Below are 72,089 nucleotides of genomic sequence, written 5' to 3'. Positions count from 1 at the left end.
AATCATCCATTTCCCACAAAACAAATGCAGCACAAAACAGTAATCAACGGCAGAGCAACGTACCTGTAATCAATGGCGGCAAGTACGGTGAGGGTTCAACAGAAGCACCAGGGTTTTGGCAATGGCGACTGATTGGAGAGGGTGAGGGAGACTGGATAGGGAGAGTGAGACTAATGGAGAGTGGGGTTGAGTGAGGAAAAGTGATCATAGAGAGCGAGGAGAGTGTAGAGGAAGAGTGATGGCAGAGAGCGAGGGAGAGTGTATAGGTGTTGTGAGACGTTAGGTATTCAAATTGTTAAGGAAATCTCAATTTTCTAGTTACTGAGTTATGCATGTATACACGAGCATTTTTTTTATTGGAAAAAGTTATGTTTGTGTTGCCAGCGTGGCACAAAGCTCATACTAACTCGGCTATATGAATATCGAGGTTTTTATTAACTTGCTTATAGGATAATCGAGTTTTATATGAAACTCGACCCTCACATTATCGAGTTTCAAAACATGGGCATATCCCTATGTAATTTAAGAAAGAAGGCAAAATGCTGGAAAGTTTGGCTGAAAGGGGTAAAACCCAATTTTGGCCCAAAAAGGTGTTTTTGTACAAAAAAGATGTGTTTTTTTTTTTTTTCCTTCTAAGTATTTAGTTTTTAAAAAATATTTTATTAAAATTTTTTAATCACAACTTATTTAGTTATATAACATCTTTTTAGAATTTGATTTCAAGTTCTATGCAATTCAGTGATATATGGCAAAAGTGGAACTCTAATTTTTATAAAATTCAGTTCCATGTTCCACTGAATTGCATAGAAGTAGAACTCGACTTTGGTAAAATCAAGTTAAATGTTGGACCTTGACATTCAAAAATTTGAGTTTCAAAAAGACGCTAATTAACTAAATAAGATGCAATAAAAACTTTGTAATAAAATAATTTTTAAAAAACGAATATTTAGCGCAATAAAAAAGTGGGGGGGGGGGGGTGCATATAAAAACGTTTGTACTTCAGAATAATAACTCGAGGCAATGATTACAATAAATTATGACAAGCAGTCAAATAGTCTAAGAAATTACCAAAACTTTAGTCATTAACTATAGTATAATTAAAGTTTTTGATAATCTATAGTATAATTAAAGTTGGTACCTACAGGGGAATGATATGAGCTGTGAGCTATGACATAACTTTTTGATCTTATAGTCAACATAGTCCACTTGGAGCCATCGCGTAATGCAATTTGAATTTTATCATTCACCAAAAGTTATGTAGGCTAGAATAAAAGTACGAAGTTTGATTAAAAACTTTATTATAACTTAAGGCTACAATCTTCTTTAAAAAAAATTAACATTATTATATATTTTGAAAATCAATCTAATCATTGGATTGCATATTTTTTACGCGCTTAACATAAATGTTAAATTTTGTATCAATTAGATGTTATTTACTATATGATTCATAAATTTTTTTTTATATGCATAATTTTAAACTATAAAAGCATGTAATTTAAGCAGTTGATTGATGACATCGCTTTTGATCTTTGATTTTTTGGAAATTTTGCAAACATGGAGGATATAAGAAAATAATGTAATCCAATCGTAAATTTGTTAAAATTCATCTCCAATAAAAATATATTAAGTAAAGTCGTAGTCTTATACTATAACTAAGTTTGTAGCCAAACTAAGTTATAGAATAATTGGATTCTTAATGGGTAATGAATCTTGGCATTAGTGAGTAACGGCTAGTATGTCATCAATGGAGGCTCTGAAGTACACAGCTCACTTGTTATCATTGCTCCGTCCGTTTCGTTTCATCATCAATGCGCGCAATAAATGTGTAACGTTCGTTTGAGTCGTCATTAACATGGAATAATGATCCCATGTTATTTTCGACTCATCAGCTACCCCCCTATATTCTCGTCTTTGAGACAAGATAGGAACATAACCGTCAGTCGTTTCGCGTCTCGTGTTCGGTGCATTTATTGCGAATAAATGTCTTGTTTGCTGCACGCCACATGTACGGTCAGGATGTCTTCTTCGTGTTAGCAAATCTTGGCGTTTCCGCGCACGTTCTTCCATTTATTTTGCCTTTTTTCCTCCTTTTCTTTCCATTTTCGCTTTGTTCTTTCCTTCTATGTGGTGTTTCAACTGCTCTAGAGCCTCCTTTTCCATTCAGCCTCCCTTGTTCCCTTCACATTTTCTGGTAAGCTTCTCACATTTCTCTTTCTTTAATGTTAGAATTCTATATGGTTAGGTCAGATTGTCCCTCAATTTATTTTCTCTTTGCTCTCTTGTGTAGTTTGCTTGAAGCAGTAGGTAGACGACGTCCCAAGGTTGGGTTTTTTGTGGGTAGAAATTGTCCCCTTAGGTTTGCTTTGTGTTCCCTTTTTCCTTTAGTTCATCATTCTGTGGGGTTTGCCCAAAAATTAGTTATGTTGGGAGAGGGTGAGGTTAGGTCTAGCGAACTTAAGACAAGCTTGTTCTCTTCTGGGGATCGTAGAGCTCTTGAGGTTACTTCTCCGTCAACTCCCTACAAAGCTTGGGATATTTGCTGTGCTTTGAAAGGGAAAGACGAGTGGAGAATTAGGAACACGTTCCAATTTCCTTCGTCCGTCATGATTAGGATCCCCAATGATGATGATAGAGCTTGCCATTCTTACACTGACGAAGTGTGTTTCTATGAGGCTAACTTCGTTAAAAGTCTTTGCTTTCCCATCCACCCCTTTCTTAGGGAGCTTTTCAATTATTTGTTCCTTGCTCTTGCCTAACTAGTCCCTAACTCATGGAGGATAGTTATCTGCTGTATGGTGGTGTGGATGTCAGCTAATGATGGAGACATCATTAGGATAGATGAATTTTTGCACTTGTACCGCCTGGGATGCTCCAAGGACCCTGGTTATTGGAAGTTCAAATCCTGGGATAGGAGCTCAAGGCTGATTCTTGATTCCCCTTCTTCACTTCAAAATTGGAAGACGAGCTTTTTCTTCGTCTCTGGTGAAGGTTGGGAGACCAAACCTGGTGAGAATCCGAATGAAGCTCCCAAGTTGCTTCGTAGTTAGGGAACTCCTGTGTCTTGTGCATCCTTTATTCATTCCCGCATTTACGTGTTTCTATGCTCATGTATTCGTGCTTTCTAAATCTTTTTTTTTTTTTTTTGGGTGTAGATAAAGTTTGTCCCAAGTTGAAGAGGCGGTATCACGCTCGTCTAGAGAAGGTTAAAGAGTATTTGGAAACCGTCAATTACTTTGACGAGCTCATCTCCCCCCAGTCTTTATTTTTCCACTTTCTCAGTCCAAAGCCTTCTAGCAAAATTCGAAGGGACATTGAGACCATCAAGAAGAGTAAGTACACCAACGATATATTTTTTCTCTCTTCTTTAAAAAGAAGAAGAAGGGAATCATGGTTTCCTTCATATTCTTCAGGAATGACGACCAGGTTTAGCAAAGCAAAACTTGCTGAAGCTCAGGAAAAGAAAGCCAAGGCCAGTCTGACTGGTGGCTTTCTGTCGAGGAAACATCAGAGGGAGAATGAACCATCTGAGGAGGAGACTGTGCTAACTTCTTCTGTGGCTAAGTCTCAAGACCGTCGTCTTGCCTCGCCTACTTCTTCTTTGGAGTTGATCGTCTCTTTTGGTGGTGGTTCTAAGGCCAAAGCCATAAGCAAGGTCTCGATTGCCTCTTTTTTGGGAAGACGTAGGGACTGTGGCGTAAAAGGCTCATGACACAATCTCCGTGGAGGATTTAGAGCCTTTGATGGGAAATCCTCCTTTTGAGTTGATGTTGTCACACGTTCATAAGCTTGTGTAGGTATGTGTCCTTGTCTCTCTTATTCACACCTTTGTTTTCCTCTTCTTTTTCTTTTTTTTCTTTTTTTTTGAACTGTCACCTATTTGTTGTTGCAGGTGCTGGAAGAGTCCTTGTACATCTTAGGAAAGTACTTGGACTATGATAAGAAGTTGGTTGAGGTTCGATCTAGGATTACTTCTTTTTCTACCGAGAATGAGTCATTGACGATCCAAATCACCGCTGTTGTTGATAAGGCCAAGAAGGATAAGGTTGTCTGAAGACTCTAGAGAAGAGTATCAACACTGAGAAGGCATTCTCGAAACTGAAGGATAAGTAGATTGATGAGGCTCTCATAAAGTTCAAGAAGGCCGGTTTTGAGGCGGTGGAGAAGTTTAAAGCTTCGGATGAGTTTTCGGGTAAGCTCTGTGAGTACTACATGGACGGTTTTGAACTCTTTCATAAGTACTTGGCCAAGCATCACCCTGAGCTGGACTTCTCCCAACTTGATATAGAAGAAGTGGAGAAGAAAATTTTGGAGAATCCTCTTTCTGAGGCTGCAGCGGAGGATGAGGTTATGCCAGGTTTAGCTGGGAGCATCCTTATTGAGGTTGTGCCAGGTGTAATCAAGAGCATCCCTAATGATCCTTCTCCTTCCAGTCTTCCTTGAAAATTTTTTATTACCTTTTTGTTTTGTAAGGAAAAAATTGTTATTTTTGGGGCTCGTTGTTTTGAGCACATCGATTTATTTCCTTTGAACAATCTTTAAGGCTTGTCTGTTTTGAGCATATAATTTACTTTGAAGTGTTCCTATGCCATGTATGAATGACGACATTGCTATGAATTAACAACTTCTCTTAAGTCATGTATGAATGATGATGTTGCTAGGAATTAACGACTTTTCTTAAGTCATGTATGAATGAAGGTTTTGTTATGTATTAATAACTTTTATTAAGTCATGTATGAATGACGACTTAGTTATGTATTAACTTTTATTAAGTCATGTATGAATGACGATTTTGTTATGTATTAATAAATTTTCTCATGCATGAATGGTGTTTGTTAATACGTATTAATACTTTTCTTGAGTCATGTATCATTGACAATTTGGCCATAAAAAATCAGCTACACATAATTCTTGAATAGTATTTCTGCCCATGTTTTATTGATAGAGAGACAAAATATTCCTTCGTCTATGTAAGACAAACAATAAAAAAGAGGAAATACATCTAAATAAAAGTAAGCATTTTGAAATACTTGGGGATTCTTACTGATAGTATCTCTTTAAGTGTTCTATGTTCCATGGACGAGGTAGTTCTTAGCCGTCCAAGGTCTTCAGGTAGTACGATCCTTCTCTAAAATGGCAAGTGACTTGGTAGGGTCTTTCCTATGCTGGACCTAACCTCCCTTAGGATGAGTCCTTTGTTTCTTGCGAGACTTTTCTAAGGATGAGATCAGCTATGTTGAATCTTCTCACCTTCACCTTTTTGTTGTGGTACTTGGCCATTGCTCCCTTGTACTTTTCCATCCGCTTTATAGCTTCGTCTCTCACCTCATTGACTAGATCCAAATTGTTGTTGAGTTCTTGTTAGTTCTTCTGCTTTTCATATGTCTTGGCCTGGATGTTTGTCAGTCCTACTTCCACTGGTATGATGGCTTCATTTCCGATCGTCAGTCTGAATAGTGTTTCTCCTATTGGCACTCTTGTGGTTTTTTTGTATGCCCATAAGACATTAGGCAGCTCTTCAGGCCATGCACCCTTTACCCCCTTAAGCTGAGTTTTGATAATTTTGAGTAGGCTTCTGTTCGTCACTTCAATTTGACCATTAGCGTAAGGGTGCCTGGGAGAAGAGTAGTGGTTCTTGATGCCCAAATTTTTGGCAAAATTTTCGAAACTTGGAATTGTCAAATTGCTTCCCATTGTCTGATATGATTATGTATGGAATGCCAAATCAGCAGATTATGTTCTTCCATACAAAGCTGGTGATCTTGGCTTCTGTAATCGTTGTTGTTGGCTTAGCTTTTACTCATTTTGTGAAGTAATCGATTGCGACAATGAGGAACTTGTACTGCTTTCTTCCTATAGGGAGTGGTCCCATTATGTCAATCTCCCATTGGGCAAAAGGCCATGGAGCGGTTATCAATGTCATTAGCTCACCTGGTCGTGTTTGGACGTTCACGAAGCATTGGCACTGATCACAGGTTTTGACGAGGTCATGTGCATCCTTCTGTAGCGTTGGCCAGTAATAACCTGCTCTGAGTGCTTTTCCTGCCAGAGATCTTACTCTCGCATGGTTACTGCAGATTCCTTCGTGTATCTCCCAAAGTACATAGTTGACATCTTCCTTGTTAGCACAACGGAGATAAGGGAAGGAGTGCCCTTGTCTATATAAGGCGTAGTCAATAATGATGAAGCGAGCAGCTCTGGTCTGCACCTTCCATGCTTCATTCCTGTTTTTTGGGAGTTATCCTTCTTTCAAGTAACATACGATGGGAGTCATCCATTCGTCTTGCTCCTGTATCTTCGTCACCTATTCTCCCTCAGTGCTGGGTTGTCCCCTTGTTTCCATGCATAATTCAGGGGATATGCCATGTTCGTCTGACGAGGCGAGTCGTGCTAAGAAATCAGCTTCAGCATTCTTTGCACAAGGGATTTATTGGAACTCGACACTGTCGAAGTACTATAGGAGTTCTTTGACGATCTTCAGATACTTCTGCATTCTTTCTTCCTTTGCCTCATAATCTCCTTTTACTGGCTAATTACAAGCTAAGAATCAACTTGGGCAATAAGGGTCTTGACTTCAAGCACTCTTACAAGACTCAATCCTGTTAGAAGTGCTTCATACTCGGTTTCGTTGTTGGTTGCTAGGAACTACAATTTGACTGCGTACTGTAGGATTTCTCCTTCTGCTAATATGAGGACCACACCTGCTTCTCCAGCTTTCTTGGTGGCGAACCCATTTGTCTGGACTGTCCATGTCTTCTTTTGGAGCACTTCTTCTTCTTAAGGATAAGTGAATTCTACAATGAAATTAGCGAGGACCTGGGCTTTGATTGCTACCCAAGGTCGATATTCTATATTGAATTAGCCAAGCTCTATAGCCCATTGGATGAGGCACCCTGTTGCATCTATCTTACACATTATCTTTCTTACCGATTGGCCTGTCATGACGACGATGGGACGTGCCTGAAAGTAGTGGCGCAATTTTCTGGAGGCAACTACTAGAGCAAAGGCGATCTTCTCTAGTCTTGGGTAATTTCTTCAGCTCCCTGGAATGCTTGGCTAGTATAGTACACTGGCCTCTACACATCCTTTTCTTCCCTGATCAGTGCCGAGCTTACTGTTTTATTAGATACTACCAAATAGAGGTGTAGCTTCTCTCCTGTTACTGAAGGGCTTAACAATGGCAGCTATGTTAGGTATTCTTTTAGCTTCCTCAAGGCTTTTTCACATTCGTCAGTCCACTGAAAGGCCTTCTTAAAGACTTTGAAGAAAGGAGGCACTTGTCTATCACCCGAGAGACAAATCTGTTCAATGCTACAACTTTTCCTATTAAGCTATGTACTTCCTTCACTGTCTTTGGGGACTTTATTTCCATTATTGCCTTTATCTTGTCTGGATTAGCCTCTATGCCCCGTTAAGATATCATGAATCCCAAGAACTTCCTTGATGAAACCAGAAAAACACACTTTATTGGGTTCAGTTTCATCTTATACTTACGTAGTTTGTCAAAGGTTTCCCTCAAGTCGTCCAGGTGGGCTGATTTGTCATTGCTCTTCACTAGCATGTCATCTACATATACTTCCACATTTCTTCTTATCTGATGAGAGAACATGCAGTTCACCAACCTTTGGTATGTGGCCCCAGCATTCTTCAATCCGAAAGACATCACCTTGTCACTGCATAACCCTTAGCTAGTGATGAATGTGGTTTTCTCTTGATCTTCCTCGTCCATCATGATCTGATTGTAGCTGGAGAAGGCGTCCATGAAGCTTAAAAGCTTGTGTCCAGTAGTTGAATCTACCAGTTGGTCGATCCTAGGTAAGGGGAAGCTATCCTTTGGGCATGCCTTGTTGAGATCTGTGAAGTCGACACACATCCTCCACTTGTCGTTGTTCTTCTTTACCATTATTACGTTGGCTAGCCACTCAGGGTAGAACACTTCCCTTATGAAGCCTACCTCTAGAAGTTTCTCAACCTTTTTTGCTACTGCCTTATTGCGTTCAGGCACAAATATTCTTCATCTCTATTGCACTAGTCTGCACTCCAGATTAACATTGAGACAATGTTGGATGGCCCTTCTGTCGATACCTGTCATATCCTCGTGCTTCCAAGTGAAAATGTCTTGGTTCCCCTAAGGAAGTCTGTTATCTTTGTCTTCTCTGAAGCTGAAAGTGCTGAACCTATTTTCAAGACTTTAGACGGATCTCTAGGGACGACCTTAATTTCTTGTGGCATTTTTGACAGTTCGAGGACTAGTTTAGGTTCTTCTATCATCCACATGTTGTTTTCCCTTGATGCGAAGGCGGCTTGATAGCACTCTCTTACGAGGACTTGGTCTCCTTTGATTTCCCCTATGCTGTGGGCTATAGGGACTTTAGCCTTTAGATAATAGATTGATGTCACCGCTTTTAACTTGTTGAGCATTGGTCATCCAAGGATGACATTGTATATTGATGGACAATCTATCACGAGGAAATCAATCTCCCTGGAGACTTGTGTTGGATAAGTGCCTACAATTATGGTTAGCTTAACAATGCCTTTAGGAATAACCCTATCCTCGGTGAAACTTACTAGTGGGGAAGTGAATGGTTGAAGCCTTTCTTTGTTCAACTTCATTTGTTGGAAGGCTGGCAAATAGATGATGCCTGCCAAGCTTCCATTGTCTACAAATACCCGATGCATGATGAATTCTTCCATCCTAAGCATTATAATTAGCGGATCGTCATGGGGCTATCTAACGCCACAAACGTCCTTCTTGAAAAAAACGATGTCCAGTTTGCTATATCTAGGCATTTTTGAAGGTGGGAACCGCGAGTGTACGATGTTCACTTCTCTTGCATACGCCTTCTACAGTGATTTGGAAGATCCTCCCACTACCAATCCTCTTGAGTTCATCCTTATTTCTCCTATGGGTGCTTTATTGCCCCTAGTCTCTGGCTCCCTTTCCTTCTCGTTCCTCTATTGTCTTCTATACGGCTCCATTATCCGTATAAACTTCTGTAATTTTCCCTGACAAATTAAGGTTTCTACTTGGTCCTTCAGATGCCTGCATTCATCAGTGCGATGCCCATAGTCCTGACAGAATCTACAATACTTACTTTTGTCTTTTACTTCTACTGGAGCATGAATGGGCTTGGGCCATTGCAGTGAAGGTTCGTCTTTTATCTACATCAATACTTGCTCAATAGCCATCACTAGGGGAGTGAAGCTGGTAAACTTAGGCCTTCGATCTAGGAGGTTCTTCTTTTTGTCCAACATATGCCCAGTACCTCGTGTCTCTGTCTTCCTATTAGGGTTATGATTGGTTCCTTAGTCTCGTTTCCTTTTGGTCGCCGCACCTTTAGCAGTCACAGCATCCTATGCAATCATATATTTTTGGGCCTTGTGAAGTAGTTCTGCCACTATTTTCAGCGAACTTATGGTGATTAAGAAGAAGAAATCTCCTGGTAGCAACCTTGCTTGGAAGGTCGTTAGGATGACTTGATCTTCTGCTTCGTCCACTTGTAGCAATTCTTTATTGAAGTGTGTTACATATTGCCTCAGTGATTCTCCCTCTGCCTAACGTATGTTGAGAAGATGCCCAGTTGGCTTCTTGTGTCATTGTCCTCCAATGAAATGACAAACAAAGCCTTTGTTGGGCTAGTCGAAGTTTGCAATGGTGCCTAAGGGTAGCTTGCCAAACCACATCCTAGCTGCACCCTTTAGCATTGTTGGGAAGGCTTTGCACATTACTTCATCTAGGGTCATCTGCAAAAGCATCAAAGTTTTAAATGACTCGATGTGATCCAAGGGATCTCTTAAGCCATCAAAGAACTCTAGTTGGGGAAGGTGAAACTTTGGTGGGAGTGGATGGTTCAATACTTCTGTGGTGAATGGTGAATTCGTCCTTCGAATCACTCCATCTAGGTTCTCTACGGCTTTGTCTTTTACTACATTCCTGAGTTCGTCCATCTCCCTCCTCATACTACGAAGCCTGTTCTCCATTTTGGACGAGTTTTCTTCTGACGTTCTCGTCCCCCTATTGGCTTGGCTATTCGATCCTTCTTCATTATGGTTTCCTTCAATCCTCCGATGCTCTTCTTCATTCTGATTCTCCATAATCCACTGATAGTTTTTAGACCCCTTAAAACAATTGATTTAACCTAGGTAATTAGCCAAGTTGTTACTTAGTCCAATTTAACAAGTCTAGGTTATCACAATAACAAAGATCATATCATGTAAAGCTGCAGAAAGATAAATAACACAAGATATGATCACCTAGGAAACCAAACCGGTAAAAACTTAGGGAGGATTTGACCTAGCTATCCTCAAGGTAAACTTGAATCCATTATCTTGAAAGAATCGAAGTTCATACAATAAGACTTACAAGCCCCCACGCTCGACTTCTTATTGCTACCAACCAGTAGAACTTACTGACACAACCACGTGCAAGCTCCGAATCCACGGACTCCTTCTTTCTTGGATTCACCACCAGATACAAGCACACCTGCTTGTGTTTTCTTTAAGCTTCAATGGCAGCAACTGAGTTGATCATCAAGGTGTAGATAAATCTTCTCTTTGAAAACCCTAAGTTTGTGTAAAGGAAAGCTCATCTAGATCTCACAAGAGATTTACACAAACTGCAATATGAGCAACACTAAAACGTGGCTAGGGTTTGCCTTTTATACTTAGGACAAATTAGAAAACCCTAAAACGTTTTAAAACAACTAGGGCTGAGTTAGAAAATCTGCAGAAAAAACATTCTGCCCAAGCTTTGACCGATCGAGCCTAAGCTTCGATCGATCGAGCTAGGCCGAAATGCATAAATCTTTTCTGCATTAGCTCGATTCCAACTTTACATAAATGCACAACTTTGAGCAAGACTAAAACACTTCTAAACACATTGTTTTGATCATGGTTTACCAACAATACAAATTAGAGTTCTAAATACATGAATACCTAAGTCTTTAGAACCTAACATCCACTGTCGTTCCTCATTCTGGGATTCAGTGGCTTTCCTTAGTTCTTCATTCTGGCGAGTCACTTCTTCCAAGCTGGCTATCAGGGCTTGAATTTATTGGGCAACTTGTTCGGCATCCATCTCATGGTACGAGGTTCAATTTTGTCACTTAAGGAAGATGGCTTGAATGATTGGCGTTCCCCACAGACGATGCCAAACTAATGATGAGAAAAATCACCAAGTTGAGGACCTCCTCTCACTAGATGGACGATCCTAAGGTTGGTCGTGTCTCCGGTGAAAACTTGCAAGAAAGCTTGGGAAAGAAGTGTAATACACCGGTGTGGTGTTTTCCAAAAACACTCTGATGCTTAAGTCAGAAAGGGAGAAAGTTGTTTAGAGAAAAATTGACTTGGAGAGGTTTTTGGATCAGTATTTGTGTGTACCTTTGGATTATGTTGTCCTTCTCTTTTATAGTTGTTTCTTGTCGTAATGGGTAATGAATCCCAGCATTAGTGAGCAACAACTAGTATGTCATTAATGGAGGCTCTGAAGTACACAACTCACTTGTTACCATTACTCCGTCCGTTACATTTCCTCATCAATGGGCGCAATAAATTGTAATGTTCGTTTGGGTTGTCATTAACATGGAATGATGATCCCATGTTATTTTCGACTCATCAGTTTGTGTCTCTTGTTTTTCCATAATTGTTTGTATCTATTGCTATTCTATAATGTTTATGTCTTTGTGTCTTTCACATTCTAGAATTTTCTATTTTGAATTGAAGAGTCATTAGAATAAAGATAACTCTTGTAATTCCACTTGGTTTGAAACTCTATAAATGGTTGTAGAGATGTGGTGTGAGTGTGGGTGAGGCTCCTTGCAGTTGTTAATAAAGCCCAGTTCAACCTAGTAAATACCTGATGTAGGACTCATTACACACCCACACACATCACACAATCAATCAAATTAGGGCATCACAATCTCCCCTACTTAAATCCCTAACGTCCTCGTTAGGGCCCACTTTGTGGGGTAGTGTCTCTGAGCCCACATGGGATTACCGAGCCGGCTTTGATACCATATGTAACAACCCAAGGAAAAGCGCTAGCCACATCTGCGCTATACCTCAAAAGGACTAGTCACAATTGAGGCTCCTTGTAGTTGTTAATAAAGCCCAGTTCAACCCATTAAATACCCGATGTGGGACTCATCACACACCCACACACATCACACAATCAATCAAATTGGGGTATCACGTAGAGAGTACTCAAGGTAGCAACCTAATATTTTCTAGAGTAAGAGAAAAAGTATTGGAGAGTGCTTAAGGCAAAAACCTTATTTGTGAGACTTTTTGTTAGGGTCATATTTTCTACGTACTGGCTTATTCTTTGGCAAAACACACTTTACTTTTATTTAAGTAGATCTAAGTTAGGTTTAATGTATCAAGAAGTATGTTGCTCAGCTACATCAAATGGTATCATTAAAGATATGAAGATTGATCCAACAAACAAGTGAAGAAAAGCTGGTTCATTAAAGCTTGACACTAATCTCGACACTAGCGTCTATAGAGAATTGATGAGAAGCTCGACACAAGCTCAATTTATTGAGAATTATGATTTTAGAAATCTCAAATCTGAAATTTGACCTATGATGACTTAGATGATTAGGGTTTCTTTTTCTACAACCCTAGGCCATATAAAATGCTTATTTTAAAGTCATCAAAGTTACATAGATTCAATTAGAGAATTCATACACTCTATGAGAAGCTACTGCATTTGTGCGCCTTAGGATTTTGTAACCAAGTGCTTCTTGATCTTCAACATGATTTGAAGTAAAGAACTTTGCAGCTAACAATCAATCAATTGCTAGAGTTAGTCACGTACTGGGATTCGTGCATGCGAATAAGTCTACTACAGGATCAAGTCCAATTAAGTGTGCGTTTGTTTGCACTTTTAGGAGCTGAAAACGCACATATTAGAAAAAGCGGTAGAAAAATGGCGTTTGGCTCAGCCCAAAATGCAACTTTTTGATAAAAGCTGCGTTTTGGACTCAGGCAAAAACAATGTCCAAAACGCGCAAAATTTATGGACCTCCTGAGGTTCATAAATCAAAACGTGAATGGAGCGTTTTGATATATCCGTTGGGCTCACAAGAAATTACCAAATTACCCTTTATTAAACAACAAATCTAAAATCAAAACAACAACAGCAGCAGATCAAGAACTGAAAAAAAAAATTAGAACAACAACTCTTTCGGAAACAGCAGATCAAGAACAGGAAAAAAAATAGAACAACAACTTTTTCGGAAACAGCAGATCAAGAACAGAAAAAAATTAGACCAACAATTCTTTCGAATCAACAGCAGATCAACAACAACAACAAGAAAATTAGAACAACAGCAGATCAAGACCCTCTGGCGGATCAAGAAGACTGACGAAAAAAAGGGGGGGGAGAGATTTACCGACCATCCAATCTTCCCGATCATCCAACCTTCCCGATCATCCAAGAACAAGAAAAAAAAATAGAAAAAGAAGAAGGATGAGTTCTGGAGTTGGTTCTGATCATCCAATCTTCCCAATCCAAGCACTTAAGGTTACGTTCTGGAGTTGGATGAGTTGAGTGAGTTTGGTTCCTTCGTTCGTTTTGAAGTGCTAAGAGGAAAAAAAAAAAAAAAGAAGAAAGAGAGCTGTGTTCTGGACCGAAGTGCTAAGAGGAAAAAAAAGAAGAAGAAGAAAGAGAGCTGTAAAAAAAGAAGAAAAAGAGCTGTGTTCTGGACCGAAGTGCTAAGAGGGAAAAAAAAAAAGAAGAAGAAAGAGAGCTGTAAGAAAAGAAGAAAGAGAGCTGTGTTCTGGACCGAAGTGCTAAGAGGAAAAAAAGAAAAAGAAAGAGAGCTGGGAATGTTCTAGACTGAAGATGGTAGAGGAAAGAAGGAAAAAAGAAAAGAAAAGAGTGTGGGTAGGTGGGTGGATGATAAAAAAAGAGGGGAAAAAAAAAGAAAAAAAAAAAGAAGTAGAGCCCACGTGTGTGGAGAGAAAAAAAGAAATTATATCACAATATTTTCACAATAAATCTTAAGATAGGTTATTATTAGCTAATATTGGTGAGAAAAAAATAATTTTTTTAGAAAGAGAAAAAAATAATTTTAATAGTATGTTAAAATTAAAATTAGTATCAATTTTTATCACAATATTTTTACAATACTTTCATAATAAATTTTAAGTGGTAGGTTATTATTAGCTAATATTGGTAAGAAAAAAATAATTTTTTTAAAAAGAGAAAAATTGATTTAAGTATGATGAAGTAATTGATTTAAGTATGAAACAAACTCACATATAAAAAAAAAAAAGTATGAAATAAATTCCCTTATATATACATTGTCCTTTTTGGTAATTTATCCCTTAAACTGCCACTTTTATAAGTGCTAGCCAAACACTCAGCTTTTTCATTATGCACTTTTTAACAGTTTTTATCAAACACTTAACTTTTTGAAACTCCACTTTTTCATTATGCACTTTTAACAAAACTCCACTTTTTCATTATGCACTTTTACAAAAAGCTGAACCAAACTCACCCTAAGTATTAGAGCAAAGGTTCAACCATAGGTTAGTATTTTGAGATAGGCCAAGGTAGTGGTAAGATTCTTTATACTTGTAACCGCTTGATTGTTGATTAGTAGATTTTTGAAAGTGGTGACCTGAAAATCACTAGGTGGGGTTTTTGCTTTGCAAGAGGTTTTCCCCATTTATTAACAAATCACCGTGTCTACTTAATTTCCGCTGCTTATTAATTTATTTGGTGATTTGTTGGTGCCTCCACGATTTACATGTAATTTGACCTAATTAATCAACTTGGGTAATTAAATTAATTAACCATGGTCAATCTATAACGCAACACTTTTGTAAAAGCTTGTAGCCTTATTTGTGAGAGCTTTGTAAAAGGTCTTAGCCTTATTTGTGGGAGTTGTACAAGGCCATAGCCTTTGTTGTTGAGACTTTTGTACATGGTAACAATTTGATTTCTCTTTGTTTGTGAGTTTGAAGTTGTGTCTAATAAAATATTCATTCCCCTCTATATTGTGAGTGTATAGTTTGTTATTCTCCCTATTAAGGGTTTGCAAAGCCAAGAAAGTAGTATATATCAAAACTTCTGCCATTCCAACATCAATTACTAAACTGGATTTTGGAGTTCTAATGAAGTTGGCTTGCACAGTATAATTATTGGGTTGAAAGTGGAAACTTGTTTTCTTATTTCACTTAGATTGCAGGATCAAAATACAGGAAAAAAAAAAAACCATTTACGGTACACTAGTTTATAGTCATTATCAACAATCCTATGCTGTCTCATTTCTTCCAAGCTCCACCTCTCCATGGGCATTCCTACTATCTAAAATCATAGATGGTATTTTATCTCCAGCAAGTACTTCTTTATCTTCCTCCTCGCAAATTTCACTAACCTCTTCCAATGGCTTATAAGTATAAAGCCAACTACATATCACATAATATAAGAGATTTATTACTTGGATGCCACTAACAAGCCAGTAGTAGTATTCCAATCTTCCCCTATTGAGGTTCCTATCAGGAAGCCAGTTGCTTTTCTTGCCTGAATATTTATGAACTAGTGATACCATCAGTGTGCCTATATAGTTTCCCATTGATATTGCTATCCAATAAAGTGCTGCAGCAGTGCTTCTCATGCTTTCAGGTGATTGATCATAAAGAAATTCCAAGTGCCCCACAGACATGAAAACTTCAGCTACCCCATGTAGGCAAAACTGAGGTACCAACCAAAAAATACTAATAGGAATGATTGCTTTTGGATCATCCAATAAGTTGTGATCAGCGGCCACTGCTTTTCTCTTGATTTCAACAAATGATGCAACAACTGTGGTAAGAATGTTAATCACAAAGCCTACACCCATTCTTTGTAGGCATGTGATTCCTGATGGATTTCCAGTGAATCGACGAGCAAAGGGTACAAAGAGACGTTCATACATAACAAGGCCAACGAGCATGGTTATGTTGCCAAAGATAGACATTGAGGCTGGTGGAATTTGGAAGGAGTGAGACAGGTGACGTTCCATAGAGCGAGCTTGTAGAATGGTGAAGCTATGCAGGTGCGAAGATGAGGCAATAAGAGCAATTCCGGCTGCCCATATAGGAAGCATTCGGATAATGCATTTTAATTCCTCGACTCGATGTACAGTGGCAAGCTTCCATAAATTTGGTGGCTTTGAATCTATTGCATGACTATTTGTTATGACAGCAGCTTTATCAAACCACCTGCAATCATATACATGCGAAGCAATTTAGGCATTCAAATTATACATGTTAAAATAATGGTTAGATAATTGAATTCAACATTTCTTAACAACTTAAGCCTGGGACAAATTTATCAAGCTATCAAAGCAAGTGATCTTAAGTTCAAACTTGTGTCTGCTCTACCTCCCATTTAAACAATTAAAAATCCTGCATATTGGGCCTCATTTATTTAGAGGAAGAGAAGAGAATTGTCTTCAGTACATTTGTGTACTTACTGAACAAGATATTAGTAATGATCATTTATGAAGGATATATGGCTAATGCCCAAATTATTTTTAAGGCATCTCAAAGAAATGAAATAGGTTAGTCACTATCAGACGAAATAGCTCTCAAAACGTGCTGTGCATCTGCAATGACATTCTACATCATGCGTTAAGGATGTTTTATATTGCTTACTTGAATTGATTTGTGTGTACAAGCCTTCCATGCAAAGAAATAGCAGCATCGAGCTCTCTATTTTCATACAAGAGAGCAGGGTTTTCTGGTACTATTTCTTTCCTTTTCTTCACAGCTGCAACAATTACTTGGGCCAATCTAACCAAGGGACTACCCGCAGGTTTGATGTTATTGTAAAGAGGTGAACCCACCAAAAAAGCTATAATTGACAAGGCCATGGCTATGGTTGGAACTCCAAGACCCCAGCCCCAACCTACATTATCTTGGATGTAAACCACAAAAGTCAGGGCAGTTAGTGTTGCCATTCCCATGCTAAAATAGTACCAATTGAACAAATTCCAACTTCTAGCTGCTACACTTGATTTGGTCATGTCAAATTGGTCTGCAGCAAAGGTAACAACACAAGGCCTAATGCCACCTGAGCCAAGAGATGAAAGCAGTAGAGAGATGTAGAGGACCCAAAGCTGCAAGCCTGAGGCTTCCTTGCAGTTCACTTGAGTTGGGCACAGTGGAGGGCGGAGCGTTGGCAGAACTGCTGAAATGGTAATGCTAATCAATCCCTGCAAGGTGAAGAATGAAAAATTGATAAACATTCTAAATTTTCACAAGCTAAATATATGCTCATAAGAAACACTAACAATTGCTATTGCTTTTTCAAAAATGTACAAACGCAAGTGACATTGCTTATAGGCATGAGCTCCCCTGGTGATGACAGTTGGGAATTTTTCTGTAGTACTTATCAACAAATGGTATTATTATTAAGGACCTTGGCATTTAAGCGCTAAATTGACTATAACAACTCGTTATATTGCCCCCTACCCCCCAAAAAATTTTCAAAGATAATTGTCAATTTACAACATCTGTCCCCTCCCAGTTATATAACTTGATTGTTTTTTATTTATTTTTTGTTGATATATTTATAGTTTAAGACTTATAATCAATACACTATTGTCTCTTTTATATGTTAAAATTAATGCAAATAACAGAAGGAAAATATTCACTATATAAACAATGCAATAATTTTTTATGTAATAATGTATTCTCCATCATAAGAAATTGTGTAATAATCAATAAAATGTTGGGATAATTACGTAATAATATAAAGTAAAGTGTACTTATTCTATCTACAACAATAGATTAGTGAAGTTACATTTAATAGATTAGTCTGTCTAAGCTATATGTATTTTTATCACAATAAGTGACATTTTGAATTTGAAAAATAATTAGAAAAAAATGTTTTCATGCAAATTATTCTTTGAAGGTAAATAAATAAATAAATAAATATTTTATTATATTATTGTATATTTTATTACATTGAAAAAGCATTTGATATACTACATTCGAGTGTGTGCAGATATGTGGATATAAATTTTTCTTCCTAAATTCAAATCCTACCTTTGCCGGCTCAAATCCTAGAATATATTAATATATATATATATATTATAGATTGATTAAGTGGTTTTAATGCTGTAGATTATGTGGAAAATTTTTAACTATGTATGAATGGATTCTCATAAGGCCACTACAAAATTTCATACATTTTCACAATAAGCTGAAATGTCAATCTCATCACTAGTCATATATAATGAAATAAAATAAAATAAGATTACACTCAGACTCACCACAACTCAAAAGAATGTTATAGTAAAAATATTGTGAAATTTTGTTATACCATAGACTTTCTCATATGAACAAGAGTTTGCATAAAAATAGTCAAATGAGGAAATAAGAGGATAATGATGCAAATCTTGTACACTAATATAATTTATCTCATTATGGGCCAAAATATTTTCTCACAGTTTCCATTATTCTGATTAGCTAAGGAGTGAAAGCAGAATGAACTCATCATAATAAATAGAAAAAAATTACGTGCCTTTAGTTAAACTAGTGTTTTTACAACATTAATGAATGGTTAAATTATAGCTTTCCTTCTTAATTTATCAGTAAAAGGGATTCTATAAATAGTGAACTTCAGATCTGTAAAGCATTGTATTAGTTGTTTTTACCAGTTCATAGATAATAGAACCAGCCACGATGGTCCAAAACCGCCCGGCAAAGGAGTCGGCAATTAAAGCACCAAACAATGGCGTGAAATTGGCAGTTCCACCGAAGTTGGTGAGTGTGTTGGAGGCTTGTACCAGCGGCATGTTAAGCTCTTGTGTTAGGTACGTTATCATGTTGGAATGGAAACCAGTTGCTGCAAATTTGTCGCATATTTCATTTGCTGGGAAACAGGGGGGGCAATAGTTAGCATATATACTTGACTCATGAATTTATAATTATCATTAAAATAGCATGAGAAATTTAGGCATACTTATGTGTCAATATATATTGGGTCCGTTTGAAGTGAATTTTTTTTTACTAAAATTGAAAACTAAAAACACTGTAGCAAAATAATTTTTAAATATGTGAATAGTACCGTGTGACCCATTTTTAATATTTTTAAATAAGTAAACAGTGCATGCACAGTATGTGAACAGTACATGCACTATTTATGAACAATAAATTTTGTCTCTAAAGGTCAACATAAGAGGCTTGAAAAAAAAAAAAAAAAAAAAAAGCAAAATGCCAGACGCCAAACGCAGATGCGCAATCCAAACCGCACCATTGTGGCACAAAGCTTTTAAGCCTTCAAGATAAGTGATAATAATTTATTCTAAGAGTGATGTTAGGATTACAACAAATTTTTTTATATAAATCTTATGACATCATCACTACCAATCATTAAAAAAAAAAAAATGTAATTTGAATATTCATTTAATAATAGTGATATCAATCACATTCATTATCATCTCAGTACTTACTTCCCTTAACCTTAACAAAAATATCCTCCTTGTCAGGATTTTTAAACTCTAAACCTTCTATTATTGAAGGGGTGGAAATTCCATTATTGAGGTTAATCTAGCTGACTTGCTGTCTGGTACAAGTTCATCTACAGTCCCAAAAATATCTCACAATATTTTTACAATAAGGTAAGTATCAACCCACCATTTTTTCAAAAAAGAAAAAGAAAAAAGTATCAACCCCACCATAGGTCACAATAAAATGAAATAGAATAAAAATATATATTATACTTAAACCCACCATCACTCACCACAACTCAAAATAAGGCCGTTGAAAAATGTTAGGAGATTTTTGCTATTTCAACTAATTTTTACATTTATTTATAATATTTTTAACAAAAAAAATTTTCAATTTCAGCAAATAAGTAACCCTTAATACCCGTTTTGATACAGCTTATTTGCGTCTACGTTTTCCCTTTTTTTTAGTAGCGCATTTTAGTTTTTTTAGTGAGTCTTGTGCATTGTTCATGAGACCCACAAACCATTTTTTTCAATACAAATTTCATTAAAAATGAGTCTCACAACACATATTTAAAAATTATTTTATTAAAATATTTTTAATTTTTAATTTTAAAATTTTAACAAAATAAGCTGTATTTAAAGTCATCCTCACACATATAATGTATTATGATTTTCATATGCTTAATTTAACTTTTGAACAAGTTGGGAAGGTAAAGACAGAGACCCGTGAACATTTTGACAACATTCCATTTTCAAACAATGTGGGCCAAACGAAAGGACCATTAAAATAAAGTGTAAAAAAAAAAAAAAAGCTTTCAATTGCATTCAACCAAGCCAAAAAAAATTCTTTTGCTAGTTTTCCAAAAAAAATCTAGTGGTCCTACTTTCTTTTGGTTGTGTTTGTTCAACAATAGGGGACAGCCAAAACAAAACACAATTCTTGATTGGGAGTATAGTTTAGTGAAATATTAGGACTATGGTTGTTAAAATCTTGATATGAATCTTATGATCTTATGATTTTACGATTCCACTTGCTCAAAACAATCTGGATCTTTCAAGGATTTTAGTTATCGTTCAGATCGGTAGAATCATACAATTTTGACGATCCTAAATGACCTTAGTTTTTTATAATCTTTTTTAACTTGACAAAAGGCTCAGTTTGACCAAAATGAAAAATAAAATCCCAATAGACCAAGTTTTTCCACTCTAATGTAGAGAAAGTGTCAATTGGACCCAAATAAAAAAAATCTAAATGGTCACATTTTGAGGTTTTTGGTCTCTTTAAATGATGCTTGCAAATGGTTGTAGTGATGTATAATAATTATATTAATGAATGTATAATTTATGTGATTATTTAACATACCAATGTGTATTTTTTGTTTTTCTTTTAAATAATGTAGAATCTTACGATTCACTGTCCGATCTTTTCCACAATCTCATCTACCTCCCACAATCCTAAGTAGGATCCGATTCTGACAACCTTGATTAGACCACTACTAATGTATAGTACCAAGGCAGCTTAATTGCATTTGGATCAAAGTTAGTGTATATCTTAAAATTATTTTACTCCAAAAGGGGAAGTGGTAAATCTCAAATTAGCATATATAAAAAGTCAGTTGGGTCCTTTTCAAGTATCTTTACCATATATAGTGATAATCCAATGTTGTATAGTAACTATACTAGGATCATCTAATATGTACGGTGATAACATTATGAAATTACCATTTTTTTTCTAAAAACTGATAAAAAATTATAAATTTAAATAAATTTAACCATTTAATCATTATTCTAACTTAGCTCATATATATTTATTGAGATAGTAGCTCATAGATAGTCAAACATAAGAATAAAATGGTGTTTTGATTTGAAAAGAAGAACCAAAAAGCTCTATTTGGATATCTCCCTAGCTGTGAGAGTTCAATCCCAGACAAAAAACAACAATAGGAAAAGACAGTTGTACGACTAGAACAAGAATTTGCGAACATACCAAAGATGAATGGCATTGTTTTGATTCCTCCAAGCTTCTTCTTCTTCTTCCTCATGATGATCTTCTTTTCATCCTCGATCTTTTCTTGCTTCTGATCAACATTGGCCATGTTCTCTTTCTCCAAGTACTCCATATCAGTGGTTTTCACCCCTTCACATGCAAAGGCAAGTTCCAAGAGGGCTATATATTATGGTCGGCAATTGATTTAGGACCAATTGAGTGCAGAAGGAAACTATAAGATAGGTAGGACCAACAAATGCACTCAATTTCTGTGACGTAATGTCTTATGTCACATATAATGGCACTAATTGAGGTTGTGATCATTGAAATTACTGGTCTGGCTTCTGCGTATCATAGAAAATCGATTTTGTCTTTTGTGTATTATTTGTATGGAGAGTAACTCTTACATACACTATACAAACACACTAGTGCGTGTGTACAGTGTGTTAGCGTGTGAGCAATAATCATTGCTCATATATTTATATATATAGGTTTTAGCTAGGTTCAAGCAACTTTTAAGTAATGTTAGATTATTTAATATTGTTTTTATTACATGTTAATTTTTATTAATTCACTCATAGATTATATTTCATTCTTACATCCTTTTATGTACTACAAAATTTTTAGATAATCTCAAATTAATAAATATCTCATTTACACAATGTTTAAATTTTAATTTTTTATATTCTAAAATTATACATAAAAGATGAGTTTATAAATTGAAAAGCAAACAACATCCAATTCACATAAAATTTAACATGCGTACTAAAAGTTTAAGAATGTGAAAAAAAAGATTTTAAGAAATAATTACAATATGCTGCTAATTTCGCAGTTCGAACCCTTTACACCTATACCCCAGAATGTGAAATTGAATAATGAGATTTTTAAAATATTAATTCAATAAATTTTTTTATAAAAATGGTGTAATAGGAGTCCAAAATGTATATGCATGGTGCAAATCATATCGATAGGAATCTTTTATTATAAAATGCAAGAGTATCAAGACAAAAGAATTACTGTCAATCCCATCCAAAGTTTCAGATTTCGGCCTTTGGGGTAGGTTATGGTCCTGAGGGATACAGATGTCTGTGTGAAATTGGACCTTAGAGCAGAATAGTTTGGCTAAAATTCTTCTCTCTTCATGATCTTGTAGAACATTTGTCTGTACGTGTCCTTCAGAATCCGTGACATGTAAGTTAAAGGACAAAGTTCGGTCACATTATTTTTACTTTTTTGGAAAGTGGTTATATTGTAATTTAAAACATCAACTTTACTCAATATTTTTTTTATCTAATGTGTATTTTGACGAATCCACCGTTAGATTGTATTTTCTTCTTATATCTTTTATGCTTGCAAAATTTCTAAAAAATCAAAAATCAATAACTATATTTTAAGTTTCAAGTTTTCGTAGTTTACAATTATGCATAAAAATAAGTTTATAAATTGAATAATAAATAATATTCAATTCACACAAAATTTGATATGTGTGTTAATAACATAAAAAACATGTTATTTAACAATTAAAATTTTAAAATATTTAGTAATGTTAATTTTTTTGAGTGAGAGTTGTAACCTAAGACTACAACTAAATTTGTAACAAAACTTTGTTTAAGCTTAAATGTATGGTTGAATATTTATATAAGTAATTCATAACCTCGGCCCTTACGTTATTTAGATTAGATTTTTTTTTAATGAATCTTTAGATTAGAATTAAGAAATAAAGGATTTAATTTATTTTGTATTTCGTGGCCTAAATGGGTGGGGGAGGGTGGGGGGATGAAGGAAAATAATTAGACGTGGCAAAACGGTCGGGTTAGGTCGGGTCAATCGAGTTTACGGGTCAATTGGGTCGTGGGTCAAAACGGGTTATTTTTAAACAGGTCAATTGAGTTGTGGGTCAATCGGGTCTTGGGTTGGGTTGGGTTGACCCGTATTTTTCAAACAAGCTTCTTTTATTTTTCAATTACAAAAACAAATCAATGAAAACCTGTTTAGAGAGAATGAATAAAATCAATTAAGTAAATGAATTGCTCTTAATGTCACTTGTTAATATCTTTTCAATTCTGACAGTTTTGAGCATGACAAAAATTATTTATAGTCTTAAATTCATGATAGAAAAAGTCTTCAATGTTAATAGTTGTTAGGGTACTTTTTTTTTTTACACCTAATTTTATTTGGGTACCACCTATTTATTTTCAAACACCACTAATAAGTTATTGAGTTTTCCCAAATATTTTTTGCTCTATTATTGTGTTAATCACAAATGTTTCATATCTCATTATCTAAATTGGGTTATTATATAAACTATCACAAAAACCCCAAAACTCTTATTTTATCCAATTTTATTATCATATTCTATTTAAAGCCTAAGAATACTTATGCTTGGCAAGATTTGAGAAGCCCATGATTCAAGTCCATAGCAAAACAATTTTATCAATGGAATTCAAATCCATGATCAAAGCCCATGATTTAAACCCATGGCAATTTATTTATCCAAAACCCAATTCTTATTGGTAACATCAAAACCCAATTTTCATTGGCAGCATCAAAGCCCAATTCTCATTGGCAATATCAAAGTCCAATTTTCATTGGTAAGATCAAAGCCTAATTCTCATTGACAATATCAAAAGCCCAACTTACGTTCTATTTAAAGCCCAATTTTCATTGGCAAACATCAAAGCCCAATTCTCATTGGCAACATCCAAAGCCCAACTTATGTTGGTATTATTTAAAACTCAATTCTCATTGGCAATATCAAAACCCAATTCTCATTAGCAATAACAAAAGCTCAACTTGCGTTGGCACTATTAAAAGCCCAAACTAATTACTTGGCACTATTCTATCAAAAGCCCAAGGTTATTAAATACTCGGCAAAATACTATATCATAATTATTTCACTTAAAAGTCTGATAATAAACAATACTTTAAATTCTTAAACATATTATTACAATATTACAAGCTTATTGAATTTATGAATTATCTTTACTCAAAACCCATGGCAATCATCTTGTAAAAGCCCATGGAAAGTTATGATTGTTAGACCCATGACATATATTTATTGTTATAAACCCATGAAGTACATGGACATCATTTGCATCGCGACATCCATAATATACGCCTTCGACACTCATGGTAAACATTCAAACCCACAAGCTCATCATTTAAGTTATGATGCGATTATTAGAAACCATGAACATTATTACAACATGGAATTCATCAAAGTAAATAGCATTTACAAAAGTATTTTGAAACTTGTCCTATTGTTTCAAACATTACAACTAATTGCTCAAAGGCCCATTGTAAATATTTATAAAAAACCCAAAAATATTTACTAATAAAATCCATGAGGAATGAAAGCCCATGGCAACATGTGCACACAACCCAGCCCATGTGAGCAAGCCCAAGCAAAAAACACAAGTAACTAACCAAAAGGCAACTAGAGACTCATACAAGGAAACCAAGCCTTTGAGAATGGACTAAGGGCTGTGTCATCAATTTTCTGCCGCCCTTTGCCTGACGTGAATAGTGCCCAAGGGCTGTCATATCAGCTGAAATCAAAAGGATGAAGAGACTCCATGATCTTCCTCAAGATTGCACCTTCAGCAGAAGGGGAGCTGAAACCAAATTATCCAAACTTCAATAAATTGATGCTATAAATGTTAAAAACGATCAAGACATGATTCATGTACCAAGTCCATGAATCCTAAAAGGGAAAATTTGGGAACATGTGGTTTGGAGGGCATAAAGGGATCTTCAGTGGAACCCCCTGAAGTAGACTAAAACTTGACACCTGGCTTAGGGTGTTGAAATCTTACTTCTTGGGGGACTAAATCTCAGTTTGCAGCATTAGGATTCACTCTTGATACACAATAATTAAGCTCAGCCCTGAAAATCTTGGCACTTAATGCAAAAAGCTCTAAAATCCCATCATTACCTAAAGAAGCAAAACAACCCCTCAAAGTGGATTTTCCTACTTCTGATCAAAAATCTCAGGAAAGCTAAACCTTGATTTCGTCACCCCTAATGAGTCATGCATTTTTGGATTCCTGTCAATCAATGCTTCTCTAAAGCTCCATTATAAAAACATATACACCTCAGCCCACTGGAGGAGGAGGAAGCCTCTCTAAGAACTTCTGTCATTAACTACATTCTGCAGAAATTCAACCCCTATTAAGCTTTCTTTAAGCTCCCCAAGCTCTCTGGAGCTCACTCACAGCCTTTCTTAGCCTATAGTCACCATAACACCAACATTCACCACCTTGCTTACACCTTACTACTCCATAAACGTCTCATAACTGACCAGGTCAACCACTTCCTCTGAAACCCTTGGTTTATTTACTACTTTGCTCGTGGTTTAGCTTTCCTTAAGCTCACCACTCATCATCTTCAGCCTACACTCATCATTTTCAGCCTACACTCATCTAATCCCAGATATTCTTCTCACCCCTCTACACAACCACAACTCAAAAATGTCCTCGAACTAGACACAAACGGCCCATTACTCACAAAAAGCTTCAATCTCAGTGTTAATCCCATCTCACTCACTCAAAATAGCCCACATTCACCTCATTCATGCCTTATAATTATACACTCACCTCATTCATGCCTTATAATTATACACTCACCAAAATCTTAGTTTAATACTTGCTGCAATGAGCTGGGGATCTTTCTCTCCCTTCATTCCATCCTATTTTTCCTCTTTTATTTGAAACTATGGAGCCTTTAATCATTGTTTATTATTATTATGATGAAGGATATAATGTATTCGTAACAATTGAATTTTTCCCTCACATTGATGTAATGATGACTGAAAGTACTATAAATTCCCTTGACCAAGACACACAAGGACCCCCAGGAGTGAACACTTTCCTAAATTTATTTAATCATTGATTGCTGGACTCTAAGTATAATTTCACCCCTACCGCTGGAGATAATACCATACCGTTAGAGGACTGATTTGAACTATGACGCCGTAAAAAGACTAATAATACAACAAACTAACAATACTAACGTGCTTATTGGGCTTTATTGTTGTCTTCTTGTTAGGGTGCAGCCTCTATCTCTTGCTTGGGCGGACTTACACCACACTGATAGCTTTTGGGCTTTATTTCAAGGGCCCATCGTTGAGTTTCGGCTTGGCTACTCCATATTCTATTTGGGAACATCAAAATTTTCCCCTCGACAATAGTTCACTGTCAAAATGTATATAATTACAAGTTTACAACTTTAAAAAGAAATAGATCTTAAAACAAACAAAACAAGTAAGCCAGCAAACCATCTTAATTAGTGGAGTGTGGAGCATATATGCTGAGAAAGAGGAAGATTGGTTAGAAGATTTAAGGACTGAAAGAACTAAGAAGAGAAAATAAAAGAAAAGAGTAGAGGCACAGTTGCACAGAGAGAAAAGAGTAGAGGCGGAGAAAAGCTGAAATGGTAGAGGCACAAGTTTTGTGTGAAACTGAAAAAGTGTGAAATGTGTGAAAGTGTGAAAAGAAGGGCAAAGGCGCAAGAGTAGAGGAATTGAGGAAGCTTTGGCCTTTGTGGTTTGTCACGTTTCATGTTTGTGCCTTTGGAATTGGACTACAGCTAGTCAGTTAGTCAAATTGAATGAGTTTTTTTTTAATGGTTGTCTTGTCTTCTCTCATACTCTCATGTCTGTGAAGCTCTTATTGGTTGTGAAGCTCAAATAGTCAAATTGAATGTGAAGCTATTGTCTTGTCTTGTTTGTTGTCTATATCTATAGTCTAAATATTTTTTTAGCGATTTTTTTTAAACGGGTCGGGTCACGGGTCAACCCGTTTTTGTTTCAGGTCAAAAAATCAGGTTCAAGTCAAGTATTTTTCGGGTTAGGTCTACAAATTTTGACCTGTTTTACCATGTCTAATACTTTGTCTTTTTGCCTTTTACTTTCCTTTGTTTAAGATAAATGAAACGAAGGGAATATAATATTTTTTTTTTAAAAGCAAGTGATCATGACCAAGAGATCATGGACTCAATAATGCCACATTGATGTTAATAGAAATTTCCTTATGAGTTATGTAACAACTACATTTTCCTTGCAATTTGCAAACCATAATAAAATGGGGTCACAGAAGTCGTATTAAATAAACTTATGTCCTAACAAATTAATCAAACATCTACAATAAAATCACATATAATATAAGCTAATGTCTAAATCAGACTATAATATACAATATATAAAATAAAATAAAAAATTGCTGTGGTTTCATCAAGTGGATGTTATCTTGCAAAGGTCTCTCTTCTCATTGACCCATGAACTCGGGCTTGGCAGCTTGATATGATCCAGCGATTCTTTTCCCTGGATGACGCGAAAGCTATATTGAGCATCCCTTTAAATATTAAACTACCTGGTGACCGATTGGTGTGGGCCTATACACCAAAGGTTAATTTTACAGTTCGTAGCGCATATAAATTGGCAGTGGATTTGGGAATAGGCAACACCTCTGGGGGAGCATCCAACGTAGAGAATGCCAAAATATTTTGGAAGACAATATGGAGGCTAAATATCCCAAACAAAGTCAAGTCCTTCGCATGGAAAGCAATCAAGGATATATTGCCGACAAAGGCGAATTTATGTCGAAGGAAAGTTCTAATCGATCCTGTTTGTGAAGCCTGTGAAGCTGGAATTGAAAGTAGTGCACATATCTTTTGGGAATGTGATAAGGCTTGTGAGGTCTGGCAGCTCTCTGGACTCACTTTTGATACCCATCGTTTGGTCTTTCCTAAGTTTGTGGACTTACTGTGGCATCTAAAATTTTCACAACGTGTGGGGGATGATACTCTGGAGTTAGTACTCATGATAGCATGGAACATTTGGTACAACCTATACACTACACCACTAAGGCATGGGAGAATGCATATGTGGTTGGATTTGGACCCTACAAGTGGAATGGTTGTGAGCAAAGGAAGAGGAAGCGTTGGCTAAAAGATCATAATCCTGGTTTGTACCTAAGGCATGACTACCTTGGGAAGGAAGTAAGATATACATCTAACATGGTACTCAAGCACTCACAAAAAGGGAGATAGTAGCTTTCTAAGGTCAGTAACTATGAGGACACCCCTTATTGGTTGAATGCATGTTGGACCACTTTAGAGACACGTGTATCATTCACAGTACTCCTGATGTCCCTCTCAATGTCCAAGGCCTATCTCCCAAGTGGTGGCAAAGTCACCTACCCATGGGCCCCAGTGCCACGGTGCAATCTCTATTCTCTAGTCAGTAGAGAATATCACAACTGTGAAAAAGTCCAAAATAAGGAAATGATGACTTGACACCTATCTTTGCACTCAGTCATATTCCTCAGATTATAAGAGGAACATGTAGTTGTATTTTAGGGTAAGAACCCAAGTAGATATTTGAGAGAAGAGAGTAGAAAGTTGATAAGATAGAAGAAAAGGATTCTCTTTAAGTAAAAACACCCTTATTGTACAAGAGAAACCTCTTTTCTTCACATAATACAAATTTGAGCAGAGCAAGAACATTCCATTCTTGCTCAAACTGTGGTTTTTCATCCCTTTACTAGGGTTTTCCACGTACATCTTATGTCCTTTTTACATTCTTACTATTACTTCTTCTCTAATGTGTGTCATGTCAAAGGTAGAATCTTTGTCACTTAGAAGTTTTTTCGTGTAAATACACTGTTGGATAACTTATTTTGTTCCTTTATATAAGCTCAAATCTAACTTGTACATACACAACCCAAACTAGGTACGACATGGTAAGGCTCGACAACTCAGCAGGGCAATATTACACAAGGCACTGGTTTTGATAGAAGAATTTTAGACAGCCAATTACTTCAGCACGCCTCACACTATGTTCGATAAGGAGGCTCACTAGGTGGCTCCGCTCTATCATGGTTATAAGGTTAACGTTGATGGTGCAACTGCTAATTCTCAGTCATCCGAAATGGGGGTTATTATTCGAGATAGCATAGGTCAAGTGGAAATAGCTATGTCTAAAAGGCTTCCTATTCCTTTGGGACCTCTAGAATTCGAAGCCAAAGCATTTGAGGAGGCAATCCTCTTTGTTTGGGATGTGGGGGTAAGGGAGGTAGTCTTTGAAAGCAACTCAAAGATAATCATTGCTGCGCTGCAAGAAGTCAGTAAACCACTTACTATAATTTGCAATATTATTGAGGGGATTCAACAAAAGCTACAAGACTTTAGAAGAGTGCAAGTGAACCACGTCAAGCGAGAAGGCAATCGTCCAACACGCAACTTGGCACAACATGCCAAGGATGTTTTTGATTATGTAACTTAGATAGAGGAAAATTCTAGTATGATTGAGTCTTCTCTAGCTTAAGATGTATTATTTTTATCTTCTTCTTAATGAACGTTATGAATTTCTTATCTTAAAAAAAGAAAAAAAAAAAGTGGATGTTATCTCAAAATTTTTTTTTTTTCATTTTTCTCCTTATACATTTGATGTACTAAAAGAATATTAAAACAATCAACTTACTTTTCTCTAATTAAAACTTGAGGGTTTCAGAACTTTAGAGGCTGTTTGGATGCAAAAAACTCATCACTCAATTTCCGTCACTTAATTTCCATCACTCATCACTCATCACTTATCACTCATCACTCATCACTTAATTTCCATCACTCATCACTCATCACTTATCACTCATCACTCATCACTTATCACTCATCACTCATCACTCATCACTCATCACTCATCACTCTAAAATATCAACCCGTTTGGCACCATCACTTTTTTTCATCACTCAATATTTTTCACACTATTTGTGGGCCCCATACACTGACCCAATGTCAGTTGACTTTATCTCTCTCTCTCTCTTTTTTTTTTTTCTTTTTCCCTTGCCTCTCCCCTTCGTTTTCCCTGGTTTTTCTCTGCTTTTCTTTTCATCCATGTTAACAAATATTTTAATCAAGCCCACCATGATCCTTATTTTCATGCTTTTCCTAGATCTACAATATAACCAAATGGCTATCCAGTATTTTTCTTTTCCAAAAACCCAAAAAAAAAAAAAAAATCACCACTACTTAAAAACTCTGAAACCCACCACAGCCACAACAGCAGCAATAGCAACATCAACATCAATAGCAGTGACAACCTTGACGAACTCAAGAAGAAAAAAAAAAAGGAATGGAAACCCAGTGGAAAAAAAAAAAAAAAAAAAAAAAAAAAAAAAAAAAAAAAAACCCAATCCCAGAACTTCGCCGTCATGTTCGCTGCGAGTTAGATGAGGTGGGGGCTCGGTCGGCGTGGCTGGGCAAAAGGGATGAAGTGTGATATGCTGGACAAACTTGAGAAGAAAAAAAAAAAGGAATGGAAACCCAGTTGAAAAAAAAAAAAAAAAAAAAAAAACCCAAGCCCAAAACTTCGCCGTCGTGTTCGCCGCAAGTTGGATGAGGTGGGGGCTCAGACGGCGTGGGTAGGCAAAGGGGATGAAGTGTGATATGCTTGTATTTGGGAATAGAGAAGAGTTTCTGTGGGTTGGGTTTTTTGTGTGAAGGAAAAACTGTTGGTGGGATGTAATAGGGGAGCCAAACTTGACAAGGCACTGACAATGGGTCCCAATGTGTGTGTTTAATTACAAAAATGTCATTGAGTTATGAGTTATGGAAACTGAAAACAGCCAAAATGTGTTTTCAGTTTCCATAACATATAACTCAAAAATCAGAGAATTGAGTGATGGAAACAGAGTTATAGAAACAGAGTTATCGTTTGCCAAACGGATATTGAGTTATGGGTTCCACCATTTTTGAGTTATGAGTTATGGAAACTAAGAATTGAGTTACAGAAATAGGCCACCCAAACAGCCTCTTAGAAATTAAAATAGGCTTCATTATTAATTTTATAGGTTTCTAATATTCTGCTAAAATTTCGACATGTGACTAATTATAAACATATTAAAATTATGAATAAGTTTTTTTTTTAAGTGAAAATGAAATTCTATTACCAATCTTTTAAAAAATTAATACTCCGATTAAAACTTATTTATAAAAGTTTCAATATTTAAAAGAAATTTTAATTTTTTAATTATTACATCAGTGGTTATGTAACTTAAATCATTTTTTATTTATTCCAGTAGCTCTTTTATTATTCAATTTTAATTATATTATTGAAATATTTCTTGAGTTCACATATATTTCTTCATTAAGCTATGTATCACATGTGGTTGCATTTTTGAAACGTGGCTATAGACCCCGTTTTTTGTAGTGACATGAATAAAATACAAATAATAATTAATGTTTGTCCAAGTCTTGCATTTGTATGAATTTGACTTTGAGCGTATTGATTACTCATCTTTTTTCTTATAAGAAAAAAAAATGATATCCCTCTATAATATCTAAAATTTTGTAAAATAATCTACTTAAGCAATTTCATATCGAAGATTAAGGAAAATTGAACTGTCGTAATATATTTAAATTTATTATATACATAAGTTAGTCTGCAGGACCCTTCAAAGCAATGAACAACATTGTTGTATTGTATAAAATTAGCAGTGGTTAGATTTTAGGATGCTTATTTTAGAACCTTTGCAATGCTCTTAACATATTTACTTCTAACAATGATGAAACTCAAGTAAAGTTTAGTTCATTGTTTTTAAAAAATACTATTCCTTTCAATGGCGGTTCCAGGAAATTTTTTCAAGATGATCATTATGAAATTTAAATTATACAAAATTTAATAAAAAGAGAACTTCATACATTGACCAAAAAAACCACACGGAAATTTTTTCAAGTCTTACAATTTCTTTCTACGAGTACTTTTAATTTCTTTCTATGAGTTTTCTTATTTTGAAATCGTAGTATGATAGTTTAATTATCAATGCTGCAAGTTACATTTATTTCAAAATTTTAGTTTAATAAAAATTTTCTCAGGCTTTTCCTTTTTTTTTGTAAGCGTTTAATATATTGTTAAAGGGGCCAAAGTTTAAGAAAACAGCTTAGTTACAAACTTAGTTGTAGCCTGAAACTACAACTCTCACTGAACAAATTATTGTGGCTAGCTACATATTTTGAAAATCTAACTGTAGAATTGCATATTCTTTATATTTTTAAAACATATGTCAAATTTCATGTAAATCGGATATTATTTACTATTTGATTCATAACTTATTTTTTATGTATAATTTTAGACTACAAAAACTCAATTTTTTTTATTAAAAAAAATTTCCATGTCAAGGTGGTCCTGTGACCACCTTGGCTTTAATGTGGAGTCTCCCCTGATTCCTTTTATCATTAAAACATAATGAACTTATTTTCCTATAATAATTCTTACTTTGTATAGCAACTTCTTCACTTTTATGATTGCAATTTTTTTATTAACAAAAAAAATACAATGAAATTTTAAAGGAAGACAAAGTTTTTTTTGCTAATTAAATAGTATAAAATAAAGATAATAATTATAAGGGGAAATTCCCTAAAAAAATTAGAAGGGAAAAAACTGTAGGCACTTCTTTTTTTTATATAGAAAAAAGAAAACTGTAGAAACTGTGAAAGTATTATGATCAATAATCACATTATAATAGGAGAACAATGATTTTAACCCTGATTATATCGAGAGCGGATTACGTCCAATGCATCCAGTGCACATATTCAAAAAAAGACTTGTGTCACAATCGCAATAGGTCCAGTGTCTCTAGACATTGAACATAACCCGCTCCTAATTATATCAAGGAAAAAAAATTTGTCAAAGTATTCATTATTTTAAGATATTTTTCCTGACTTATATTATTATATACTATACACATGTTAGATTAGATAGTATATAATGATAGATCTCAGCGAAAAAAAAAGTATATAATGATAGATTTAACTTTCTTTGTCAAAGCATTAATTTTACACTACGTGATCGATTGATATGGTATTTGGGTTTTTTTTTTTTTTTTTAGATAGGATAATTTTTTTTTAAAGAAATATATATGAAATTTTTTTTTTAGATAGGTGAAAGTTTGAACCACATGGATTTTCAAAAACTAATATGATAATATTTATTTAAAAAAAACTTCTTGTTAACAGGTGTCCTTAGAGTATTTGTTAATAGACAATTTTAGTAAAATTTTAATATCACTTTTATGGAAAACATAAAAAACTGAAAAAAAAAAAAAAAAAAAAAAAAAAAAAAGAGTCAATTAATTTTTTCTTTTTCCATAAAAAATTTCTAAAATTATTTCCTAAACTAATGCTTTTAGTGCATCGGTTAATTTATCCATTATTAACAAAAAATTAAACTTTATTTATTTATTTATTTAGAGAGAGAGAGTTTCAACATATGACGCTTGCTGCTGATGATAGCTTTTTATCATTAAACCAAGACAGACACCAATAAGTTTTTTATGTAGGCATGGATTGATTCTCAATCTCTTTTTCAACCATTAGACACTTTACCAGTTGAGTTACCTAATTGGAACTCACTAAATATTATTTTATAGCACTCATTCAAAAAATTAGCATTAATTACTATATATTTTAGAATTTTAATCGTTAAAATTCATGTTCCTTACGTTTTTAATATGCATATCAAATTTCATTCAAATCGAATGTTATTTACTATTCGAACAATAAACTTATTTTTTATACACAATTTTAGATCATAAGAACTTCAAATTTAAATATTTAATTAATGACATAGTTATTAATCTTTAATCTTTTAAAAAATTACAAGCCTGCCTGAAGAAAAAAATAAAATCCTATAGATTTGTCAAAATTCGTATTCAATAAAAAAAATATGGGATAATTACACTTTGCCTACCTGTGATTTGCCTCTAATTCTATGTGCCTACCCGTGGTTTCAATTTTGACACTTTACCCACCTGTGATTTCCTTCGTTAGTAATCCGTAACCCACCTCTGTTAAAATTAAGGGTAAATAGGTATTTTTACACCCATTTTATGTCTCTCTCCTCCCAAAACAAAAAATAGCACAAAAATACAAGAGAAAGAAAATCAAAAAGTGGTATTTGTTTCTCTTTCCCTTCACACAAATCTTGAACATGATGAACATACCCAAAAAAAAAAAAAAAAAAACCCAGATCAACCTATCACTGACTTAATGAAACATCTTCAAAAAATCATTAAGCTGTAAGATTAGCATGTCACAACTCTTTAAAATTGACACATCAGATTTTTATTTTATTTTAGTTTGGTCATCTGGGTTTTTTTTTTAAAAATAAATAAAAAACTTAGATGTGAACCCTTTTTAAACTTGGAGGCGCTTTCGATTAAGGAGGTCTTTCGCTGGAGTGGTGGAGCTGTATGGTCTAGGTAGCGCTTGAGTAGCACAATGAAGGAGCTTACGTTTCAGATCTGAAACCCAATCCCTTTCCTATAGCCAACTAGTTTTAGACCTCTTGAAGGAAGGCTGTGGTCTGTGCAACAAAATTATGGGTTAATGAACAAAAGTGCAAACCTTTTGAATTTTGTTACCATGGATATAATGTTAAACCAAACAAAAAGCTTAGGAAATTTCGTTGTCTTCCCACACCACATCTAAAATTAATCTCTCCATTTTAAAGGTATGGGCTCCACTCACCCTAAAACACATCACCAATTATTCTCACCCGCAACATCATTTTGCTTTCAAAGCAATAATCTCAGAAAACCCACCAACTTTGCTTCTCCGCTGCATCCTGAAGAACAGCTTGGATTGTGGAAATTGTGTTCTTCAATTTTTCAAGCTCGTCTCGGACACCCCAGAGCAATCCAATCTCTTGGAAAATCTGGGATCCCAAATTTTTGATGATTTTCTGTGCAGCGCCATAAAGGATTGCTTTGGCCATGGCTTCGTAGTGGGTGAAAAGAACGCTAGAAGAGCAAGAGAAAAGCTAGATCTAGGAGGGTTTGGAGTGGTCGGCCATGGCTGGGTTTGGCTTTGGAGTGGTCGGCCATTTGATTTTTTTTTTCTTTGAAAAAATTAGTAACCATTGTGGTGAAAGAGAGACAACAAGGCAAATATATATTTGTGGAGGTTGATTTGAGTTTGATTTTTCTGGGTCTATGTTCTTCATGTTGTAAATTGTGTTATGTTTTGATTTTAATAAATTTCTTAGTACAGGCACAAAAAATAAGTATGAGGAAGAAGATGAAGAACTCTCTTTCTCTCATGGTTTTGCTTCATTTGATTTGAATTAGTTTGTTCTTCTCTCATTGTTTTGCTTCATTTGATTTGTATTAGTTTTCTGGATTTATGTTCTTCATGTTTGTGTATGTTCTTCATGTTTGTGAATAATGAGAAACTAATACTATATTTTAATCTTGTTTTTCTCTTCTTTTTTTTGTTTTTCTTGTTTTGGGAGGAGAGAGACATAAAACGGGTGTAAAAATACCTATTTACCCTTAATTTTAACAGAGGTGGATTACGGATTACTAACGAAGGAAATCACAGGTGGGTAAAATGTCAAAATTGAAACCACGAGTAGGCACATAGAATTAGAGGCAAACCACAGGTGAGTAAAGTGTAATTATCCCAAAAAATATATATTGGGTGGAGTTGTAGCATTGACACATATATAAGCCAGCCTGAAAAAAAAAAAAAAAAAAAAAAAAAGAGATCGATCCTAGCTTATATATGTGTCAATGCTACAACTCTACCCAATTTTTATTTATTTATTAGATACGAATTTTGACAAATCTATAGTTCTCACATACATAACAATATAAAAACTTTTGAAGTTAAGATTAAGGCACAGTTTGGATCCACGTTTGCTGTGTTTTAAGTTTCTGCGTTTTCCTTTTTTTTTTTTTTTCACGCCTTTTCCCCCAAAAGCGGTACTGCTCATGTACGGTACATGAACAGTAGCCGCAACTTTTGACCGGTCTTTCGTGAACAGTGTACAGATGCATTGTTCACGGACCCACAAATTTTATTTTTTATCAATTTTTTCATTAAAAATGGGTTCCACAGCACTATTCACACATTTAAAAATTATTTTGCTACAGTGTTGTCAGTTTTCAGTTGCAGCAAAATAAGTTCTATCCAAACAGACCCTAAGATTCCAAGCCATCGATTACAATAAATAATCCAAGAAAGTACTAACCTTTTGATATGAGCTGTGACACATAAAACTTTTTGATCTTAAGTCCAACATCGACCACTTGGAGCCATCGATGAATACAATTTCGATTTTATCTTCACCGAAAGGTACGAGGACCTTTTATAAGATGAGTATATCCTGTACCCGGCATATATGCCTTGTACAGGATATACAAAATCATTGCAAAGGCCAAATGATAAGCTGAATTTGGACTCACTTGTGTGCATTTATCTTTGCTTATTTGCTAAAAGTTTTTTGAATTTTTCTTACATATTTTTTGCAAATAATTTAATTTTTAGTTTTTTAGTTTGGAAATAAAATAATTTTTAATTTTTGGAAATAATTTAATTCTTAACTTTTTGTATATAATTCTTTATATACAATTGATGTGAAAAGAATTTATTACTTAATTTAATTTTTAATTGAATCTGTCTTTTACTTTTGAAGGTAAAGGCTATTGGGTGGTTCTATAAAAAAATTTGTAAATTATAAACAAAAAATAACAAAAGGTGTAAGTGGAAATATCACAAACAAACAAAAAAAATATCTTGCTTGAAATTATTGCCCTAGACCTAAAATTGTATCAAAAGTTTATGAGTGTTCAGGATCTCTCCTACTCTTCTTCTTCATTTATTATTATTATTATTATTATTATTATTATCATCATTTCATATTTCTAATATATATATATATATATATATATTTTTTTTTTTTTTTTTTTAATACAAGCACCATGTGGAAAAATCTCATTGGGTAGTATTTGCCTAATTAGCAAAAAAGGGACCAAAGGCACGGAAGAAAATAGGCAAGTGTATGAAGAAAAAAAGGAAAGGGAATGCATTGCAACGAAAGAGCAACGTAAGGAAGCGAAAGAACAATAGGTGGCGATGTGTGTATTGCATCGAAAATAAGTCGAAAGTTGATTCATTTTAAGATAGAAAAGAGAGAAGTAGATAAGGTCAATAGTTGGAAACATTCTCAGGGTATAATTTCTTTTGCTGCTAGTATTTTTCTTTCAGTGTATAATCCTAGGGTCTTGTCATTATCCTTTTATGTGTCCATGACAAGAGTTGTGATCAGTTCATCAAGAGAGAGTTTTTATGTGCACTTTGCAAAGTTTGGCTTAATTATGGAAAAACCTAAGTTTATGACTGTTTTCTTTCTCAACTGATTCTTACATCTTCAAACTTTACCACAAAATGAAAAATGAAAACAAAGTCATCTCATATTGCAAGAGTAACCTATATAGCGAAGCAAAGATCCTCTCAAGTTGAAAATTAGCAGCTCCTTGCATAGTACTTAAGAAAATTTTGTCGAACCAACTCTGAACTTAAAAAATTAGTCATGTCAAACCAACTCTGAACTTTAAGGAAAAAAAAAAACCAACGATAGTGACCAATAGGTGACTCATCTGCGTAACTTTCAGGTTTGACTGTCCCATAAATCCAGTTCTGAAGTATTAAAGTATGACACATGTTCGCAACAAAAAGGTCCATCAAAATGTTTGTTAAGTTTTTTCTATAACTGGATGCTGATTATTTCATTAAGATGAAAGTGGAAACTTGTTTGCTTATTTCACTTAAACTGCAGGATCAAATAATTGAAAAAACAAATAAAATAAAAAAACTAGTACACTAGTGTATAGTCATTCCATGTCAACAATACTAAGCTAACTCATTTCTTCCAAGCTCCACCTCTCCATGGCCATTCCTACTATCTAAAATCATAGATGGTATTTCATCTCCAGCTAGTTCTTCAACTTCCTCGCAAATTTCACTAACCTCTTCCAATGTCTTATAAGTATAAAGCCAACTACATATTACATAATATAAGAGATTTATTGCTTGGGTGGCAGTAACAAGCCAGTAGTAGTTTTCCAATCTTCCCCTATTGAGGTTCCTATCAGGTAGCCAGTTGCTTTTTTTGCCTGAATACTTATGAACTAGTGATACCATCAGTGTGCCTACATAGTCTCCCGCTGATATCGCAATCCAGTAGAGAGCTGCAGCAGTGCTTCTCATGCTTTCAGGTGATTGATCATAAAGAAATTCCAAGAGCCCAACAAACGTGAAAACTTCAGCTGTCCCATGTAGGCTGAACTGAGGTGCCAACCAAAAAACACTTATAGGGATAATTGCTTTTGGATCATCCAATAAGTTGTGTTCAGCAGCCACTGCTTTTCTCTTGATCTCAACAACTGCTGCAACAACTGTTGCAAGAATGTTAATCACAAGGCCTATGCCAATTCTTTGTAGGTATGTGATGCCCGATGGGTTTCTAGTGAACCGGCGAGCAAAGGGTACAAAGAGACGTTCATACAGAACAAGGCCAATGAGCAAGGATATGACACCAAAGATGGCCAAGGAGGCTGGAGGAAATTGGAAGGAGTGAGACAGGTGACGATCCATAGTGCGAGCTTGTTGAATGGTGAAGCTTCGCGAGTGTGAAGATGAGGCAAAAACTAGAATTCCAGCTGCCCATATGGGAAACATTCGGATAATGGATTTTAATTCCTCAACTCGATGGACAGTGGCAATCCTCCATAAATTTGGTGTGTTCGAATCTGTTGCATCGTTACCTGTTACTATTGCAGCTTTATCAAACCACCTGCAATCAGTACATGAGAAGCTGTTTCACCATTCAATTTATATGTATTACAATAATGGTTAAATAATTACTAATTCTTTCCTTATAGTTTGAGCATTGGAGACAATTAGTAATTTATCATGATATTAAAGCAAACAGTCCTAAGTTAAAACTGTGTCTCCGAGTAATGGACAATTTCATGAAGTGTACATGCCCAAATTATATATGTTTTTTTTTTTTTTTTTAATGAATAACACTCACTGCGTCTTTTTACTTTTTAGGCTTCTCAAAGAAGCTAATTTGAATAAGACTAGTCACTATTAGATGAAGTTTCGGCCAACACATGCTTATTGCTTAGCATCTGCAATGACATTTGACATTATACTTTAGAATGTTTCAAATTGCTTACTTGAATTGATTTGTGTGTAAAAGCCTTTCATTCAAAGAAATAGCAGCATCGAGCTCTCTATTTTCATACAAGAGAGCTGGGTCTGCTGGTACTACTTTCCTCTTCCTCACAGCTGCAACAATTACTTGAGCCAATCTAACCAAGGGACTACCCTCAGGTTTGATTCTATTGTAAAGAGGTGAACCCACCAAAAAGGCTAAAATTGACAAGGCCATGGCTATGGTTGGAATTGCAAGACCCCAGCCCCAACCTACATTATCTTGGATGTAAACCACTAAAGTTAGGGCAGCTAGCGTTGCCATTCCCATGCTAAAGTAGTACCAATTAAACAAATTCCAATTTCGAGCTGCTACACCTGATTTGGTCATGTCAATTTGGTCTGCAGCAAAGGTAACAACACAAGGCCTAATGCAACCTGAGCCAAGAGATGTAAGGAGCAGACAGATGTAGAGGACCCAAATCTGCAAGGTTGAGGCTTCCTTGCAGTTCTCTTGAGTTGGGCATTTTGGAGGGTGGAACCTTGGCTGTACTGCTGATATGGTGAGGCTAATCAATCCCTGCCGATGAAATAAAATGTGTACTAAAGAATGAGAAATTAATCAACATTCTAAATTTTCACTAGCCAAAAATATGTTCATAAAAAAATAAAGATTGCTGTTGAAATTTTTAAAATGTACAAATGTAGGTGATGTGTGTTTATAAGCGTTCATGATGATATTTGGGAATTTTTAAGCAGTGCTTATTGACACGGTATTATTCTCAAGGACCTAGACATTTGAGAGCTAAATTGACTGTAAGTGTGTGTTTGGCTTCAAATTAAAAAACCAGCTTATTTTACTATTCAACTTGTTTTTCTATTATTTATGAGTCTCATTGTACTTTTTGGTATTATTCATGAGTTCTACTATATTATTTCAGCTAACTTTTACCTTTATTTACGGTACTTCCAGCAAAAAATTTTCAATCCCAACAAAATAAGTGGATCCCAAACAGACCCTAAGTTTGTAAGAAACTAGCCTTTTTTTTTTCTTTTTAATGGTCAATAATAAGATCTTTACTGAAAAGAAAATAAACATAGTTACAACAGATTCGCACCCTCAAACTGGGCTTGGTCCTGCATAATTACATTTGCAAAAGCTGGGGGGGCAGAACCTAGGACAAAACAGCAGTTGTTGTCAAGGGACGGGCTGCTAAGGCGTGTGGAGCTTGGTTAGATGATCCGGGAGGCCACCTGAAGGAAAGGCTTTGGGATAGAGCTGCCAATCTTATGGTGTCTGAGTTTAGACTGATATTCTCCATGGATCAAATGTGCTAGGATTGTGTAGGGCATCAATGCAGGTCTTTGTATCACTCTCTACAACAGTGTTGAGAATATTGTGCCTGACCAATTATTACGTGGTAGTCAGTAAAATGACTGTAACAACTAGTTATAGTATGGCAGTTGCAATAACTTGTATCTGTTGTAGTAAATAGTCCTGAAACATTACACTAGGCTGCAAAACTTTTCTCTGGCTATATATATCAATAAATAGTTTATTTATAGGTCCCATTGCCAAGAGCCTTATAGGTAACTAGTTGGCACCTCTGATGTTTCTGAAGGTTCAAATCCCTCCTCTCCTATTGTAACTATCATGTAAATATATATAAAAAAATTATAGGTTCCCTTGTTAATTATCAATGAAAGGGAATCTAATCACTGCTTAAACTATAAATAGTGAACTTTAGACCTGTAACGCATGAGATTTTTGTTTTACCAGTTCATAGATAATAGAACCAGCCATGATGGTCGAAAACCGCCCAGCAAAGGAGTCAGAAATTAAAGCACCAAACAATGGCGCGAAATTGGCAGCTCCATTGAAGTTGGTCAGTGTGGTGGCGGCCTTTACCAGCGGCAGGTTAAGCTCTTGTGTCAAGTACGTTATCATGTTGGCATGAAAACCAGTATTCGCAAATCTGTCACATATTTCATTTGCTGGGAAACATAACAAGGAGGAAAATACTTGGCTCATGAATATACCAATAAAAATAGCATGAGGAATTTAGGCATACTTATGTGTAAGTGTCAATGTATATTGTGCGACAAAGCTTTTAAGAAAAGTGATAGTTTGCCGAGAGCCTTATAGCTCAATTGGCATTTCATGGTATTTTCAACTGAGACACACGTCCAAGGTTCAAACCCCCTTCCCTCAACTATCTAATCTTAAGAAAGAAAAAAAAATAGTTTGACAACTTTTTTTTTACCGTGATGTTAACATACTACAAATATTAAATCACCATTAAAAAACAATTTGAATATCCATTTATTATTTTGTTGAAGTGACACCCATCATATGTATTGTTACTGTGCGTACCCAAGATATGGTTATTGGGTTTAACCTCTACTTGGACTCACAATCTATTTGTATTGTGGGCTTTGAGTTTCCTACTATGGGTAGTCCTATGCTCGATAACCCAATTATGCTCCTGTTTCCTCAAACTCTTCACTTTACCTCACAAGTTGCTCCCTTTCTCTCTTAGCTTGATTGCTCTTTCTTTCTTTTTTGAGTGTTCTCTCTCCAGAATTGCCAACCCCTGTTCCTCATTCTCTTCTTCTATTTATAGGCTAAGATAAGTGAAGGTGTTATGATTACTCCCCATCACTAGTGCATATGGGGTCCAATTCCATCATCTCTAAGTGGATGTTCCATCGGGAATGATGGTAATGATATTGGAACTAATTCCCACCTTCAAAAACTTGCTTGGTAGAGATATTCCTGAGGGCTCTACCGGGCAGTCGAGTACGAGATGCGTCCGAGCAATATCACCCCCGACCGAGTTAAAGATGACTGGGAGGGGCTTGCTATCAGTTTCCAAAGCAGTGTAGTTCCATTCCAGATTCCAAGCCTAGATTGGCCCCTGAGGTGTTCGGATCGAAGTTGCAGGTCCAATGAGGGCAGGGTGACATGTTAGGCCGCCTGGCCTGGTCCTAAGGCCCAATGGGCCTGAGGCCCTGGCCCGTATAGTTACATCCGTTTGTAATCTTTTTGGTAGTTGTTTTAGAATTTATCTTTAACAATTGAGAAAATGTAATATAATTATTTTATAAGAATATAATATAAAATTTCTAGGTTAAATAGTGCATATGTTATTTAAAAGTATTTTCTATTTTTAAAAGTTTTATTTAATGAAACATATAATATATTTTGCATTAAAAAACAATAGACAGTGATAACTAATTTGAACATATCCAAGAATGTTAAAAAAAAAATGTACATCTCAATTCCATGGAACACATGTAATTGTGTTACATTGAGCTAAAATTATTATTGAAGTTTAGAATTGTAACATTTTTTTCTTCTTTCCAAATATAAGTATAATACCTATATTATTGAAATTTTAATTTTAAGGTGATCTTTTGAATATTTATAATTTTTTATTTCTTTTTTAAGGTCTATATCTCTAATTTTTAAGGCCTATTTTGTTTGTATTTTTTTGGCCCAAAATTGACAGGTTTGACCCAAACAGAATAAAATTTCATATTTTCAACCCAAAAATTAAGAAAAATTAATTAATTTTTGAGCCCAAAAACTTGGAAAAAAATTTTTAGAATTTTTGGACCAAATTGAACCAAAGTGGACGGAATTAACCGAATTGGATTAAATGGACTGAAGTGGGTGGAATGGACCAAAGTAGACCGACTTGGACCGAAGTGGGCTAAATAGACTGAAGTGGACGAAATTGGACCGACTTGGATCTAAGTGGACGAAATTGACCTAATTAGACCGAAGTAAACTGAATTGGACTAAATGGGTAGAAGCAGACCGAATAGACTGAAGTAACCTGATGTGGACCGAAACACTAGGTTGATATGGCTCAAAAAGAGCATAGAACTTTATATAGATATAGATTTGAACCATCAAACCCCTTCCTAATGAAGAAAAAAAATCTTCACACTCGTTCACATCCACTAGTTTACACACATATCTACAATTCATGTGAGAATATATCTATATTTGTGAAAAAAAATATGTGAAATAGTGTTTGTAAATCAAACCCCATTTTCAATTGTGTTTGTAAATCAAACCCCATTTTCAATTGTGTTTTAGTCTTTTATTTTCCGAATAGAAGAATAGACATTCCTTCACTCTGTTTTTCCCCCTTGTTAAGTTGGATCCAATCTTTTTTACACAGCTTTCACTTTTAGTGGTCGAATTTTTTGATTATGTTTGTTCAATAATTCTACATGCATAGAGGCTTCAGTGAAATTATGTTACCACTAATGTAAAGAACTAATTCAGCCTAATTACAATGGATAAATGGTGTGCAGATCTTGAGATTTATTTGACTCTAACAGGGCAAATGGTAAACCTCTCAAATTAGTATAAAATATGTTTTGGGGGTGCTCTACAAGAATCATTACCTTTTATAGTGATTGTAATTACATTAATGTTTGCTAGCAATCAAGTTAAGATCACCTGTTCTGATGCTAGAAAAGAATAAATATAATCATACTTAACAAATTACCAGTTTAATTTCCAAAAGCTTAAGTTATTAGAAAAAGAAAGTTAATTAATTAATTAATCAACCATTGTTTAAACTTGAAAAGAAGAACCCAAGAAGCTATGATTGGATATCTCACTAGCTGAGAGATCCTTGAAGATGTCAACCCCAGCCAAAAACAACAATAGGCAAAGAAAGTTGTATGACTAAAAAGTAAAAACAAAAATATTGGATGTGAACATACCAAGGATAAATGGCATTGTTTTGATTCCTCCAAGCTTCTTCTTCTTCTTCCTTTTGATTAAACTTTCAGCCTCTATGTTCTCCTGCTTCTCACCATTGGCCATGTTCTCTCTGTCCAAGTGCTCCATCTGTGGTTCACTTTCGCATGCAAAGCCAAGTTCTAATAAGAGGACTCATACATATGGTTGACATTTGGATTTTCGGACCAAGAAGAGTGCAGAGGCAAACTATAAGATACGTGGGAACCACAAATGATCTTCCATGGGTGTAATGTGTTATATCATTATTACAACGGAATCGTTGAAATTTTTTGTATGACTTCTGCACGTCCGAGATAGAGAGAGAAAGAGAGGGTTTCAGACAACTCAAGTTTTTTAATGTAAATTCGAATCTTGTTTACATCAAACAAAAAATAATATTAATGATAAACTAATTCAATAAAGCCAGAGCCACACCAAAAATTCATGACAAATTCCTAAATTAGATTATCATTTCACTCATAGGTCCACCACAATTTGCAATTTAAAATTCTTTTTATTGGCCCGTGCGTGCTGCATCCTTAGAAAAACTCAACCAAATTGTGTGTGTTTGGTATCATCAGTTTACTTAGCTTTTTGCTTTTTTTTTTTTTTTTGGGTTAAAAATGTGCTAAATTATACTTATACTTTAAAAAAGCGAGGTTTTAAAGTGGAATCAAGTGAGGTTTTAAAATGGAATCATTGATGAAATGGCAAGAGTAACAAGACAAAAGCATTAATGTCAATCCCATCCAGAGTTTCAGTTTTTATCCTTTCATTTAGTTTATGGACCTGAGGGGTACAGATACATGTGCGAAATTTCAGTGCTTCAATAGCCAATGGGGTAGAATTGTTTTATTAAACTTTTCTCTTCGTGATCTTTGAACTCAGTTGTGTCTCTGCATGATCATCAGCATCCATTACTTGACATGTACTGAAAGCTTGGGATGTATGTTTAAAAACACAATGTTAAGATGAGGTTTCTTGGTTCCCCCATCATATGTCATCTTTCCACCTATTATGGCTTTGGTTTAATTTTAGCTTTGGAGGTGAGAGTTTGAGTTTATATTAAAATATAACCCACTTGATCACGTGTTTGAATGTGCCGATACAGCTATACTTACTGTTTGAGAAATTGATTATTACCAAGTCTATCTCTTATTCCTATGATTTCTTTTTAATTTTGGTTAAGATAATACTAAGTTTGTGTAACAAACACAACTTCTCACATTCATAAACAGTACAATGAGGCCAAAGATCCCAATCCCCAAAGCAAAAATAGCAATAAATTATAACAACTGTCATGTTAATCAAGCAATTGGAAATTTAGTCATAAAATATAGTACAACTAACTAGTTGGTAGCAACAGGAAAATAATATAAGCTGCGACACATTTGACTTTTTATGTTATAGTCCCAACATATTCCATTTGGAGCCATCGAAAATACTTAGGATTTTATTATCACCGAAAGGAAAGCATGGAGTAGGACAGAACTTTTATAATTGCAATGATACGAAATGAAAAACAAAAAAAGCTTGAGCTTCTTGATCTTATTCGGCTCATTCCATAATAATTAAGAGATAATAGTATTGTGGTAGATATGATTTAAGGTCAATGTGATTTTAAAACTAAGTAATGCATACAATATTAGAATGACAGCCCATCTTACGGAAACCAAACACGAAGCAAATCCCATAAAATAGAAACAAGAATCAACTAGTTTGATTGTGATATAATACTATACAAAATAAACACCGACTCTTAGTAGGGCCTAGCAAAAATTATTCAAATGAAAGATTGATGTATGATTTTTGGGGTTGTGTTTCCAATCCATTGAAATGATAATGTATGATATCGTGTCACACATGTAATCCTCAACACGTATTTGAATTCTTTTTATGAAAAGTCTTACAGATTTGTCTTGGTATCAATGATAAGTATAGAGATATGTATCCACATGGGATATTTATTAGATGGAATCGGCCTGGATAAAAGATTACAAATAGTCCTATTCACACCTTGACTAACTCTTTTAGAATATAAAGCAAATGTGACTAGCACAATGTGACTAATGCTTCCTCAAACCATGACAAATTATATCATACTCACCAACCTAGTAAACTATTATTTAGATAGGTTTGATCTTTATTAATGAATGCATTGATCTAAAATGATTAGGTGTACAATACTCTATTAACTTCATGACACAATTATTTTTATTGGAATGATGATGAAGTATAATATAGTAGTATTATTTTAAATCCATAAGAAAATTATTTTTATTGGAACAGAATCCTCAGATACCTAATCCATTATATCATAAAATTCATACCAAACAATTATCCCTCAAATCCCTTACTAACTTCAATCCTAAACCAAATGCAATTGTATTTTTCATCCTCATGGGAAAGGGGAAAAGGGGTAGTCTCATAACCACATTTAACCAAGCTATTTCATCAAATTGTTGGTCAGCTATGCCAATCTTGAACTATTACAAACTGCATATATTTTACAATACTATATTTTAATTACCAAGCTATTTTAGTATGTCTTCAATGAAAGGATATACGTCAACAACAAAAGGAAATGTTCCAAAATGCCTTAGAAAACTGAGATTTGTAAAAAAAAAAAAAAAAAGATTACAAGCATGTACACCGCTAATTCTCACCTAAGGAGACAGGGTGAGATTACATTAAGAATACAGAAGATAAAAACCTATTTGCCACCACAAGGAACATCGGTGGCTCTACGTATATATGACTTTTTATATTTTTTTTTATATTTTAAAAAAATTGACAAATACACAAGCAAACCCAATCTGAGGTCGCTGAAAATATTAGCTGCTGTCTTGAGCTACAGATTGAGGAGCAGTAGTGTCAGTCTTGCTATTAGAAGTATTTGACTTGATATAAGAACGGGCCACCTCTAACATCACTTCCACCTCTTTCTTGTACTACATTAAGTGGAAGTAAATAATTAGATAGATTTCAAACATTTAATCCATTCCTTTTTTTGATGGACAGAATACACGATTATGAGTGATGAGAAGAAGAAAAAAATTAGATTTACCAACCTCATTGATAGCCCCTGACTTTATTTTGGATTGCATCAGACAAAATTTCTTAAAATGTGCACCTGTAGAAGTTGCCACCAATTTGATTAAAAACCAAAAACAAATTCCTGAATAGAATTGAGAAGAAAAACTAAATCTTAAACTATGCAAAGTGAGACCAAACGATTTATAATATTTCCATAGAATGCTACAGATTTGCAAATTTTAAACTATGGATCATGGTGGTACATGAAATGGGAACAAGCACATGGTAAACCACATAGCTCAAATTGTGGAACTGCAGGGGTTAAACTTGTTTACACGGAAAGTGTTTCATCAGAAATTAGAATGCAATTAGGTGGCCTTCAGTTAAAATCTCTGGAATTGAGCCTGGTACCCAAAAACTGAAATCTCTGTAAGATGCCCAGGCTAGACACTACTTTCTAATTTCTAAATTGGCTAGGAAGCCAAAATAAATAATAAATAAATAAAAAGAAAATTTCTGAAACATCAAAATTAGTGAATTGAAAGTGCACCGCATTTTGGTACCACTTTTCAGACTGAATGATCCTAGATCATAGTTGGCTAGGGTTGCAATGATCTATGGTAAAGCATACAAAATTCAGTGGCAAAATAATTACAAGAATGGAATATATGCAGATTAATGACAGTCAAAGATAGAACTGGGGGACAATTGAATACATACCCACTTTAATATCAATGGTACTTGAGTCTTCAGCGTTTGTCTCCAAACACCATCTACAGTGGACCTGATGCAACAAATTCATGTCACTTAAAACGTAGAATAAAATGGCAGCAAAAATAAATCAACAAATAGTTGTTTTACAGATCAGAACCATACAAAGCTAACAAATTACTTACCATCTATGCCAAATATACCTACTCTACTGCTGTGTAATCACAACAGAACAACCGCCTTTCCAATTGTAGGTTGCCCAGGTTTCAAAACCAGGGTTCCCACCCATGGAGCACTGATATTCCAAAACCTCTGGTGCATTAGTGTTTGATGTATATTTGACATGGAAAAGGCTCAGACACCCAAGCACAGGTAGGATGCGCCAATGGCTTGAATTAAAGGGAAAACACACACACCAAAAAAAAATCCCTCAAGCCAGATTAATCATGATCTGGAGGGATACACCAATGGCTTAAAATTATTTATTTCTCGGCTATTCATTATTAATGCATGTTATCTGTTTTGTAGACATAAAATCAAGATAAAAAATATCTAAAAATATATAATTATTAATTGACATATCCACATCATTCATATCCTAGTTTTTCAAGAATTTCCATGTTGTATTCCTATCAAATCTTTCATATGTCCCATGACAATTTCGGTGTTTCTAGTTCTCCACCAAATTTGTTATCAGATTGCATTTGGATCTGTTGCACCCAAAATTCATTCTCTTCTACACTTAAGAAATAATATTAAATCTAGTCTATTTGTAATCTTTGAACTGTAGATAAGCTTTTTGTAGTCTCAAATCAAGGACAAAACTGAATTCATGTAATACATATAAGATTGAGGTATAAAGTACACAACCAACCATAAACGAATGTTGAAGCAAAAAACAAGATAAGCAAAATAGAAAATACCTCAAAGCAGGACCCAAATGGAACATCATGCGCCTGTTGCACAGTCTCAAACACCTACAAGAAAGAAAAACTCCCATTATAGTTTGATAAATTAAAGGAAATTAAACAACTTGAGAAGATACATAGAAAAAGAAAATATGTCAGCATCTCTACTAGCAACAAAAGATAGGCTACATAAAAGAGGAAGAAAAGTAACAAATCCTTTTCCAAATAGGCAAATACAATTCATGCACCCATACAAAATTGATCCCTTGATCTTATCCTGTACCATTTATATAAAGGGAAAGGAAGTGACGACTCTTAAATATTATAGGGATGATGACGATAGTAATGAAACAACTAAAAATTTAAGATAGGAGGAAAATATGTATTCATACCAGCCTTTTCTTGTCTGGAGATAGAACAGCGTGTTGATATTCTGTCATGGCTGTGTCTGGTGGGCACATTGGACTGTTACAAAGGGTTCTGAATGTTATCTCCCTGACTTGACCATCATATTCATCAGCAGCATGCCATTGTCCCATCTGGCATAAGGATAAGCATGAGATCTAAGGTTAATACAGCTGCCAAACAGCAACTGACAACTTAATCTTCTAGGGTCAAAAAATTCCACGGTAGCACTTAAATTAATTAGACTAACTTAACCTCCACTAACCCAGAGGAACAGGGCAAAAATTATACAGAACAATATTGTTAACAAGAGCCCAAGGCCCCAGGGCACCATGTGTACTGGTCAGCCCTTCAGATGAAAAATGCACTGAGCTTGAAATCAAAGCCACAAATGTAATGAATGAATAAAATTTCTCCTCATTTAATAATATGCATACATGATATCAGGAACAACTGCATAGTTTTACTATTCACATTGCATGGGACTTAAACAACACAATAAGTCACTTGGGGTCCATTCAAGGAACTAACATTTTTATTAATTTTGGTTGAAATGCACAAATTATTTTAGTTGTGACCAAAACCAACATGAAGCATTCTAATAACATGGAATTTCAAAAACTGTAAGCATTCAATATTTTTAATGAAAATACATTAAGAAAAATGGGGAGTTTGATATCTGTTCTTTTTATGATGCTTTGAGGGGGTCCTCCCTTGTCACTTTCCCTTGGAAGGGTATTTGGGGTGTGAAGGCCCCATGGAGAGTGGTTTTTTTGTTGGACAGTGGCACGAGGGAAGATCCTTACTTATGACAATCTTAGGAGAAGATGATATACTATAGTGGATTGGTTTTGCACGTGTCGCTGCAGTAGGGAGGGCTGGATCATCTTTTGATTCATTGCACAGAGGCCTATCAATTGTGCTGTTTTGTATTTAAATCTTTTCATATCTCCGGAGTCTTACTAGTGCGTGAAAGATCTATTGTATGGTTGGAGGAATTGGTTTGGAAATCACTCGTTTGTATGGTTGGAGGAATTGGTTTGGAAATCACTCATCGGTTATTTGGAATCTATTGTATAAGGAGGAATCTAAAGTGGCTTCTCAGATAGTACAGTTTTATCAAACACTATACCAGGAGACTAAGGTATAGCAACCTATGGCGGAGGTTTTAGAGTTTCAGCAAATAGGGGGACTGGATAGGGGATGGCTTGAAAGGTAGTTTAATAAGGAGGAGATTCTTTATGTTGTTAGGGATTTGCAAGAGGATAAAGCTCCAAGTCCGGATGGCTTCTTTATGGCCTTTTTTCATCATTGTTGGCAAGTGCTGGAAAAAGATGTACTAGCCTTCTTTGAGGAATTTTACCAATATAGTAAGTTTGAAAAATCCCTCAATGCTACTTTCATTGTTTTAATTCCTAAAAAGAATTATGCCTCCAATATTAGAGATTTCAGGCATATTAGTTTGGTGGGGAGCATGTATAAAATTTTGGCTAAAGTGTTAGCAAATCACCTGAAAATGGTTATAGACTAGCTGATTTTAGAATCTCAAAATGGCTTTGTGGGTGGTAGAAAAATCCTTGATTAAGTTCTTATTGCCAATGAATGTGTGGATAGTCAAGTGAAGAGTCTAGTTCTAGGGGTTATATGCAAACTAGATATTGAAAAAGCTTATGATCATGTGAATTGGGAGTCACTCCTAGATCTATTGAGGAGGATGGGGCTTTGGAGAGCAATGGTGTAGGTGGATTCACACTTGCATCTCCACAATTTAGTTCTCTGTTTTGGTAAATGGGCCTCCAATTGATTATTTTGTAAGTTCGAGGGGATTGAGGCAAGGAGATCCGCTATCATCTATGTTGTCTTTGATCATGATGGAGGTCTTTAGTTGGATGTTGAAGAGAGTAGAGAGGGTTGGTTTAAATAGCAGTTGTAAGGCTAATGGTAGGGGAGCAGATGGAGCTTGTGTTTCACATATTTTGTTTGCAAATGATACGATCTTGTTTTGTGATGCAGATGTGGAGCAAATTTTTCATATACGGATGTTGTTTCTATATTTTCAAGTTGTCACTGGCTTGAAGGTTAATGTCTATAAGAGCAAAATGGCCCAATTGGGGCGGCAGATAATTTACATGTTTTGGCAGGGCTTTTTTGTGGTGTAGGATTGGGAATTTACCCATGTCTTATCTTGGCATGCCTCTAGGGGCCTCTCATAAATATTCTTCTATTTGGAATCCTATCTTGAAGAAATTTGAGAGAAGATTGGTAGGTTGGAAGATGTTGTATTTGTCCAAACTGGCTTTGATAAGAGTAAATTATCAAGTCTTCCTACCTACTTCTTATCACTTTTTAACGTTCCAACTAGTGTGGCCAATAAGATTGAAAAATTGCAAAGGGACTTTCTCTAGGAAGGTATGGGGTGTGAATCTAAGCAACATTTGGTAGGATGGGATAAAGTGTGTTCCTATGGCCAACGGTGGTTTAGGGATGAGAAAACTGACTACCTTTAATAAAACCCTATTAGGAAAATGGCTACGGTGCTTTGGGGTTGAGGAGAATCGACTTTGGAGGAGGGTGGTAGCTATAAACTTTGGGGAAGAGTGGGGGTACGGACTTGTAAGTTGGGCAAGGGTGTTCCTAGATGTGGTTTGTGGAGAGGCATTTGTATGGGTTGGGAGGATTTTAATCAATATACTTGCTTTGAGATTTGGGTGGGGAATAGAGTGAGATTTTGGCATGATTGTTGGTGTGGGGATTCACATCTTTGATTGACATTTCTAGTAGTGTATGAGATAGCCACTAATAAAGATGTTTTTGTTGCTTTATCCTTGACTAGGCAAAGGAAGGGGGAAAGGAGGACTTAGGATGTGAGGTTCACCCAAGATTTGAATGATTTTTGGAGAATAATATCCCTTTGACTGAAAATGGTGACTGAATACCAATTGAGATAGACTTTGAAGAGGAATGGGAACTTCGACATTCACTCGCACTATAATGCACTATGAGGCTCCTCCTCTATCGCTTTTCCTTGGAAAGGTATTTGGGGAGTGAAGGCCCCTAGGCAAGTTTCTTTTTTGTTTAGACTGCAGCTTGGAATAAAATACTCACTGGGGTAAATATGAAGAGTAAGGGGTTTGATTTTGTTGATTGGTGTTACATGTGTCGCTGTTATGGAGAGACCATGGATCATTTGTTGATTCATTGTGAGAAGGCTCAAAAGTTATAGTATTTCGTCTTTCAATCTTTTTGGGTTTTTTGGGTCTTACCAGAAACGGTGTTTGTCTTTTGTTTGGTTGGAGGAATTGGCTGGGGAAACACTTATCAGACATTTGGAATTTAGTACCGTTGTATTTGTTGTGGTGCATATGGAGGGAATGTAATCGTCACTATCGTGGTGAATATGAGCACAAACTTAACACATTGATTCCTAGAGATTCAAGCTCATGAAAACAAAATTTCATTGGTCCACCATCACTGTCTAGACTTCAGAAAGGTCACAATATAAGGACAAGTGTCCCATAGAAGAAAACAATAATACCATAGATTTTTACAAGTGTGGATGCATAATCATGTGAATCTAATTAATATAGCTAATTATATACTTCCTAATATATGAAGAGGGATGATTACCATAAGCTAGATTGTTACTTACAACAAGATTAGTGTCCTTCCGTGCTGAACGATACTCATTTGTAAAATTTGAACCATCATTCAACAAGATATTAAAGAACTGCTCGGCTGTGCATGGGAAAACATCCTGTGCAGAAGATAAATCAATTGCATGCTAATAACAAGATAACAAACTACATCTAAGTGGTAGAGGAAAAGAACAATGCATACATTGCATATACCAACAAGAGCTTCCTCCTTGATAAAAACTTGAACCTTTCCAGTGTTTGGCACATCTTCAGGAATCTCAACCTGTGTTTTACTTCTTCTGGTAGAGCTGCTATGTGCACGCAGAGCTGACTCTGCCTTCTCCTGTATATCAGAAATTAAAAAAATAAATAAACAAAAATAAAACACCTAAGTTACCCAATCTATATTGAAGCAACAAGAGAAAAGAAGACCTTAAGAATTTATTCACAAGGTGTACACTATAACTGATGTATTGTAACGACCCAAGGAAAAACTCCCTGCAGTTATTGATAAAGAACAAATCTACCCAGTAAATTCCCAATGTGGGACTCATCACACACCCACACAACACACACAGGCAATACCCAAATCAAATCTAGGGTGTCACAAACTACCCCACTTAAATCCTTAACGTACTCGTTAGAGCCCACAATGTGGGGTAGTGTCTCTGAGCCCACACATAATTGCTGGGCCAACTCTAATACCATTTTTAACAACTCAAGAAAAAGTGCTAACTATATCTGCGCTATACTTTAAAAGACTAGTCACAATTGAATCTCCTTATAGTTGTTAATAAAGCGCAGGTTTACCCAGTAAATTTTCAATGTGGGACTCATCACACACCCACACAACACACACTTAGACAATATCCAAATCTGATCTAGGGTGTCACATGTATTAATTCACATGAGCAGCGTCCTAACAAGAGTTCAAAAAAAATCATAGTTTTCCTCATCATCATTGTCAAGTAATAAGTAAAAATGAAACAAAGAGAAATGAGGATTATTATATGGTTTGAATTTTAATTATTTTGATTTTATTTTAAAATAAATGTAATTGATTGCTATTGGGATATGGTAAATTCAATCATTTAACCAATATTTCTAACACTTATATTAAAATATTTGAGTTCTTGATGGTAAGCAGGTTTCAGAACCTCACCCCCTGTTAATAAATTGTGAAATTTTTACGAAATGAATGGTAGGTAAGCAATTTAGATCCAGTCTTGTTTGTTTCCTTACCCAAAAAAATAAAAGATTCCAAACAGTTTTAAAAATATACGTTATTAAACATCACACTAAACAACTACGAAAGTATTTAATGAGCATAATAGTTAATGAAATTCTAGTTTAGCACGTGTCATCAATCATGGCATACAAACATACAATCCTATCTAAATTTTAAAATAATCTAAAATTACATAAATATATATTTTTTTAAATCATATTTTATGAACGCTTGTGTTGGAAGTAGTAAGTGCGAAAATGAGATATTTGCAAAGCCAAACAAATTTAGGGGTCTCTAATTCCAAACTCATTGTCATGATATTGCAGAATACCAAAAGGTCACACAAAATAATGTAATGTTTGTTATTTTAATATGAATATATATTTTATTTTTACATGACTGTTCTTCAAAATTCCAAATCAGGCTTCGTATTTTACAGTTGATAAGCATGACTAAACCTATGTATGGAAATTCTATTAAAAGTGTATCAATAGCTAAATTAAAGTTTGCACAGAACAAGAAATGGACCTTATTCTCAGCTTCTAACATAGCTTCGTAATTCTTCACAGAACGCTGTAAAGCTCTTAATGCATGATTCCTGTTCCAAAATGATGCAAATTTATATCTGACTCTACCTGAAAATGGAAAAGCAGAATAAATGCCATATAAATACATCATAACATAGCTTCAATTACAGATGTTTCCTAAAAGCACTTCGGTAACTTAAAACACTCATCAAGTTGGAAGAAAAAATACAAACCAGACAGAAAAAAATAAATAAAGGAAAGACAATCAATAGAGTGCCCATAAATAAAAGTATAGCCTATTAAAGCAAATTTAGGTGCAAAATGAAAGTACAAGGCTTTAACTGAGCACCTCCCCCACTGTGGGATTGAGCAAAAAAATGTGCTTTACCAATAAGTAACAATGAGAAAAACAAATTGTTTAGTTCATAAAAATATCTTTCTTACTTGCCTCCAGTTCTAACCATCAAATTTGAGCATTATTTTTGTAAAATGCCAACAGAACACTCCTAGATAAGTGAACCAATTAACTTATTGTTCCAAAAACTAAACCTCTTTAACATGCAATCTGTAACAGAAAGAAAAGTTTTATTTAGGCAGAAAAGACACAGGTCATTATAAAATGTTAGCAGACTGACTACCAAACAAGATCCATTCTGCATGCATCCCAACTTGCACGCATGTATGTGGTAGGGACACAAAACAAAATGCTAGAAGGTTGACATTAAGCATGCCACCTACACAAGCACAAGGGTATTTTAGAGAGACAATCGTGAAGAAAGAAATATAGTTCATAATACTGTAAGATATCTTACATGCAATCAAGATTCTAACTGGAAGAGGCACTTTTTCAGAAGCTGCATTCAACTCAGGTATACTTAGTGCATCTTATGACATGATTCATTCATTATTAATTACAAGCTGAAATATGAAACATAAAGATTAGGAGTAAAACACACAATCGGAAGACGACCAACAAAGGAAAGCATAGTCCGGAAATCTACCCCATTTGGCCATGATAGAACCTAATAGACTAAATGATAAAATTTCAGAGTAAGGAAAATTCACTGAACAAAAATTTAATAAATACCACAAAGAGATATTATATAGTTGAATTTAAAAATTGTGATTGGAGGACTAAAAACATTTTAGCCAGCAAGAAAACTAGCACATATCACAAAACATATTCAGCCACAAGAATGTTAAAACCAATACCTATGCCTAACATGAACCACCTTTTCCGATTAAATCATGTCAAATTCAAGATATATTGTTCCCTAAACCTAGATAGCTCCAACACAAAAATACCAATGGAATTACTAGGGAGGGAGAGGCTGCAAACCCGGCTGTGTGGGAGGAGCTTTCTGAGTGAAATAAGTACCTCTATGGTAGGTAGCAACAAAATAAAAAGGACAAAATAATCATTCTCTCCGAGATCAGTCTTTCCTTCAACTTCACATAATCCAAAAAAGTTTCAATCAAAGTAATTTTTAAGAAACATTCAGAAATAGATTTACTCAGTCTCAATGTTCACAAGACCAAAAGAAAAAGCTCTGAGACAAAACTCAAAGAAAGACAATCTTAATAATAGAAGAATAATTCAAGAGAACTGAAAGAAAATCATTTCATCAGAGCCTTCATCCACCCTATCCTTGAAAATCAATACCCAGTCATACATAGATCCAAGCATCTTTTCCTATTTTGTGAAAAGACCTTGTTTGATTCTCCTGAGTCCTAAGAATTGAAAAACTAAGTTCTATGTGTTAAGTTCTAATTTTTGTTGGCTGAATTCCGTGCCAAATTTGCTTGTAATTTTTCTCATTTCATTGTACTTTTGGGATTACATTGTAATTGGGTAGATGAGTTTCACTCCCGCAAGATGAAGTCGTTCCCACAAGTTCAACGCGTGGCAGATAAAGGAGGAGGCTTTTCTAGAACAACTCACAAGAAGTTCATTCCTGCAAGTTGCTCGAGGACAGAACAACTGTTTCATTTTTATCTCTTACCAGCTCAATCCCAATCCATACCTCCTGTTCCCATACACAAAAAACCCTAGAGAGATTGTGAGAGCAACTTTCAGATTGCCTCTTTGAGAGTGAGAAAGAGAAAACCATTTTCCATTTGAGAGAGCTATTCACACATCATTTTTCTCTCTTCTCCTTCCCTCTCACTATTGACATATCAATGAGAGGAGATTATGTCAATCACCTTCTTCACCATACTTGAGTGTAGCGAGTTTTTTGGAGATGGGAAGCATTGGAGCAATACCACAAATCAAAGGAGACTTGCGCAGCTTATGGTCGGCGGCTTAACGTGCATTTTCCGGAGACTAATTGAAGAAACAACTAAGCGAAATCGGTTGCTAGTAGGAGCATGGAGGGCCCAAGTACTAGGATAGCTTTAGATTTGGAGGGCTTATTGTGTATCTTGTATTGCAATGCAACTGTTCACTAGTAGAAAGTTTTGATATCGACGTCGGTGCTATGGAGAGGTTTTTCCACCCGGATCTTGGGATTTCCAGATAACATATCAGTGTTATTTTGTGGTTTACATTCTTTTTACTGCTCATTTAAATTGCTTTAAATGCACTGAAGGCTTAAATGAATATCCAATCAATATAAAATTGGATAATCACTTATATTTGGAATTAATGTTTAACTTAGCTTAAAAGTGATTAAGCTGTAAACTTTGGAAATTGGGGTCTAAATTAATACCTAAGGTGTTAGGTATATTTCTCACTATGTATAATCTTTTCCTTTCTTTTTCCACATTCAACATGCAAACTCGTATTACAGTCTGCTGTCTAGAGAACTTTAATCTCATGAATATGACTGAAACCAGCTGAAACATTGACTACAAAGGAATTACACAGCTTTTCTACAGAAACTTCAAAATACAGTTTCTCAATCATACAAGTTTCAACAAAACCTCCAAAAAGAAGATCTTGATGAGTGGACTAGCTTTTAGCGTATCACAATATTAAATATCAGTTCATTCCTTCATGTGGATACTACCAACAAAATGAGCAAGCACAATAGAGCTGCTGAAAGCTCTCATTTGAGCAACTTTTTAATAAAGTATACCAATGATTAAATTTCTATTTCAACTTGAAAAATCAGGTCAACTACTAACATCCATTACAATTAAATTCAATGGATGCGCCATTCTAGCACCATATTTTAATTTGATACTACCTACACAATATATCTAAGCCCATTGCATCATTATAAAATCATAATCATGCCTTTCAAACGAAAAAGGAAAGTTATCACGAAAAGCTACTTTCATTTCAAGCACAAGATTTGTACATCTTAACTTCAAGAAAGATATATAATAAAAATCCCTTCAAGCATTCAAAAACAATTACTAACCATCAGGACTTCCCAAAGGAGGTACACCATGTCCACCAGCACCCATGCGAAGAATAATTGTAATAGCAGGATTAATGAATGCATGCTGACTCCTTCGTATCTTCATAAAAATAAATAAATAAAAAATAAATAAATCCATAACTCAGCATTACATATCATTCAACAAGGTGGTCAAGTGTGTGAATTGAGAGAGCGAGAGAGCACATACCTCATCTATATCTTCAAATGATACAACCACCTGTTAAATTTATAAAGAAATCAATGAATAATTTAAAATTCTAATAATAACAATTAAAATCCTAAAATTACCTTCAACAAAATGTTCCGTGGAAAGTTTTTTTTTTAAATCACTCTAATTATGTGTATCCATGAATTTATGCCAGTGAGGATGAATAACATAAAATTAAGACGGGAAGCCAACAACATAGATTGATATGAAAGTATAACCAAGATAATAAAAATAATATATATGGGTTGGGTTCAAGTTACACCTAATTTAACATTTGGTCATGTTACACCACTATAATTTTTTGTGAGATGTGTATTTTGACAAATCCACCGCTAGATTACATTTTCTCCCTATACCTACCGTGCATGCAAAATTATAAGATATGACATCTATAAAAATGTTTAAATTTTCAGTTTTTGTATTTGAAAATAATACACAAAATAGGAGTTTAGGGATATGTATATAATAAGCAGCTGTTCCTAAGGTTGAAAGAAGAAATTTCCTTGGTTGTACTCTTATTTCAACTGGTGCTTTTGCTTCTTGTGGTCATTAAGGAGCTATTTTCTTTAGGGAGTTTAAAGATTTGCATTTAAGAGAAAGAATAGGTAGAAATTTAGATCTAGCCTTAATTTGAGATTCATGGAAAATTATAAGAAAAAGATAAATATTAATCTTACACCTAGCTTCCTAAGTATCACACTTAAGTATCCCCAGCATCACAGCTCAAGGAAAAGAAATGTATCGGTGTCACACAAACCTCAATAGCATAGTTGTTAAAAAAAATCTCATAAAACTTGTGTTCTATTAGTTGGAAGTGTAAATCAATATTTATTGAAAATTAAGCCTAACTCTACTAGGACTTTGTCTCCATGGGCATTTAAGTACTATGTTGAAACTAATTACCACTTCAACCCAAATAAAACCCAATAACTTTAAAAAGCTCATAATAAGACCTTGTGGATGACTCCAGCCTATTTCAGTAATCTATAAAAGAAGCCATTCACTCATAAATTTAACTAAACCAGCAACTTTCTAATGCAGAGAAACATAAAAAGTCATTTGATGTTCTTCTTGCACCTTTATATGTGAGATGACAACGTTGAAAGTGTATGGGTGATTTAGGATCAGAGCTCCTCCTAAAAGTAATTCATACCAATGATGCTCTCTGGAGATCCTCAAAAGAAATAATATACCCATATAATATTGTCTCAAACTTGCTTGCTAACAATAATATTGGCTCAACCTTAGGAAAGAAGAATGACAGGCTAACCTTCATTTGCTTAGAAAAAACATTTGAATGGAAGCAAATGTGCCACGCAGAGACATACATACGGCCATGATACAAGAATGACCTCTCAAGTGCACAAGAATAACTGTGTTGAACAACCTGAAACAAGTACAGTGTTAATTAGGCCCACAACTGGAATTACCAGAGAGAGAACATAAAGAATCATATATACTTATAGTTATATATATGCAATTTGAAACTTCAGGAGATAAAAATTACTCCCAGAGCAGAGTTTATGCTACTCACCTCACTTGGAGGGAGGTCAAATATTGTTTGAAGAGGCCCTGGCTTCTGATGAACCACAGTTGGCCCTTGTTTATCTAAAGAAATCCTTCTTCGAGCATTAGCTCCAGCATAGCCATTCACATCCCTAATGGTAAATTATTAGTCATTACAACAGAAATTTTAAATTTATTAGAAATGAAATGATAATGCTAACAATAACACAACAATATTTGAATTAAGGTTCCATCCTAGTAATAAAGAATGACACATCTAAAAGGAAAATAAACTGGACCAGCACATGCGTATTTGTTCCATAAAAAGGCTATAGTTGCATTAGCAAGAAATCAAAGTTACATCAACCAGAAAAAAAAAAGGAAATGGCAACAGTCTGTATTTTCCCAGCACAATCAAAGAATTATTCAGAAAAATATTTCACAATCATTACTTGATGCAGGGATTCTAAGGGGCTGCAGTTTAGGCTTAGAATTGATTAATGGAAATGAGAGTTGCTTAGAACAAGGAACAAGGTGTGACAAAACCTTCTTAAAAGAAATCCATCTCTTGAAAATAGCACTAGGCTAATCTATGCAATTGCATTCAAAACTGAATAATTTGTACAGCTTAGGGATATTTATACATGCCACACTTAAGTACTAACTTCTAAGGACTTTAACATACTCAGCACAGGGCCTAATGCCAGCTGTTAAACTGCTAACAGAATTACTAACTTCTAGCTAACAGCCTTGGCTGCTAACTAATTGAGTTACAAAAGCTCTAGCTAACTCTAGCTGTTACTTAAAGTTGCTTATTACAATATTACACTAAAACTACTAGATTATTCTTCTAACTGCTGCTGCTGCTGCTGTAATCTAATGACTGTTGCTGTAAGCTAATGAGTAATGTTAATACATCAGGCTACTGCATCATTACTATACATAACATGGAGTCAAGTCAAATGAAATATGTGCTAAATATCTAGATGGATTCCATCACAAATTTAACAAGATTAAAGTACAGAAAATATAAAAATGTTCTATAACAATTTCCGGGATACAAAACACATGAAATTTCCAAAATGAGGGTACATTCTCTGCACAAGTACAAAGCCATGTACCCCAAAAACAGTTCAAATTTGGCATTACATATGTGTGTGTCTATATTTAGAGAGAGAGAGAGAGGGAGAGAGGGGAGAGATTGATGAGCCAACCAATATAATTAAATGTAAACATTTTTAAAAAAAGTACAACAAAAAGCTACCCGAGAGAATTTGCAGACAGTTTTATTGTTCTAATGTCCAGACAAACCTGACAAGCAAATACCAGAGTTGTGTTGGTCTCTATAAAGTATGATCAATGATGTTAAACACTATTAAAGTGAAACAAAAAAAGGAAGATACCTGCCCTGATGGGCTATCCAATGTATGCCATACTGCACCAGTTTGACCTTCACTTTCAACTTGAACGGTCACCGAACCAAGAACAGTGCTTTTCCAAATTATATCCCAATCATATATTGTCACATTAATCTGCTACCCAGTAGAGAACAAAATCAGCTTCATATTCCAAGCCTACTTAAAGAACCAGTAAAGCCAATAGAGAGATCTATGTTAACAAAAAAACAGGCCAAATAATATGTCATCTTTCTTACTTCACATCGTACATTTTAACATGTATGTCCAATGAAACATAGATAGACTTGTAGACTAGTGTATCTATATTGAAACTAGTAGAGTTGTAGTCTTGTGATACCTTACATTGTGCAAATTTGATTGGATTGTATTATTTGAGCATGTGTTGTGAGAGCATGTGATGAGTCTCACATCAGGTGTTTGCTAAGTCAATTTTAGGTTTACAAGTGATTACGATAAGCCCCAATTGTAACTTGACTAATCTGTTTGGGGAATAAGTGCAGATTTGAAAGGAGTTTTCCTTGTGTCGTAACAAATGGTATCAAAGCAAACCTAATATCAAGGGCATAGCAACACAACGTGGTCTTGATGATAATATTAGAAATTTAAGTGGGGGAGATTGTGATACCCCAAATTGTTAGGGTTTGATTAAATTAGATTGTTAGAGTGCATGTTGTATGAGCATATGTTGAGTCCCACATCAGGTGTACACTAGGCGGATCTTGGGTTTATAAGTGATTACGAGGAGCTCTAATTGTAACTTGACTAGTCCTTTTAGGGTATAAGCGCAAATGTGGCTAGTGCTTACCTTGAGTTATTACAAGTCTAGTCTAGTCTAGTATGCTTGACAGTGAATTGGTTTAAAGTTTAGTGAAGTTGGTTTATGCTTGCCCTATAATTTATAAGGATTTGATTTATTAAGGCTATTTTAATATACTGCAATGGCTCCTGCTAAAGTTACATTTCTTCTTCCTACTAAATTCATTTTTTTGTTAGTTCCAATGCTTTTTATGTATGTGTTGCTGGGTTTTCAATGTAAATTAGATTCAAGTTATGGGTTTCTGTGCTGGAATTACAATATTAGGTAACAGACTGTGTTCATAACCATGTGCCTGTATAAATTTTTAATTAATGTATGGCGAATAGTTTTCTTCTATGTAAATATGACATTTGGGCTGGCACCAAACAATCCTGTTTAAAGCAGTACAAAAAATTAAAACTGTAACTTGGCACTTGAGCTGGCCCCATTTAGCCCTCAAAAAAAAATAAATAAATAAAACACCACAATTCAGCCAAGCCCAAAACGGAACATCTGCACCCAACCAACCCCACCAAATTGCACCAGGTCGAGGCTAATCATTAAGGAGAATTTAGGCCCACAAGTGAGGGAGGTGTTATTATAATAATTAAATTCTCTATTTCCTAATAACTTAAACCTTCAGGACAAGTGGTAGTTTAACAAGCAACATTAAACTTAACCTTCATCTAGATTTTGAATAAATATGTGGAAAAAAAATATTAGTAGAAAGATATATAAGGATCTTGGTGTCATATTTATGCAAGGAGTAAAAGCAATATCATTTCATGATTTCTTCCACAATTTTTTATTTTTGAACCCAATTTATTTTTGAATTTTGACGTTGACTTTAATTTTTTTTAGGATTACGGGTTTTTTTTACGAAATTTTTTTCCTCATTGATGTAATCCTTGCAAGCCTATTTCAAAGAGCCCTAGTAAACATAGAAAACACTTTTTTTTTTTTTGGAAATTTTCCAATTGTTGGGTGTTGATTCCTAAGTTTTTCCTAAATTCCCATCCTATCTCCCCATCCTATTCCTTCTTTATATATCTCACCCAGAATAGAGAATTTATGGATAGGGAAGGGCTATACATAGGGTTTCCCCTTAAGAGTTTGAATTTCTCAAGCGACATTGGGACATATTTTTTTGGACTAAGAATTTGTTGTAGTTGTTGTTGTTGTATGGATAGGAAAGGGCTACCCCTATTAACCATCCCATCCTTTCAACCAGGGGAAAAAAGGGTCTTAGTTTCCTGCATACTCTTGTTTTGATAGGTAATAAGGAAATATTATTAAAAAAGGAATAGAACAAAAGATACATAGAGTTCAACAAAGAACAAACAGAAACAAAGAGGAACAAAAAAACATTAAACTATTCTAAGAGACAAGAAAATCCATAAGAGTAGAACAATCCGAAAGACCCCAACACCAAGACCAATCAAAGAGAAATTGAATAAGAAATTCTTGCTTACCCCAGCTCCAACTAGCCCTAAAATATGTTCTTTGAAAACATACCATCTCACTGTGATTCTATTTCAGAAGAATAACATGTATGTGTATGACTTCAATTAAAAGAGGGAGAGGGGGTTGGACAAGCGGGCTGTCAGCAGCATGCCTACCTTTGGAAGAAAATGAACATTCATATTTATGCAAAAACAAAACAAAGATGGTGATGATGATCACAATACAGAAAAATAAATGTTGATTTAAAAGGTCATGACACAGATTTTCTCAAAATTGTCCCACAACTATGTTTTCTGGATCCATAACTATAAGAATGGTATGGATCATAAATCGTGATTACTACCTCAACAGGAAGCTCCTCAACGGCAAAATTAAACTCCTCTCCCCACATGGGATTTCTTGAGCCAGGAACCATTGAGCTGCATCAGAAACAGATATTAAAATTAGATAACAGAAGGTCAAATAAAGCTATCAAAATAACTTGAAAGATCTAGCAAAAATCTTGATTTGATGAAATGTAAGCATCAATATGAAGAGAGAGAACTAAGAACTTTGAAAAATATTGTTTTCCCAATAATTTGAAAGTTGGAGGAGGGGGGATTTGAACCCAAGAAGTTTCAGTTGGAAACATCAAGAAGTGCTAATTGAGCAACAAACCTCTTGGCAGAACATTGACAATATGCGAAACTTAAACAGCCACATTTAAGTAACAAACTGTAGTACTATTCCATAAAGAAAAGGATTTATAAGCCAGCTCAATACTTTGCACACAAATTCTGCAAACTGAGTATTTTGACTCTCTACTAATATTAATTATCAGTACTGAATACGTACTCAATATGCACCTTCCCCTCAATAACTCTATATCAAAGTCCAACTTATGGTATTATGGTTTCATAAACCTGATATTGTTGAAAGAAAAGAAAAGGTACAGGCAAATCTAATGTACCTAAAGTATATGAACCATGATGCCATCTAAATAATACCCTTAAAATCTGCCAACAATTAGGCTCATCTTTTTTATATAAGCATTGAAGTTTTGTTGCGAAATAGACTTACTTCATGTTCATGATGATGAACACAAAGTAACCACAAACCTCAAGAATCCTAGCTATAGCAATTAAACTGAAATCACTCCAAATGTTGATCACATATCTCACATGCACTAAACCATTAGTCCTTCCCTATTCCTAACAGCTGAATCACTATTCACTGTAAAACATAAATTTCTAAACCTGAACTGCAAAATTAAAAGCACATTAGTTCCTTAAAACAGAACTGAAGATACTATAGTATCTTCAGTTCTGTTAATTATGAAAAACATAATCATATAATGCTGCTAAACAAAAACATTACAGAGTAGATATACAAAATCTATTCTAAGCATCATATCAAGCAACAGAAGAAGAGAATGATATATATATATATATATATATATTTAAACATCCTTTATAAACCATCAACCATTCAGACAAAGCGCAAAGGATGGGAAAATATTAGTAACCTGAATCGCTTTTCTGTACCACAAGTAATAATAGCATACGGATCTGATGTGCCATTTAAGTTTGCACCAATAAGATTCTTAGCTGCCAACAATTCCAACTGGAAAAAAATGAAATGAGTGCAGTATAGGTGTCAACAAGCAAGAGATGATCCCATTTCATTAAGCAAATATCAAATAAAATATAATCTCTTAATGCCAATCTTTATCATGAAAACAAACACCAGAAACACACAATTTTAAAAAGATCTTATATACCTTGATTAAATATGCTGAATTGGTTTGGGGATTTCCTTTCAATTGGACCATCTACAAAATAAGTGCAAAACTGCATGTCAAACAAGTAAAAAATTACTCCATGAAACGGTTAAATGCAGACTGTGTCTAGCAGGGAATAAACATATTCCAATAAGGGTGTACATAGAGACTAGCACAAACATTAGTCAGCCTCAGCATGAATTTAAACAAATATATTCTAATGATGATGATGATGATGATGATGATGATGATGATAAGCATATAATTGACAGTATGTTAATACATTTTTCCGAAATCTCAATCTCTCTCCCCCCCAAAGCCGTGTCTTTAATTTTTTTTTCTCACTTATTTAATAATAATAATTATAAAGAAATATAAAACACATGCATACAAAAGGAAACAAAAATCAGGTTCTGAACCAAAATTGAATCCTTATGAACTAAATTGATCACAAGACCTTGGACAAGGCAACAAGTAGTAGTAATTCACCGCAACCACCCAATAAATATCTAGATGTACACTTTAAATACAACATGAACAAAAAATGCTAAAAACTCAAGTTTCAAAGAAAAATTAGGACAGCAATATACATTTTGTAATGTCAATAAAACCCAAGGGATGATAAAGGGAACAAAAAGAAGAGAAAAGACTTGAAAAGAAAATTAACTTTGGAAAAAATCCAAATAAAAACATAAAATAGAAAAACGTACAGATATAGGAAAATACTAACTTAAAAAAAAAAATGTTAAGTGGAAAATACTAAGTTAAAATTGTAGATAATTCTTTCCTTTGAAATTCTTTAGGGTTCTTTGCGTCTTCTGTACATGAAGTATTCTCTTTTCAATTAAAATATTCTTATCTATCAAAAAAAAAATCATAATCAAACATTCAAAATACTAAATTTATAATCTTCTCATTTAAAACATCTTTTCAGCACCCAAACAAAGCTGGTCTGGATCCAAACCTAAACCTTTATCATCCATATACAATTTACAATACACAATTAACAAAATTATTATAACCTATAATAAAAGCACACCAAAGAATGTTAAACTTGCAATAACAAACCCACATACATTCACAACAAATATTTAAGGAAACAAATCCAGAAAAATTAAAACTGACCTCAACATTATTGCCGACCGCATTTATTAAGTACCACAAAAATCCTCATCAAAGTTGAAAATTAAGAAACTTACTAAATTAGCCATTGAAATCCAAATAAAAAACCACAGGATTAGCTAGGATTGGCAATTTCCACAGGAACCCACATAAAAAATTCCCAGAAAAATTAGAAATTTACTACATTTGACAATTATAATCCTTAAAATCTAGAATTGACATTTTCCACAAAAGTCCAAATCAGAGATTCTCATCAAAACGAGAACTTTACTACAATTGACACCCTTCAAATCCAAATTAAAAAACAAACAAAAAACTCCACAGAAATTCACATCAAAATTCTCAGTAAAACGAGAAATTTACTACAATCAACCATTGTAATCCTTGAAAATCGAATAATAATAATAAAAACCAACAAAAAACGGTTATAATTTACCCAACCAACATTTCCCAAAGCAATTCATTGCCATACCCACAAATCATCAAAAAAAAGAAATTTTCTACAACTAGCAACTAAAATCCTAGAAATTCGAATCTCTAACCAAAATACCAAAATACCAAAAAAAAAAAAAAAAAAACTAGAATTGAACTGGAAATTGAACCTTTCGGTTAACCTGATCCACGAGATTCGGCGAATTAACATCGCCGAGTGATCGATCAGCAACGAATTCCTCAGTCCGGTAAGTGAAGAACCAGTACGCAACGATGACGAAGACCGAGGCGGCCACCGTGACCTTGATCTCCCACCACGACGGTACCAGAAACTCCATTGCCGTTTCGATCATCATCGTCACAATCACCACCACCACCACCAAGCTCAACAGCCACGAAAATGAGCGACAACACAAAAATCGAAATACCAGAACAAAAACAAAAACAAAACAAAATCATATACACTTCAAAGAAACGAAGCGGTCCATGGCTGCTTCGCTCGTTGAATTTTCTAGGGTTTCAAATTTTTCAAAACCATGAAATTTCGCACCAACGAAGCACAAAGAATTTCTCAGAGAGAGAGAAAGAGAGTCAAGGACTCAAAGGCTTGGACCGTTGGAGACGTTGAAAAAATTGATTAATGATTAATAAATTTAGTGCTTTCATGACGGAAATGCCCTCCAATTTGGAACATAATATATGTGCTGTTGTATTAGAGCGCGTGGGAATTTCGGGGAATATGAAGGGTTTTTTTTGGGAATAGTGAGAATCGCGAATTGAATATGGGGGAATAGAATAGAACAACAACGCACGGGAAAGATTCAAATAAAGTGTGAGAAAGAAAAGTACTCGTTGGAATTGTGGGTATTTATTGTTTTTTTGTGACAATTTTTTTGTTGACTAATTTGCCCTTGGTTTTGAGTTTTGGGGGTTTGGGTTTAATTGTGATAATTGGATGAAATTTTTGGTAATGTGGAGGGGGGTTTTATAGGGAGGGGTTGAAAATTTTGGTGGGATTCTTGGTTTTTTTGAGTTTTAAAGGGGACGGTTATGTTGGTGAATGGTGATGATATTAATTGATTATTATGTGAAGTCACAAAATTTGATCATGACATTGATGTGGACTTTCTCAATCAATAAGTATATGATAATGAAATTTGGATATGATGTGTGGAGTTGAAAAATGTGTCTGCATTTGTTTTGTATTGGAGTTTGAATAGAGTTTATTTCAATTTTTTTGGTAAAGAGCAACTAAAAAATATTCTTAGGATGAATACTATAGATTGTTACATGTTGTTATTAGTGGGGTAAAAAAATAATTTTAGTGACAAATTCAAATTATAACCAGTTCAAAAATAATTTTTGTGAAAATATTATGGACGTAGCACTTCTATATATGATATTATTTAAAATTAATTATCATTTTTTATTTGGTGGAATTTAATTTCAATTCGGGAATTATAAAAGAAAAATATTACTTTTACAATGTTTTCACAACAGTTCTTAAATGGTAGGTTGTTACTGGCTGTTATGATATTATTTAAAATTAATTATCATTGTTTATTTGGTGGAATTTAATTTCAATTTGGTATAAATTATAAAAGGAAAATATTACGTTTACAACGTTTTCACAATAAATCATAAATAGTAAGTTGTTATTGGTTGTTATTAGTGAATAAAAAAGTAATTTCAGTAGTGGGTTCAACTTATAGAAGAAAAATGTTATGTCTATAATATTTTTCACAATACTTGCACAACAGATCTTAAATGGTAAATTATTATTGGTTATTATTAGTAGATAAAAAAATAATAGCAGTAATTTGTTCAAATTATAACCAGTAAAAACATTGTCTGAAACATGGCATGTGTATGACAAAAATGTGAGAGGAGATGTAGCATATCATTGTATTCTCAAAGTATTGTATAATAAATTTTGGTTGATAAATGAGTGCCTTATAATTCGCTACATCACTAATACTATAAGTACATTCCACAATAGTATTGTTAATAGTCTTGTAACTTAACTAGCTGACACGTCCTAATCTTTCTAATATAGCTAGAATTCAAATTTCACATTCTCTTTTAACCATTGAATTATCAAAAAAAATAAAAGTCCTTTTTATTTATGGTCCGTTTGGGATCCGTTTATTTTGCTAAAATTGAAAACTTTTTTATGAAAGTATTGTAGATAAAAGTAAAAGTTAATTGAAATAGTACAGTAAGGCTCATGAATATTACCAAAAAAATGCAATGGAACCTATAAATAGTAGTAAAAATTAACTGAATAGTAAAATAAGTTAACAAAAATAATCTTTGTCAAACCAACATAAGTCATCTTAAAAAATTACATGTTGACGATCCTTTGAAACACCACAAAATGTATCAATGTTTTTTAATGGAACTAGTTAGGGCAGCACGTGCTAGCCATGGGGAAAAGAAAAAGAAAAAAAGTAGTGATTAAGATCAATTCTAGATTTTATTTGTATCACAAAATAAATATATAAATAATTTGATTTTTAAAATATATAGAACTTTACATTAATCAAAAGAAATATTAATTATAAGAATTTTGATAATTATGTCATAAAAAGTTAATCTCATTCGTATAAGAATTTTGATCAACCACAAAGTTAGGAGAGCTATTTAACATATAAATATCTATTTCACTATAATAATTATTTAGTACTATTTGCTATAGTCAATATATTCACTCACTAAAAACTTCAAAGAATTATAACGAATATCATCATCTTCCAACAATAAACAACTGAGTTTTGCTAAGAAGATTAAAAATAAAAATAAAAATAAAAAAGATAACAAAAGGCATGTGTTATCGAATTTTCCATTAGATAAATTTTAAGTTTTAAAAATTTAAACCTAGAAAATCAATGTTCTTTAGATAAAAAATAAAAAACCTTATATCATCATTCTAACTTTCCAAGAATTATTACCATCTAAAACTCAAAATACTTGAAGAAAATTTTTGGGATGTTAAAATTTAGTGAGAGTATTTTAGACATTACACAATAAAATATTTTAAGAATCATAAACTTTTATTAGGGTTTAACTGAGAGAATAATAACATGACATATGTGGGTACCTAAGGCATGCTTACAACGTCCTAGGCATGCTTGCAAAGTCCTTGGCCGTCCTCGGCATGCTTGGCAACGTCCTAGGCGTCCCACATGGAAGAGAAATCCCCCCACTTTCTACCTTATAAGCTTTGAAGCGAAGGAGTAGTGTACCACTCTTTAGTGGTACACTACTCCTTCGCTTCAAAGCTTATAAGGTAGAAAGTGGGGGGATTTCTCTTCCATGTGGGACGCCTAGGACGTTGTAAGCATGCCGAGGTCGGCCAAGGACGTTGCCAAGCATGCCGAGGACGGTCAAAGACTTTGCAAGCATGTCTAGGATGGCCAAAGACTTTGCAAGCATGCCTAGGACGTTGTAAGCATGCCTAAGCATGTCGTAGGTACCCACAACATATTTGCTCTTTTCCAAAATATTAAGGGAAAAATTGCTTGATTTTAAAGTTTAAGAAGGAGGAATTGTAAACTACCTCAAACATAAAGGATGAAAAGTGTTTTTTTCCTAATTTTTTGTTTTTGTTTTTATTTTTGTTTTTCTATGTAAAACTATGTAGTTTTACTTAAAATGGTGCACAAAGAAAAAAAATACAAAAAGTCAACCCAATAAAATTGTATATGAAATAGTGAATTTTGGCTCAACAAATTTGACTAAACCCACAAAAAATTTCTAAAAACATAACAAAATGGCATAACATTTTCATAATACCTTTTTAATTTTGTTATATTTTATTTTGACTTGTAAAGAATTGACAGCTCAACATCTTTGAAAATATTGTGACGACAACAAGATGTTTTAACCATTTCACACAAAAAAAAAAAAAAAAAAAAACTATGTCCATGCTATTTTCATAACAAATCATAAGTACTAGCTAGGTTGTTACAGGTTGTTATTGGTGGATAAAAAAGTAATTTCATTAGTAAGTTTAAATTAAAACCAAAAACAAATTATTACCTATAATTTGTTATGAAAGTATTGTAAAAAATATTGTGAATGTACACATCTTTTTTCATATTACCGTTATTTTTAGTTGTGGTTGGTTTTAATACGATATTTTATTATTTTATTTCAAATTATAAGGAATTAACATCTAAAAAATTGTGAAAATATTGTGCCAATTTATTGTGTTAATATTTTATTATAATGTAAAATAGTGTGAATTGGACAAACCAAAAATAATATAGCAAATCTATTGCAATGTTACGCATTCACACAAAAAAAAAAAAAAAAAAAAAAAAAAAAAACCCGCAAAACAGTGAAAATTGAACAAGTCAAAATTACTATAACGAAGGTATGATAGCTTTTCCCATTTACTCTTTTTATATATAGATTACTAAATTTGTCTAAACCAACAAAAAAAAAAGTCTATGAATACAACAAAATATTACAACGTTTTCACAATACCTCTATTTTCAACCGTGACGGATCCCAGTCCTATATTTTATTATCTTATTTTGACCTATAACTTACACCTCGATAGTTGTGAATATATTGTAATAACAACAAAATGTCACGACATTTTTAGTTGTACTAGATTTCGGTATGATCTTTTATTATTTTATTTTATTTTATTTTAACTCATAAGAAATTAACACATGCGTCACAACATTTTCATAATAGCTCTATGCATACATTGTACTTACAATGTAAATTTATATTGTAGACACAAAAAAATTGGCAAATTTTGTACACATTTACAAAATTTGTACAATATGTACCATTTTTTGTGCAAATGTGTATAATATTAACCACTTTTGTGTATTTACAATGTAAAATTGCATTGCAAGTACAAAATAAACATATAAAGATCTTAAAAAAAAACAAAACAAAAAATAACAAAACAAAAAACAAAAACAAAAACAAAGCTCAAACCAACTGGCATACTTGAAGGGAAAAAAAGAAAAAAAAAAGTGCACCTCACTAAAATAAAAAAATAAAAAAAATTTAGGCACTATAGAAATTAATGTTAAAATGTTGTGGACTTAGCATTTTTTTATTTGATTTATAAGAAACTAAGATCTCAACAATTGTGAAAATATTGTGATAACAATAAGTGTTGTAACATTTTCTCAAGTGGTTGGTCACATTCTCATATTTTATTATTTTATTTCGACTTTTAAGAAATTGATACATTAATAATTGTGAAAATATTGTGAAATTTATTGTGTCAATATAACAATATATATCAGCTTACATAAATATTTAAAAAAAAAAATTGTAGGCACTGTAGCTACAGAACAATGGTTCACGAAACCAAAATCACT

The 72,089-nt window shown here is 34.4% G+C and overlaps 3 protein-coding genes across 8 annotated transcripts; all 3 read right to left on the bottom strand.

Annotated features, from left to right (window-relative positions):
* Positions 1-15,144: 15,144 nt before the first annotated feature.
* LOC126703595 (protein NRT1/ PTR FAMILY 3.1-like) lies at positions 15,145-21,640 on the bottom strand. Its single transcript, XM_050402567.1, has 4 exons — positions 21,436-21,640; positions 18,651-18,868; positions 16,645-17,204; positions 15,145-16,209 (listed from the first exon to the last, which is right to left on the bottom strand). The coding sequence occupies exons 1-4, from the start codon at positions 21,566-21,568 to the stop codon at positions 15,261-15,263; spliced, it is 1,860 nt and encodes a 619-aa protein (XP_050258524.1). The 5' UTR covers positions 21,569-21,640; the 3' UTR covers positions 15,145-15,260.
* Positions 21,641-37,933: 16,293 nt separating this feature from the next.
* LOC126703596 (protein NRT1/ PTR FAMILY 3.1-like) lies at positions 37,934-44,531 on the bottom strand. Its single transcript, XM_050402568.1, has 4 exons — positions 44,176-44,531; positions 41,207-41,424; positions 39,453-40,009; positions 37,934-39,064 (listed from the first exon to the last, which is right to left on the bottom strand). The coding sequence occupies exons 1-4, from the start codon at positions 44,300-44,302 to the stop codon at positions 38,122-38,124; spliced, it is 1,845 nt and encodes a 614-aa protein (XP_050258525.1). The 5' UTR covers positions 44,303-44,531; the 3' UTR covers positions 37,934-38,121.
* Positions 44,532-46,712: 2,181 nt separating this feature from the next.
* LOC126703254 (BAG-associated GRAM protein 1) lies at positions 46,713-67,591 on the bottom strand. 6 transcript variants are annotated; one of them, XM_050402213.1, is made up of 18 exons: positions 66,921-67,591; positions 65,185-65,235; positions 64,930-65,027; positions 63,769-63,844; positions 61,151-61,282; positions 61,012-61,058; positions 59,776-59,899; positions 59,512-59,628; positions 58,221-58,250; positions 58,013-58,112; positions 54,646-54,752; positions 53,092-53,232; positions 52,904-53,008; positions 49,242-49,388; positions 48,865-48,918; positions 47,951-48,014; positions 47,266-47,327; positions 46,713-47,145 (listed from the first exon to the last, which is right to left on the bottom strand). In XM_050402213.1, exons 1-18 carry the CDS (start codon positions 67,092-67,094, stop codon positions 47,029-47,031), a joined length of 1,746 nt encoding a protein of 581 aa, XP_050258170.1. In that variant the 5' UTR covers positions 67,095-67,591; the 3' UTR covers positions 46,713-47,028. The 6 variants fall into 6 exon arrangements, with proteins under 6 accessions (XP_050258170.1, XP_050258168.1, XP_050258169.1 ...); XM_050402211.1 differs by having other exon boundaries at positions 66,909-67,590; XM_050402212.1 differs by having other exon boundaries at positions 61,151-61,279; positions 66,909-67,584.
* Positions 67,592-72,089: the final 4,498 nt, after the last annotated feature.

This window comes from Quercus robur, chromosome 10, assembly GCF_932294415.1.
Source record: "Quercus robur chromosome 10, dhQueRobu3.1, whole genome shotgun sequence".
Classification (NCBI taxonomy): domain Eukaryota; kingdom Viridiplantae; phylum Streptophyta; class Magnoliopsida; order Fagales; family Fagaceae; genus Quercus; species Quercus robur.
The sequence above is the reverse complement of the archived record's forward strand: the minus strand, read 5'-3'. Positions and strand labels throughout refer to the sequence as shown.

Coding starts and splice junctions, on each gene's coding strand:
- LOC126703595 (XM_050402567.1), bottom strand. CDS start 21,568: ATGGAGTACTTGGAGAAAGAGAACATGGCCAATGTTGATCAGAAGCAA. Junction 18,869..21,435: donor AACAATGCCATTCATCTTTG/GTATGTTCGCAA, acceptor CCTGTTTCCCAG/CAAATGAAATATGCGACAAA. Junction 17,205..18,650: donor GTTCTATTATCTATGAACTG/GTAAAAACAACT, acceptor TTCACCTTGCAG/GGATTGATTAGCATTACCAT.
- LOC126703596 (XM_050402568.1), bottom strand. CDS start 44,302: ATGGAGCACTTGGACAGAGAGAACATGGCCAATGGTGAGAAGCAGGAG. Junction 41,425..44,175: donor AACAATGCCATTTATCCTTG/GTATGTTCACAT, acceptor TATGTTTCCCAG/CAAATGAAATATGTGACAGA. Junction 40,010..41,206: donor GTTCTATTATCTATGAACTG/GTAAAACAAAAA, acceptor TTTCATCGGCAG/GGATTGATTAGCCTCACCAT.
- LOC126703254 (XM_050402211.1), bottom strand. CDS start 67,094: ATGATGATCGAAACGGCAATGGAGTTTCTGGTACCGTCGTGGTGGGAG. Junction 49,389..52,903: donor GGAAGGACACTAATCTTGTT/GTAAGTAACAAT, acceptor TCCTTATGCCAG/ATGGGACAATGGCATGCTGC. Junction 47,146..47,265: donor AGTCAGGGGCTATCAATGAG/GTTGGTAAATCT, acceptor CACTTAATGTAG/TACAAGAAAGAGGTGGAAGT.